A 72089-nucleotide genomic window follows, 5' to 3' on the forward strand; every position below is an offset into this window, starting at 1 on the left:
TACTCACAAACGGATCACCCCCATTTTCTGGGAGATGTACCAAATCCTCACCAGAAATACCTAAAGTCTACGCTTAGGCTGTATCAGTTTTGCTAACAAAGGCAGAATTTGGAACAAAAATTTTCTTTGTTATAGAGAACATTGATGTCTATCTTTACAGATATAGGGAAACTGCTGGTACCAGAAGGAGCTCAGGATGATAAGATGTGACTCGGGCCAGTCTGATGTGGACTCTTAAGTGCTCTGTTAGTCAGTATTTCGCTATGTAAGTGCTCCACTTTTTTATTCAGCAGTAAGGCTGCATAATAGGCATATGTAGAACCTGCCTAATAAGGAAAAGGAAAAGATAATACTCTGAAAAGTCTTGCAACTCTTCCCTCTCCTAGTCCACCTGCCTATGCTGAGTCTTGGCAAGAGGGCTCAGCCTTGCATATGCCAGTTATGAGGCTATTAATATAGTAAAATATGACATGGTGATACAGAACTAATTAATGGAGAATAAATATGATATAAAATGCTATCGTATTCACAGCATCCTTTCTTCGAGTTTAATCACAATGTAAACCTCCTGTTGAAGCACTTTTTATGTGCAGATTATACCAACCATTACATAAAATACTAAAGTACTCACTTTCATAATTCACAATGTGTTGTCTTTGTGGAAATGCTCTCCCATTTTGTTTATATAATTTTCAGTCCAGAATATACTGGTCTATGTGAATTGCTTGTTAGCAAGTACATTCTGGGAAAAAGTAGTACTAAAATTTCCAGCAAAGGTACAATCAGACAATTCCCATTCAAAATTACTGCATAAAAAACTCAGATACAATCACAAACAATTACCATACAATTACAACATGAAAACGTACCAAGTACAGATACAATCACAATGACAAGTACAGCTGATGGCAAATCTAGAAGCAATTACACAAAGCCTTTGAAGAATTAAGCACATTTATTTAAACTTGATAAATGTGTATGTCTTAGCAGGATTATTATAGCCAGTGAGATGGGGTAATTTCATTTGCATAAGTAGTTTTGCAAATTTCTAATATTTAAAATTTGATTAAAAAATGAAGTTGCAGTTATTAGCATTCAGGTTATTCACTTTTCTATCTTACAATCATTAATTATTTTAGAGCCACCAGAAGTTTGCAAAATACTTCACACATATGAGAAACCATAATCCTTTCACAAAAGCTTTTGATATGTAATCTTGGCCACAATTCACAACCAAGAGGTAACAAGGCAGGTAGTAAAAAGACAGAGAGTTGTACAAATCGTTTGCTCCTTGAGTCTGCACACTTACACCATGATCCAGAATTCTTCAAGTCAAAAGACATATGCCAGTAACTTGCAGGGATGTTGGATCAAGTCCTTTCCTAAGGAATGACTGTTTTATTTTGTTGCTCACAATCACCATTCAAAAAATGAGTCTTATGTTGTCTCGTATTTTGTAGTGCCTGGAGCGGAAATAAATCCGAGACTGATTTGAATGACAAGAGGATAATCATGAAGTTTATTCCTCAGCAAGCTACTAAAACCAATAAACCTAAGTTTGTTCAAAGTGATACCCTGAGAAATTCAATCAGAATAGCTAGCAGCTCATCTTGAAATATATCATTAACAATAAAGCGTCTTTGAAATCATAATGATAAGTATTTTAAATTGCTAGAAACAGAATCACATACGCAGAAGAAAGGTAAACCAAGATAATGATACACCAGCACTGTCAAAACGGGCATGCTGAAACACACCATTTTACTTGACAGCCTTTGGCATGGATATCAGAGCAAAGATTGTCTCTGGCATCAAAATCAAATCAAAGACTCACGGATAATTTTAGTCTGCAGACTCCAAACTATACTTGACATACTCTTTCATGGATCCTGCTCCTGGATCAAGGACATTTGATCTATACAAGCCTTGCAACATCTTTCAAGCCAAAAAATCAGCCTCCTAAGTTGTTGAGTTGCTGAATATTAGAGGGCTTAAAAGCAAAACCAAACATGCCAAATGCTTCTTTAACCTTATGTATTGCCCAGCAACAGTTCTGCTGCCAGATCTTGCTTTTGATGAAATCAGTGACAGTTATGTTTTGCTACTGTATAACAAAATGTATGAAAACTCATTTAATGTTATTGATGAACTATAAGCTTATGAAGTCATGCACTTTCATGTCTTCACTGCAATTTATGCTCTAAGAATGTTTTCCATGCCAGCTCTTATGTAAAAAATGTGTGCATCTTCATTTTTGAAACATCAAACAATTTTAATTCTTTTCTCAATGTCCATTTTAAATCTGTCATTTCTGTGCACTACTTTGTACTTTCAGTTTTTAAATAAAAGAGGTCTGAAGGGTCACATGCTTTTACACTTCACCAAAACTAAATTTCTAATTGAAAGTTCACTGTGTTTACATGGCCTTTTTCTTTCTGATTCCTGCCCAGTGTTTGTGAAACTTTGTACAGAACTTAATGCCAGATTGATGGGACTAAGCTTTAAACATCCTAAATACTTGTTCCTGCTCGGAAACAAAACAAGGGGCATGGAAAATTGTTCATCTGGAAAGTAATGCCGGGAGATTTGCATTTTAGGGGTTGTCTTTGACTACTAGGCCCTAAGAACAAAATTTTGAGGCCCTTAATTGAGCAAAATACTTATTCAGAAGTGCAAATATTCCCTGGAAAACAGATGATTTGGCCCACAGAGTTATACTGTTATTCATACTAGAAGTTATTAGTAGTTTAATCATGCAACTATGAACCTTGTTGAGTCATCTGTTCTCATGTCAGTCTTTTCATTACAGCTTACCTGCATCTGCAAGATTGAATTCTGATCAACTAATGCATTCTCCCATTGCTATGGAAGATGACCTTAACTTTACAGAATTAGTAAATGTCAGGTTTCCTCATAATGCAATTTTAGTTCATCCACTCTCAGTATAAATTACAAAAAAAAGGTAATGAAACAAAGCAGGGAACTTAACAGCTGGTAAATCTCCATAACACACTTTACTTGGTATGCATGCTACAGCAGTAGAATGAGCAGAAAGGAACTGAAACAAAATTGCTTGACCTATTTTAATATTTGATGAAGAAATACTAAGCCTAGAAATATCATGTCTTCAGGGACCTTGTAGTTGATATTATTAAAAAACATTTTAAAAAGAGGCTCCTATAGTCTATCATAATAAGCTTTGGGTAATACTTTAAGAGTCCATTAACTTATGCTCAACTAATCTTGAATTACAATAGAAATCCTTTGAAAGCATGTATGATAGTCACACAAATACCACATAAATTCATTTCCATCCTTTTGTGAATGTTTTCCCCTAGACACACTACAGTTTTTAATCCTTTTGTGTAATAGTCCAGAACTTGATATTTTAACATTAATGGAAGGAAGTCTGATCAGTTCTAAATCTAAAAGAAACCAGACTCTATGCACTTTTGAAGAATTCAAGTCAAAACTGTTTGTGAAGGAAATCCATATAATTTTTTTAAGTTATTTATCCATAACTTTGAAACTACAATAGAGTAAAAAATGCTTTTCTTATATGAATGATATAATTGTAATATTTATTATTTCCAATTAATATTAATGTTGTGCTTTAAATTATCTGAGTTACCAATACATGCTAAAAATTTTCCAGAGAATCACTATCTGAAGTGCAGCCTGGAAAGCAGCAGAGTCCTTCAAATTTGTGTGGATGAAGCAAAAAGTCATGAAAAAGTCAGCCATGCAAGGCTGAACTATTGAACTGAGAGGGGAAGAAAAATGTTTAAATGGAAAACATCTTTTTCAGAAAATAAGACTTTGGACTGAAACCTAGGAGATTGTAGTTCCATTTTCCCAGTTTTTCCAATAGCCTTCCAAAATCACTGCACTTCCTTTAAGTTTCTTTAAGAGGCATTATTTTTTCATCAAAATAATGCATTTTCTTGAAGCCTAAATATTTGCAGTAGCATCTTGCTATTGACAAGGTCCAGTCATTCCAAAGGAAAGACAGACCTGAAGAAGCTGGATGGTTTCAATATCAGAAAATAAGTACTTCCAAATAATTCCCCTTGTAAGAGTCTTTGAACACATTTGAATGCAAACAAATGCTGAAGTCACAGTCATGACAAAACAGAACTATTGTTCTTCAGGGACTCTAACCCTTCTCTTTTTGTTACTGCTGAGATTTAGTTTTTTGAAAGGAGAGGTTCACATTATAGGTTCATTCACTACCAAGAGCCGAGCTTAACCCATATTCTACTGGGACCTCATATACTAGAGTAATATAAATACCTGTGTCTAGTTCCTTTGCACTTGGAGTTTTCAGTGTTTTGCCCAGTGAGTCAGTGCAGACACTAGGGGGAACCACAGATCAGAAATGGAGATCCACAGGAGTATGGTGGTGTGACCTCCCAAAATATGCCCTGCTCTTGGGCAGAGTAACTGGAAGGACCAGAAATGTCCCTAGGTGGCCAGGAGGTCCAGCCACAGTCACCATCAGGGACTGGCCCAGGCACATAGGCACTCGCTCCCCAGTAAGTACATCCATTAATGCTCCTACTGCCATTACTATTTTAGAAATTGCCTGTTTCATTCATCTTTCCAGGGCTTGGGAATTCCATCATCAGTTATGTTTGGGAGAATAAACTGCTGCATACACATCAAGGAACAGAGACCATGGCACCCTTTCACCAGCCTGTAATTTACAACTAGCACTGAACTGTTTGAGCTACCCTCTATGTATGTCTATGACCTGACAGGCCAGAACTTTGACTTTTCCATGTGGTAAAAGGTCGTGATGACATCGCTAATTTGAAAATAAATAGCTTCCTGTAATGTTATAGAATTACTGTAGCAATCAGGCACATAAAGATAAAGCTCATATAGATAAAGGCATATTAATTAGCTCATAAAGCCTTATTAATCAGGCTTGTAATGGTAGGAGTTTGAAACCATAAAAGAAATGTGTAAGATATTTGTCTGCAGGCTTAAAATAGAGAAAAGAATGAAAACCCACCCACACAGCACTATGTGACATTAGCAATCTGCTACTGGGGAAAAGAAGATACAGTGTAAGAGCAGCATCTTCTTTACAGTATACAAATTATTTAATACACTTGCTCTGGTCTAGTTGAGGAATAATAGCAAAGAGTACTTCGGACATACCCAAACACATTAATCTATTTCTAAAGTAGCCTGGCTACCTTAATTCATTTGTCATGGAAGTCAGAGGGACTCTGACTGAGAGTGGGATCCTATGAGATCCATTTGTAAAGAATAAGTCCTACCCACACTGAAGCCAATGGCTTCAAAAGCACAGGATGCCAGTGTGTTTCCTGATCACTAACTCCTAGACCTTCTTTAGGCAAAATTTCCTATTGAGATTGAGATCAAATTAAATTCAAGGATTCTAAAAGATAAAATATGTCCTGGTTTTTAAAGGAAATGGTCTATTTCCATCCTTATCCAGCATTTGATACATCCAAACAAAGGCAGCCGCTCTAACCCATTGAATTGTCAACAAAACCTAAAGATGGGAGACATTAGAAAATTGTACACTCTCTTTATTTCTCTGTCACACCGTGCTAGCTCTACAAGTTTCTAACAGAGTGCAGACACGCGTTCCGTTTTATTATAAATAACTGGGGCAACTGCAGCAATTTATGATTCTGAAAATACCCTTCTTAATCACTAAATATCCATTAATTTTATATATATTTCCAGAAGGTAGAACTGTTTGCTGTGCAAAAAACTGTAAAGAAGAAAGGTATGATTTTCCCCTTCCTTCTTTTTGCTCCCATTTTGTAACACATACGTAACATTTATTTGGGAAAAGCAAGCTCCACTCCTCTCCTGAGCAGCCATGAACAGCAATGGTAGTGCATGGTCATTAACACTTACCCACCTCTTCCTCACACATTTCACCATTGCATCTGACTCAGATAAACTGGTATTTATCCTTGACACGATCTGACATGGCCACATCAGCATGGTGAAGGCTCATATGCTATTTTAAGGTCTTCCAATGGAACATATTTTGACACACCAGAGAAGGTGATTTTCTAGGAAGAAGTGTATAGGGTTTGGTTTTTTTCCTTTTTACCTAATATTAAACTGAAGTAAGCATTATCTTACACATTCGGCTGTTTGTCCCATACACTGAAATAATGGTATTTCTTAGACTGCCAGTGTATTCAGCCTTATACTTAAGATGGTGATGATAATACCATTTTCATCTGTTGTTTTGTCAAATAACTTTGTTTATATTATTGCAAAACAACAGTGACATCCAGAGGCACAAAAGCCTAATCAGAAATACTCATTATCCATGATGATGCGTTCAAAATCTGAGTTACTCAGGATTTCAATAACTTTGATTCTTCGCAAGTCTAGGAAGGAAAATTAGGAATTACAGTATGTAAGGAACACGTGTAAACTTTTTATTTTAAATCTGTCCCCAAACAGCCTCACACTGGTCAACATTTTTTAGAATATGGTTGACAGACAATATTGAGGTACTGGCATACAGGGCCATTGTGTTCTGTCATTGATGGCTGTCATTGGTAAGGCTCTGTGTGAAACCTTTTGGCCCCCTGTACATTTTTTGTAGTCTTTTTGTTGAAAAGAGAAGAGGCAAGATCAAAAGAAATTCAGATACTTCCAACTGAGACACAAGAATGCTTAAAAATTACATACAGTTAGACACCTTCTTGAAAAATCAATGCTGTTAATGTAGAGCAGGTTGCTAAAAGAACACCTACCGGGTCAGCATGCGATAGGGTATTAGGCAGACTTCAGCGCAGAATTTCACTTGTGGGTCATGAAAGTGAAAATGTTGTCCTGGTTTCAGCTGTGATAGAGTTAGTTTTCTTCCTAGTAGCTGGCATAGTGCTGCATTTTGGATTTAGTATGGCAATAATGTTGATAACTCACCAGTGTTTTAGTTGTTGCTAAGGAGTGCTTACACTACATGAAGGAGTTTTCAGCTTCTCAAGCTCTACTGACTGAGAAGGCTGGAGATGCACAAAAAGTGGGAGGGGACACAGCCAGGACAGCTGACCCAAACTGAACAAAGGGATATTCCAGAGCATAGGACGTCATGCTCATTATATAAATGAGGGCAAAGCTGTCCGGGGGCCACTGCTCAGGGAAGGGATGGGCATCGGTCAGCGGGTGATAAGCAATTGTGTCATGAGCCACTTGCTTTGTATATTGTATTATGATTATTATTATTAATAGTAGTTTATTTCAATTATTAAACTGTTCTTATCTCAACACACACATTTTCTCACTTTTACTCTGCCGATTCTCTCCCCCATCCCACCAGGGCATGGGTAGTGAGCGAGTGGCTGTGTGGTGCTCAGTTGCTCGCACAACATTCTGTGTCCAGTCCAGCCTACTAGAAGGAGTGACCAGCTTCAGGCACACATTTGCGTGCACAGCAAATTGCTCATTTCTACACAGAGTGTGAGTGTGTAATGAGGCTGAAAGCTCACTAAAGTCTGAGTGTTGAGAGCTTTGTCTGAAAAAGGACTTGAGGACTGGCAGATTAGAAAGCTTTAAGACTTTTTTCTAATTTTTTTATAAGATGCCAAGTGGGTTGCAGAAGATATAAATATATATGTAGCCCTGAAGAAAAAATAAAATATCTACAGCACTTAACAATTACTGTAATCTTAGAAAAGCTCAAGTGTCAAAGCAATGCACTTATTGACCAGCTCCTCTGCTGGCATGAATCATAATAGCTCCAATTATTTCAATGATGCTCTGTCAGGTTACGTCAACTGAGGACTGGGTCCTATCGGTCTCCTACTTAACGTTCCTGTCATTCCCGAATGGGTATAAGTGCTATATCATTTTTCAACTCTGTAGCTCCTCATATATGCTGAACCTGTGCTTGCAATATGAAGATAATTGCATATATTTACCATTTCTGTCTACAACATGGAGGAAAATGCAGGTCTATTTAACTCTACACACTTATTTCTTTGTCAAGGAAGAGTATTTTAAAAGATGCCTTTTAAGCTATCTTTTTATACACTGAAGGAAATGGCTATTGTAATAACCAAAGTACCATTTTAGCTTTCAATAGAAATTTAGTCCTAGAGTAGCTTCTGGTTGTAAATAATGCCTGTAAGTAGTCCATTTTAGGGGGTTATCTTCCTTCCCTACAGACATAGCTCCAACATAACATTTTGCCTGGGATTTCGTTCAAGGGGATAAAGTTTTTTGAGGAAAATACTGTTCAGTTCTCTCCATGTCAGACTAGCAGTTGACATATCGGTGATTTATTTACAAAAATGAATGCTGCATCCTGTATCCATCTGACAGACTCCTACAGTTGGTAGTTTATTAACTATTCTTTCTACAAAAGAATATGTAAAAAATCTCTTTATTGCATTCATTTTTGTATAAAAGAGAGAATAATTAAAATTCTTTTATTTATGATCACGCAACTGACATAGTTCTAGTTATATAATGTAAAAACAGTTTACTGATAATCATGTGTGAAATGCTATTGTATATTTGTTACTCCAATCTTCAAAAAGGGCAAGAAGGAGGACCCAGGAAACTACAGGGCAGTCAGCCTTATCTCCACCCCTGGAAAGGTGATGGAACAGCTTATTCTGGATGTCATCTCTAAGCATGGGGAGTAAAAGGTTATCAGGAGTAGTTAACATGGATTCACCAAGGGAAATCATGCTTGACCAACATGATAACCTTCTGTGATGGCATGACTGGCTGGGTAGATGAGGGGAGAGAAGTGAATGTTGTCTACCTTGACTTCAGCAAGGCTTTTGACACTGTCTCCCATAACATCCTCATAAGTAAGCTCAGGAAGTGTGGGTTAGATGAGTGGACAGTGAGATGGATTGAAAGCTGGCTGAATGGCAGAGCTCAGAGGTTGTGATCAGCAGCACAGAGTCTAGTTGGAGGCCTGCAGTCAGCAGTGATCCTCAGGGGTCAGTACTGGGTCCAGTCTTGTTCAATTTATTCATCAGTGACCTGAATAAAGGGACAGAGTGTACGCTCAGCAAGTTTGCTGATGATCCAAAACTGGGAGGAGTGGTTGATACACCAGAAGGCTGTGCTGCCATTCAGCGAGACCTGGACAGGCTAGATAGCTTGAAAGAGAGGAATCTAATTAAGTTCAATGGAGGCAAGTGTAGGGTCCTGCACCTCGGGAGGAATAACCCCATGCAGCAGTACAGGTTAGGGGTTGACCTGCTGGAAAGCAGCTCTGTGGAGAAGGACCTGGTGGACAACAAGTTAACCATGTGCCAGCAATGTGCCCTTGCAGCCAAGAAGGCCAGTGGTATCCTGGGGTGCATTAGGAAGAGTGTGGCCATCAGCTCTGTCCTCGTGAGGCCCTATCTGGAGTACTGTGTCCAGTTCTGGGCTCCCCAGTTCAGAAAGGACAAGGAACTACTGGAAAGAATCCAGTGGAGAGTTACGAAGATGATTAGGGGACTGGAGCATTATGAAAGCTTATGAGGAAAGGCCGAGAGAGCTGGGTCTGTTTAGCTTGGAGAAGAGGAGACTGAGAGGGTGTCCTGGTTTCAGCCGGGAGTTAATTTTCTTCCTAGTAGCAGGCATGGTGCTGTGTTTTGGATTTAGGATGAGAAGAATGTTGATAACACCCTGATGGTTTAGTTGCTACTACGTTGTGCTTACACTAAGTCAAGGACTTTTCAGCTTCCCCTGCCCTGCCAGGTGCACAAGAAGCTGGGAGGGGGCACAGCCAGGACAGCTGACCCCAACTGGCCAAAGGGCTATTCCAGACCATATGATGTCATGCTGAGTATATAAAGCTGGGGGGGAAGAAGTGGGGGGACATTTGGAGTGATGGCGCTTGTCTCCCCAAGTAAGCGTTATGCATGATGGAGCCCTGCTTTCCTGGAGATGGCTGAACATCTGCCTGCCCATGGGAAGTAGGGAATGAATTCCTTGCTTTGCTTGCTTGTGTGCACAGCTTTTTCTTTAGCTAGCAAACCTATTAAACCTATTGAACCTATCAAACCTATTAACCTGTCTTTATCTCAACCCATGAGTTTTCTCACTTTTACTCTGAGTTGCCGGCTGGGGTTAAACCACAACACAGGGCATCTTATCAATGCTTATAATTATCTTAATGGCGGGTGTCAGGAGGATGGGGACAGACTCCTTTCAGTGGTGCCCAGCGACAGGATAAGGGGCATTCACATGAAGTTCCGCCTGTGAAATAAGAATATTGCCCTTCGATGACTGAATGATGATCATTTGGCCTAAATTCATCCTTTTTTTATTATTTAAGATAATACGTCTGTTTCTGAATTCAGAAAATATGAATTTCTGGAGCCAGCAAAAAATATTTTTAAAAACTTTACAAAATGAACTTAAGAGTATTAATTATATATCATGGTTGAAGAATAAGTTCAAGTTGGAGTAGACAAATCCATGAATACATTTACCAGTGACAGAGAAAGCATTCTATGGATAAATATTTTCTGCTTTGGGAAATAGATGCTCAGCTACATAAATCAGCAATGGCACAGCCCTTATTTTCATGAGCTAAGGATCTAGCCCATATGCTCTACTATTACATAAAAATGGTTTTCATCCTTATACAGGAAAGAAACAATATTTGTATTCATTTTATAAATTGAAATAATGGAGGGGGAAAGGATGTTAAAGCAGTATGGCCAAGGTTGCATGAAAAGTATGTATCGAGGTCAAGGCTGTCTGCACAGTTTCCTTATTTCTGTAACAATATCTCCCACACCAAAGTCACTGTATTCAAATTTTCAAAGCAGGCCAAACTTGGATTAGGCACCAAGGACTAACCTCTTAGTATCACGCATAAGTACCTACCTCCCACTAATTATTTAACATGCACAGAAACTAAAAAAGAAAGAAATCTGTTTCCCCATATTTGGGGATGTGAAAAATGTTTCCTTGAAAAATATCAAGTTGAACTTATCCTCTGATTACCATCATGTCACAGATGGGCAGAGGGGGCACAAAGAAGTGTAGGATTTTTTCAAAATTGTACAACAGATCATTTATCATCATGGTCCTTTTTGGCTTAAGGTCTGCATTCCTGTGAATCCATGGCAGAGATAATATTATAAAGGAGGGTTCATGTGGTGCCACACACACCTGCAGCCCATATTTTAACTAACAATCAGCAACTGTCTTCCATGTATCTTAATAATAAAGAAAGTTGATGCCTTGCAAATACAACTACTTTGACTTCCATCCCTAAATAGATATCTGGACAAGGATGCACAACTCATCACTAAAGAAGATGTGGTGCTTGGCAAGGGAATGACCATCCAGTCCCAGACAGAGCAAGTGCACCAGAGTATCAGACCAGCGTGGCCTGGGCAGCTGGATGCACAGTATATCCCACTTCAGATGTGGCCCTCAAGATCCTGCAATCCTTTCTAGACCCTACTGGGCAAGTAATCTTTGGGAATACTTTTTAACTTCTTCTAAGGGAAAGATGTGCATGTAACAAAACCCCCAACTTTGTAAATGGTTCTATTGATTTCATTATCAGAGAAGTTGAGGCTTCTTTGGTCTGTCTTCCCAATTCTGAGATCTTTTTAAGAATGATTCACACCAGAAGATTAACGTGGAATTAAAATTGAAGATACATGAAGGCTTTACACCATATTCCTCACGTGCACTGAAGTCAGTTGTAATCTATTAATCTCCAATTTGCATGTGATTAAGCTTCAAGAGTGTTCCCTGTCTGCCTATGCTGTATCTCTTTCTTCAGTGCCTATTGCCAGGCATCTTTCAGAACTGATAGTGGCTTATCACCATCAAAAAGCAGCTCAAAGTCCTTAGGAAAATCTTCAGCTTAGCAACCATCCTTTTAAAATTGTAAATCATACCTGTTTTCCTTCATCTTTATAGCTATTAATAGACATACTTTTCATGACAACAGGATTTGTTTGCAGGGTTATGAGATATCATCTGCTCCTTCTCTTTCCTCCTCTCTTAAGCTGTAATTTTCTGTCATATCATAACGGGTTGTCCTGGAAATAGCTTGTCACAAAATGAAAGATTTGTTGCTACTGAACGAGCAGAAACAGCTGCAAAAGAGCAAAAGTTAGATTTGAGCCAAACGTTCTTTAAACAAATGAATAGGAAGAAAGGAGACCCTAAACAAAGCTTACTTAAGTTGTTTTGTTTCTCCAGACAGTCTTTGCAAAGCTTGGGAAGATAAGAATCCTACAAATGGTTGTAGCTTCAAATAGATTGTGTGGGCGGATAAATATAGGGGAGCACAGTGAGTGATGGAAATAGGATGGGCTTGGGTCTGTACTCAGAAAGAAAACAGATTTATTTTCTAGCAGAAAGCAATTTTCATAAATAAATAGGATGGCTCATCATTACCTGCTTTAAGCATGATTAAGCTAAATATACTTCCAGCAGTCAAAACAAAAAAGAGATCTCAGTTAAGTTTCCCTTTTCTCTGAAAAGGCTCTGCTGCACTCTGTTGGTGTCAGGCATGAGGATGGGAGTGGGCCAGGGTCCAGCTACCACCCTCTGGTGTTCAGTCTGTCCTTGGTCCACAGTGTAGGGGAGAGAAACGTGGCAGCTACTTCCACAGGTGCTCTGATCCCCAGGGCTATTCTACCACCAGGACACACCAGAAGGTTCCATGCTATAGCCGTGGTATGTGATCAAATATCCCCGTGTGTGCCTTTTACTGGTCCCAGCAGGAGGAACAGGCAGACCCATAGCCTACCAGCTCTGCGTGCATGCATGTGTATGAGTGTGCACGCGAGACCCTCATGTGCTAGGGACATCCCAAAACAGTAGTGACAGACAGCCCCTCTTTCTTCTGTACTGCATGAGCAGAGCAATGGGCCAAAACTACAGCTCAGTGTACACAGCACACAGAAGTTAAGTCTATTCAGATTTTTGCAATTGAGCACCTCAGGAGAGAAATGACCCCATTTTTCTCAGTTACCCAAAAGTCGAGTGATTATAGCCAGTGAAATTAGAAGCGTGGTCAATCCTTCTAGCAGAAAGACAGCTGAAGCCTGTAAATATTCCCAAGAAGGTACATTTTTAATCAATATACTGTGTATGGCAGTATTTGGTTTTCCAGTAGTATTTACTCAACTTTACACAGGAAAGTAAACTCAACCAACACAAACAATAATTAGTGCATCTTTCAGTTATACATAGAATGTAAAACCAGAAATAAGCTTCTGATATTGCCTCTGGACTTAAAGCCTGGTCTTATTTATGACCTTTAGTAAGAGGCTACATTTTTTGTCCTCTGAATACTTATAAATATTGTGGCTACACTGATAATTTCTGGCAGTGGTCTGTTGTCACACCCATAAACCCCATTGTTATGGACTGCAATATATGCTAAAATATTCTACCAGATGATGGGAAGAAAAATTATTATAATTTTGATTTACTTGTTCTAAAGTAAACATCTGTAAACTAATTACAAGATACACCTTTTTTACAGATTCTGTGAATGGAGAAGACTCACTGATTACCAGTTTTGTCTTCAGTTCTATTTGGTGAATCACTTTAATTACAACATAATTAGGTAGCACCTCTGGAAAAATATGCCATGCAATGGTTATAAAGAATGAAAAGAAGTGATCATACTGTAATTTTGAAACACACCATAGAAATTCTTTTTATTACATTTCTGTGCAAAGGATGTTGCTTATCTTAATTGTCAGTGTCAATACCATAGTCCTAATATTATAGTTTCCAAAAAAACTAATTTCAATCCCAGAGTAAAGTCTGTGTTTACTTAAGAAATCATCCCAGACTCATTTAACTTCAAACACTCAAGGAATCCCATTAGACTACTAAATATAAGAAAATATAGAATTCTCTGCTTTCTAGAAGGTTTAGACAATATTAGAGTCCTCTAGCATAATTCTGATTTAAAACAATACTTTATGCAGGTTTGCAGATATGTTTTAGTCTCTAGCAAGTAGAAATACTGCTAAAAACACTTACATTCACATTATTGCAGCTTCCAGTGACTTGGGGCAGGGGCAGGGCCCCATACGGTTGAAACACATCATCTTTTAAAGAAAAGCAAAACAAAAAAAGTCCTTGCCGGATTCATGTTAGAAAGGAAACAAACAAGCAAAGAGGATTTATGAGGCAGAAGTCTCAACACAGCTTTTCTTGTTGACCTGATGACTAGCTAGTGCAAGTAGAAGCAGTACTTGTGGGTACTCCGGTAACCCCATCTTCAGAGGAACAACCTTCTCTGCAACAGCCAGGTCCACCCCTAGCTATGAAATATCTTGCGTATTGGCAGAGCATGTGTTCTGCCAACAGGTGAGCTGCCTTTTCATTTGGGAGGCGTTAGGCAGGCTGTCCCTCACCAGCCTGGTGCCACACACGCTGAGGTCTGCTGTGGGGACTCACACTACACAGGCTGTCTGGAGCGCTGCGGTCGGTCCTAAGGATCTAGATACGGGCCTGGGTCGTCGCTTTGTTACTCAGACTTTACCCCGTTTTATTTTACAAAAGCTTATTAGGAACCAAGGCTCTCTATAGAGTTGTCCTGTCCTTCTGGATCCTTCAGCAACATCCAGGCTGAGGGGGTCATCAAAAAAATATCCTCAGTGACCAGAACAGACTTTATTAAGCCCTTATTTTGTATACTGTTGTAATGGTCCGATATTTGACTACCTGCCAACAGTGATCTTTCAGAGGTGACAAGGCAGTTCTAAAGAAATTCATGGCTTGGCTTAAAACCCATTGAGTCTTAAAATTACATATTGAGCCTCGGTTTATTTGCCCACTGGATTTTTAACCTATAGAATTGGCATATTTACATACTTCCCTAGCTCAAAAGACTAAACATATAGAAAGTTTTGATGTCTTTTTTTCTGTTTTCTGGGGGTCTTTAGTAGAAGCTTGATTTCTTCCATGCCACAGAATACCCTGAGGTGCATTTCCAGGTAAAAATGCCAGATACTTTAAAGTATGGTAGCAGTCACAGAGGTTACCAATGTTGCAGGCTGAACAGGAAGGAAGAAAAGCAAGCTGGCTAAATGCTCACCCTCCCTGGCATGAATTTTTTTTTCTGTGATGTTTTCTATGCAGGGAGCAGTTGGGGTACTAGATGAGGCTGCAGGACTTTGCTGCCAGCGCAGCTATCAGGACAGCTGAGAACCTCCCAGACAGTTCCTGCGAAAAGCTCCTGTGCCAAAAACATGATGTCTTCTCTCCCCCGTTACAGTTCTAGGGAAGAAAGACTCACAAGAAGGGCTTTTTGAGCTACCAGGTTTCTGGGATACCTTGGGGTGATGTGGTGAGATAATTTTTTAAGGCCAAAGGCTTTCAGAGGAACAATCAGCTGTACACAGGCACTGAGTCTGCAGCGCAGTTAGACAAGGAAATAAACTCAAAGCCAGATATTCCACCTCAGTGTGAAGCTGCTCTTCAAGCTGCAATCTAAAGGAAAACTAACTTAAGAAATCATAGCATTGTAGAATAGTTTAGGTTGGAAAGAAACTTTAAAGGTCAGCTAGTCCACCCCACCTGCAATAAGCAGGGACATCTTCAACCAGATCAGGTTGCTCAGAGCCCTGTCCAACCTGATCTTGAATCTTTCCAGGAATAGGGCATCCACGACCTCTTTGCGCAACCTGTGCCAGTGTTTCATCATCCTCATCGTAAAGAATATCTTCCTTATATCTAGGCTGAATCTATCCTCTTTGGGTTTAAAACCATTACCCCTTGTCCTATCACTACAGGCCCTAATAAAAAGTTTGTCCCCATCTTTCTTATAAGCCCCCTTTAAGTTTTGAAAGGCCACAATAAGGTCTCCCTGCAGCCTTCTCTTCTTCAGGCTGAACAACCCCAACTCTCTCCCAGTCCTGTCCTCGTAGGAGAGGTGTTCCATCTCTCTGAACATTTTTGTGGCCCTACTCTGAACCTGCTCCAACAACTCCATGGCTTTCTTGTGCTGAGGGCTCCAGACCTGGATGCAGTGCTCCAGGTGAGGTCTCACCAGAGCAGAGTAGAGGGGCAGAATCACCTCCCTCGAACTGCTGGCCATGCTGCTTTTGATGCAGCCCAGGAGACGGTTGGCTACCTGGGCTGCAAGCAGTCATTGCTGGCTCATGTCCAGCTTTTCGTCCACCAGTACCCCCCAGTCCTTCTCTGCAGGGCTGCTCTCAATCCCTTCATCCCCCAGCCTGTATTGATACCAGGGGTTATTTTTTATTTTCTTTTCTTACCCAGCAATTCGCAGTATGAGCTTGCACCAGCAGGTGACCCAGTGTCAATAACAATGACTGGCCCTCTGCAACCTGAGCTATGTATCTCTCACAAGGGTTGGGGCACAGTATCATTCTCCATGAATTACCAGGTCCTGAAAAAATGCCTAAAATTGTCTACATGTCACAGGGGCATAAAATAAAGAAAAGTTGTAATAGGTTTTTGAATAAGTTTAAACACATTAAAATTGTAAAGGTTCTTAGACATAAAAACAGAAAGAAGAAAATCAGGCGTGTGTAATACTAAAATTTTCATTACATTACAAGAAACTCAGTAGTAGGTTGACTTTAAGTACCTTGGGCTCAAGTGAACGTAAGTGTGTGGTTTATCTTTTGCAATTGCCTGTGTTTTTAGTACTGTTTTGTTTAAAACATTTTATTGTTAAACTCCTGTCTGAGAAATGCTATCCAAAAATCCCAAAATGTTAAAATTAGCTATGGTGTTCAACTGAGAGTATAACTGAGTCAATTATGAAAATGAAATTTTATTTTTCAAGTTTTTAACACAGATAAATAATGTTAACAGGAAAGAGAGAATATAGAATTGTTCAAATTCTTCATTAAAATTATTTTTTCTTTCTTTCTCATGCCAAATCAATGGAAAGTTTCTGATGTGATCACAGAAATCCTTGAAGAAATTATTCTGGAGGGTAACTCCAAGATAAAATGCTGAGCCATATATAGCATGGAATATAATTATGGCAGAGGAAGGGAATGATCACAGCCATGAAAAAGAAATATAATCTGCTTTGGAGAATTAAGTATCTTCAGCCCCAGTAAGTTCAGAACATTTCTCATCAGCATTAATAGGAGTTTTACCTGCTCACAGTATGAGTAAATTTAAACAAGTTAATTTTATCCTTCTCAATGCAGGAAGATGATGTTAGGAAATGAAGGATGAAGATTGCTAAGATATCGGTCTTAGGATGAAGATGGCTACCTTGTCCTTGTGCAAAACCCATTAATTCCCTTTCCTGTTTTAGCTTTCTGCCAACTCAAATATTTGTGAATGGCTACTCCTTGTTCCAGCATAATACTCAGAGTAATATTATAGTATAGTACAGATTTGGGTCTAAATAAGAAGAAGTTAGTAAGCTTCCAAATCTGTCTGCAAAAGATTTTAGTCTGAAACAAAATAAGATTTGAATGAATAAAACTATTTTAGAAGGTAACATACCATCATTTTGGGAAGACCAGCCCCATTGGTCTGATCTTGTATTTCACATTTTGAATCACCTCCGGGTCTATATTCAGTAAGCCTCTGTCCTTCATTAACAGCTTTTCAGTATCTTGGTCTGAGTTCTTATCTCTTTGTTTGCTATCAGGGCACACATAATTCTAGTCAGATTTACCAAATTTGTTGAAACAACAGTAATTTGGAGTTCATTCTCATGCTGGTGACACCTACTCTTTCATTCTGTTTAAATGACATTTGCCTTTCTCATGCTTACTTCTGCCAACAGCTTTAAAAAAAAAAAATCATCAACTCCTTATTGGCAAAATCTCCACGAATCATAAAAGTTTCAAACTACATTACAACAGACTCCTTTTCTCTCTTCAATTTTAGGAACTTCAACATATCATAGACGTCCAAGAGAACACCATGCCCAAGAACTCAGAGGTAAATACAGAGTTCTGGGCCAGATTTCTCCCAGGTGGAAGAAAAGCAGTGCCAGTGTTTCAGCTTTGTGGCTGTGTTCTTCAAAAGCTTTCTTTTCTGAAATTCTAGCTCTTTATGAGTCATATTAATCCCTGCTGCAACTTCTGTTTAGATACAAAGAAAAATCCTGCCTTAGGTCATGCAGAAATCACCTTCAATCAGATTACATTCTGCAGGTGTTAAATATACAATGTGACGTAAATCAGTGGTGATCTATGTAGAGCAATGCATGGTCCCAGGATAAGAATTTAAAATAAAGATATCCTGGTTTAGATTCAGATAAGTAGCAAGTATAAGAGGAAATAAAATGGCCAGATAGTGCTTAAAAGCATGTACTCTACAGAACTGCTTAAAACTTAGAATGAAATTTTAATGAGGTAAAGGTTAATTGGAAAACATACCTTTTCTATCTAACCTTCTAAATTTAATTAAATATCATAAAACCGGCAAAGACTCAGTATGCTTTGTTAAAGCAACACTACTCTGATTAAAATTAATAGTTCTTGAGCTCAGTTCTGCTTTCACTTTTCTGAAGTAACTCTTCTGCAGTCAGTTATCTCTCACTACCAATAAAATCTCTTTCTTTTTCTGAAAGCTCCCAGGTATATCACCCAACTTATCTTCACAAGAAAAGACCTGAGCCTGCTCCAGGCTGGGAGTTCAAACCTGTCTGTTTGCATCTGGAAGTCAACTGGAACTGGAATAGTCTTTGCAGTATGTCTTGGGCCCTAAGAGGAAAGAAAGAACAGGTTTTTTCACCTCCAAAGCTTTACTGCTCCTGGTCCCTGTAAGATGAGGGAAATGAAAGAACTTGCAGCATCTAGGAGGCAAATCCTTCTTTCAATCTTTATTTGTCTGGAATTTAATAAAGCCATGCTAAAGATTGAAGTTCTGTGATTTGGGGGATTCTGAGATTTCAAACTGACTTTTTTTTAATACTCTATTTAACTACATAATAATATAACATAGAAAGAAGTTGAAATAAAAATCATGACAAAAAAAATTAAAACATTAATTCCAAAGATAGCGAATAGTGAGTTACAACACTGCATGAATATTTTAGTTTGTTCAAATTCTCCAAGGCTCCAGAGCTTTTTAATCTGCCAGGACTTTGTTTTTCCACAAAGAAGGTTCCACCAAATTATTTACCACCCAGATTTAGCATCATCTTGGAGCTAAATTGCAATTTTTCTATGACCAAATAAAGAATTTTTACTTGCCTCTAGCAGTAACCTTGCAAATACTTCTGTGCAGCTTTTGTAGTCACATTCAAATTTCCAGCTCTCTCCTTTTAAAAGCCCTGGAGAGGAAGTAACTTGCGGTAACCGTTTACTCCAGGGCAGGGCAATGTCTGTATCACTGTGATGACTGTGAAGTTTGAGGAAGGACCAAGCCAAAGTCCCACTCCAATCCTCCATCCATTTTAGCTCCTCCTAATCTGTCAGATTTGGAGAGTAACTGTGCAGCAGAAACTACTATCACTTGCACTCTAGATAATTATCAGATAAGGCCTACATCTTGTATTTTTCTTCTCCATTCCTCTGAATGTGAACAAGAGTCACACTTTGATCCCCAAAGCTGTGGAGGAGAGACTTAAGGAGTCAGAGCAGCAGCTTACCCATAGGTATAGAAAAACTTGGTATCTACGGAAAAGTAAATTAAACATGGCGGTACCATTCTATGACACTGAAACTAAATGCCATGGACCAACCCGCATCCATACTACTGAATTCCTTTCTCCTCCCAAACAGGATGGCCCTACCCAGATTGCCTATTAGGTCTGGTCCTTCCCTTTTGCTAACACCTGAGCAAGCCCCCAGCACGGGCTGAGATGACTGGTGAGGGAAAAACCACCCCAGGGACCCCTGTGACAAGTCACTGCTGTAGCTGTTCAGGTTCCAGGCCCCAGGAACATTTCCTACCACTACTTGGCTTACTCGTACAGATACAGTGATAACAGCATCCAACAAGGCAGGGACAGCTTCAAGCAGGCAAGCAGGCAGCCAGGCCCATGCTTTGATAAAAAGTTAAGCAAAGTGCAATAGCAAGCAAGCTCTGGAACCATTAGGCTGTTGCAGGTCCACAGCCAAGTCAAGGCATAGGACAAATTTGTCATAAGTTGTCCACAAAAGCAAATTTAGCTGAATTAGGGACATGGTTTAGTGGTGGGATGGCAGGGTTAGGTTAAAGGTTGGACTCGATGATCTCAAAGGTCTTTTCCAACCAAAGTGATTCTATGATTCTATGAATTCATCCTGTTTTGGTTTTCCCCCTGTTTGGTGTAAGTTATATAGATATACAGGCATCCTTTAAATAATTCAGTCTCTACCTTTTTAACTTTAAAAAGAAATTGTCATGCTTTGCTTTCGCCAATGAAAAACTGTAGAGAAATTTTTAAAAAGCATTTCCAGTACAAGGAGTCTTGGAAGTATGTCAGAGCCTTTCCCTTTGCCATCCCATCTCTATTCATGATTTTAACCATACACTTAATGAGACTGAGATTCACCTCAAAAATTCTCCTCGCAGCTGTCAAGCATTCCTTGCTCCTTTTCCTTAAGCTCATCTGAATTCTCCAAGTAGCACCATTTCTGCAGTGAAGTTCCCTCATGACATGCTGACTCCCTGATTGACAGGCAGCGCACACACGCCAAGCAGAATGTCAAAGAACACGACATGATAAAACCAAACGTAGCTTAATACAGTTATGATAATGCCAAACTGCTTAAAATTCTCTGTACCTTTGACAGACTAGCCGTGTACTGTATGTCTTTCGAAGCTGTGCATCTGCCTAGAAAAAGCTGGTTTCTCTGGCCCTTGAAGGAGATAAATACCATTTGCCTTTTAGACCAGGTTTAAATGAAAGCTAAGTAAATTGATTTTTGCTGATGAGAGTAAGATGTTTATTGTGATCTTTCAAACTTATAAGCTTGTATTTCATTGTATATCTAATGCGCGATGTGAAGGCTACCTGACTTAAATAGCACTCTTATTAAAGCTTGTTAAATAGTAAAGACCATGGTAAAGACCTGACTTACAAATATTTTCACAGCTGAAATATGCAAGATAAGGCTACCTGTAGTCATATTTGCAGACAATAAAAAAAGAAAAAAAAGGAATTCATTATTTCCTAAATTAGTCTTCGAAACTTGATCGTAGAAGTAACTATTTCAGATATTCCTGTCATTCAAGCAAGGAGGAAGCGAATAAAAGATGAGTTCAGCAGGGAACACAAAGTACTGAGAAAGAATAGTTAAGCAAACAATTCCTAAACAGCTCACAGACTAAAAATTATTCACTCAAGCAAATGTAATTTTTTCCAAAGACAACTACATTGGGAAAGGTTAGGAGTCATTTATACCCACAACTTTGAATGCTGCTGTATAGATGGCTTTCCTACACAGAGAAGCTATCATGTAGCACAAAGGAGATGAATCTGCACCATGTTTGTTACTCCTGCCACGCTTCTATGGACACATCAAAGCTGACATTAAAGCCATGCAGCATACTACCAAATGAAACAGGGCCACAGCCCTATTTAGCACCCTTATGGCCCTAAGATGCATCTAATATGGGGGTAGAGGAGCTTTCTCATTCCAAAGTGTCTGAAATAAAGCCTGTGTTACAGCCCATCGAGGAGGTGCTTTGCAGCATGAAACTATGTGAGGTGGGGGTCGGTCTCTTCTCCCAGGTAATGGGCAATAGGACGAGGGGAAATGGCCTCAAGTTGCACCAGGGCAGGTTTAGGCTGGACATTAGGAAAAATTTTTTCACTGCAAGGATTGTTAAGCATTGAAACGGGCTGCCCAGGGAAGTGGTGGAGTCCCCATCCCTGGAGGTATTTAAAAGACGGGCAGACGAGGTGCTTAGGGACATAGTTTAGTGGTGGGATGGCAGGGTTAGGTTAACGGTTGGACTTGATGATCTTAAAGGTCTTTTCCAACCTAAACAATTCTATGGTTCTATTCTATGACTCACTTATGGCGTTCTCTCTCTGCTTTCCCTTTAAGATCTGAGGAAGCCTTCATGTGCCCAAAGCTTTTTAAATCTTATTGGCTATATGGAGCTAGTAATAAATCAAATTACCTCCCTCTATGTTCTGGCTCTGGTTTTTGTCCACAGACTATCATGACTAGAGCAAAGTATCAAGTCCAGCTAAGATTATGCCTTTCCTCAAGAACTCTCTTGCACTTGTAATAAATGCTGTCTTTTGAGCAGATGACGGTAGAAGAACAGCACAAATTAAAAAAAAAAATTTAAAACAAGCCCCAACCCTCACAGTCTGTTACTTGAGGATTAATTTTTTTATCTAAAATCAGAATTTTTTCATTTCAAAAGTTGAATACAGTAGTTTTCAGTCAAGCCAGAATTAACTTGCTTATATCATGTGGCCAAATGTAAACTTACTAGTTAAGAGACGGGTCACAGTTCCACTATTTTTTCTGTGATGTCTCAAGGGAACTTGAAGTCTTCAGAATTCTGCCTGGCAAGATAACGTCCCCCATGCAGGAGCACAGCACTGATCTTCACTGTCTTCTCACAGCATCTGATCCAACATGAAGTCTGAGCTAGTCTCTCCCCAAGAAGTGACTGAGTAAGAGGCTCTGTGAGAGTTTCAGTAAACCACTAGAGTACCATTTGAATTCTGAGAAAAGCCAAAATGAAATAATCTACTTGAGAATTAAAAAACAAATATGTAATTTGCTTAATAAAACAAAACACTCGTTTATCTAGACTTTTCTAGGTGAAATCCATCTGCTAAAAGCAAATCACGTGCATTTTTTAACTTGATGGGATTTCTTTGCTTGTTTTACTAAACACAACTTTTTCTATTTATGACATTACTAAGCATGATTTTTACCCTGAAGAGTTCTACTGAATCAAAAAAGAACAAGGCTTTGTTGCTAACACTGTATAAAAAATCGGGCACCCCAATACACAGCAGTCTGCAGTGTTGTTTAGATATTATCCACCTCCCTACCCCTGAGTCTATGGTTAGTTTCTCATTCCTACCATCATACTTGCTGATTACTGCTGCTTTTACCTCAGAAATATTTAGAAGATTCATCTTTTTTCTTTCCAAGGCTGAGCCAGTTACTCAGAACACAGCAGTTTCCAGAGCTATTCCTTAATTACACGCATTGCAAAAATAATGGCTTAATTTGATAAATACCTTTAATTTGAAACTTTCATGTCTCAATATCTGCACCAAGGGTAAAATGCTGAATTCCCACTGATGACCGTGGAAGAAACACATCTAACAATACTCTCTGCAATGAGGAGATTTTTTTTTTCTTTGTTCATTACTATTCCTTAATTTCTACTTTGGGATCTGCTGCTTCTCGGGTGAAAGAAAAGCAAAATAATGCAGAGAGAGGCACAATACATAAGCATGATATGAAGTAACAGAGTGTGTTTGCTATATAAGAGGAAATTTTCAAGATGAAGAAATAAAATGATGGGGACAATGAGAGCACCCTTACAGATTCACTGTGGAAACTGCAACTAGCATCTTATTCCAATGAAGACCAAGTTCAGCATGAGGAAACTGCTGCCAAAGAGAGCTAGCGAAGATTAAAGCAGATCAGCTAACACTAGCTGAAATGGCAGTATTGTGAATTCAATTGGGTTATTCGTGACGCGTGCCTTTAATGGGTTATGTTCACATTTGTTCTTTCTTGCAATCTGAGTTACATAAATTGCTATGCAAGCACAAGATAATGTTTTCAAATAGACTCATTGGCGCATTAATCTATAGCACAATAATTGGCCTGAAGATCAGATTTTTTTTTCATTAAGTGGTGAATGTCAGCTCCTTTGGGCATACAAGGTGTCATCAACTTTATGCCAGCTTTGCTGACTCATATAAACATTTACAGTTGTAAGCACTAATTTTCTTAGAGCTACAGTACATTATGTACTAAAGGGGATCAGAAGTAAGCAAAATCATCTGGAAAATATAGTCTAAATTTATATTGCTTCTGCTGAGAGGATTAGTTTAACTGGCTGCAGATAGAATATATCTCAAGCCACTAATGTTTATAAATCTAGAGACAAAAAATAACTCATTTTACACCAGCTATTATCATCACATTCATTTTGTTTGTATGTGCTCAAAATGCTGTTACCTGAGTGTTGAGAGTACCCTGAAATTATTAAGTAGCTTTATGTTCAAGGGTGAACGCATCTCGTGAGTTTGAATTTTTTGAAGATCTGAGAAAATCTCATGTTTTGTTTCTTAGCTGGACAGCACGCACTGACCGAAAACAAACTGCAGCTTCCTTTTCTGAGGAGGTGTGCTCTTACCTTTTTCTGATGGCAAGGTGTATAGGCAAGGAGATCTGATCCTAAGCAACTATTTCAAAGACTCAGCTGCTATTTCATCAAGTCCTAAGCATCTCCCTTGTTCCTTGAATGCCTCCCAAGGGTACCACGGAAGGGCCGTTCTCCTTCCGCTGCAGTGTAGCACCAGGGGTGGAGAGGATGGGCCACGCCAGCAGCCTCCCTCTTCTTCCCAAGGCAAGCAGGCAGCTGAGAAACACAGGGAGAGACAGAAAAACTGCACTGTAGTAAAAGGATTGGGAAAAACTGGGTTCAGTCTTGGGGAGAGCTTTAAAATATTGCAATAGAATATTTTATGAAACGACTTCTCCCTTGATAAATAATTATTCTGTTTATTTGTCTTTGGAAATGGACATAGACAAAATCTAATACACGGATTTACCTCTCTGTGGGAGATGAGAAAGGCTGAATTCCATGTAAATTGATAGATGGCTGGGTTTAGCATGTATGTGTAGATTTATTGATGTGGTTTTATGATACTTTAGTGCTTCTGAAATCAAATTTCAGTAAGTCTTGAAAGGAAAGCTTTTGAATTACGCACTGACTCCTGCTGCACAAAAGCCAAACAGAAGGCCTAGCTAGTTAAGCCCTGAAGACTCAGCTCACCCTGTCAGATACAGAATAGGTTTTTATTTTTTATTTTATTTACCTTTGTTATTGCATTGTCTTCCTTCATATTTATCATTAAAAATCATGTTAGAAAAATTTAGCATTTAGGTGGTTCAGGGACATGGTAATGGAATACTGAGCCATCTCTTTTTAAGGTCATCAGAACAAAATTGGCATGGGTTAGCCTTTATTCCTCACAGCTATACAAATTAAGCTGACAGCCTCCATCTTTTACAAGCGGGCTCCCTTCTGTGAGCATCAGTAGTGAACAGAAATATCTGGTAAGTATGAATACTGTCTCACCTGAATTCCAGCTTTTCTGCTATTATTTCAATAGTTCTTGATTTGATAGCTCACTCTATTTTTTTTTTATTTTCAGAGCTTTATGATTATAATAGAATAAAAATATCTACATTCTCACCGCCAAGAACACTTAAACTGACATTAATACTTGTTCTTCGCACACTCCTAATGATAAGCTGACTGGAAGAGCAAGAAGTACATGCATGCCTTTTTAAAAAACAGCTATGTTAGCAGCAAACAAGTATCTATTAAGTATGTATTAAACTGGTTAAGTGCAATTTTAAATATTTTCTGAAGAAGGGTTCTTAAGACTACATGAGTTCAGTAAGTAAAATGTTATAAATTATGAGAAACACATTTTAAACTTTAAGCACTATATTAAAGAATTAAATGGACTGATGGTGAATTTCACTGCATCTGTACACCCAGCAAATAAAAATGAACCTCTAAACACTGCAGAAACATCTTTGCAATTTTCTCATTTGAACCAGGCAGCTGTAAAAATTTTTGAGCCTATCTGGTGTTTGTATCAACTTACACCGGTGTTTGTAAATCTATACAATGAGGAAGATATTAGAGCAAAAACAGAATCTGGGTGTTTGAGAAAAAATCAACCCAGCCTTGGAAAATTTCCGTTATGAATTTGGCAAATACCTAGGCTAGGATTCAGTGAATAACAGGAGTGCCACTCCCCTACCAACATCTTGAAACCGAGGTGCTATGTCCAGCCTGTTACCGATCACACATTTGCTGCTGCAGCTCTCGGTGAAGCAGGGACCAAATGGAAATCTAAGTAAATCACAGAGAAAATAGAGCGTAAGCTGAATTGCCTTCCAGTCTCAGTTTTACAACTAAGCAAGGGTGAATGCTGTCTTGAGACCCAGTACCACCCCACTGCTGTCTCATGACCTAAGTAGTCCTTTTAAAAGTCAGAGGAGAACCACTCAGTGTGAATAACTGTGGCCTCAATAAATGTTTCCTTCCTAAGACAGGACACACACAGGAACCTGAGTGCCCCAAACTCAGCTTTGTCACATTCACAGCTGAGATACTTTGACACATTACAGTCCCATGTAGGGCATTTAAGCAGCCTGTTCAATGCAGAATCCTACAAGATGGGGGGAAAAAAAAAAAAGGCTGATGCCCATAATTTATGAATATTTTCATCCAGAGATGTGACAGATCAGATCACATCAAAGGACCCCAGCTGTTGGAAGTTCCAAATCTCCAGACACCAGATAGCATTTTTTTCTGGGCGATGCCTCTCGTGCAGTTTCTCAAAATGTTAGGCTATTGTCCTCCTCCTTTAGCCTTAAAAGCCACGCTGCAGACTGTCAGCTTGCCAGGTCACGCCAACAAGATAGGAAAGTGGATGCATAGTTAGAGAAGCCCAATACAAAGTCACCAAGGTACAAACACAAAATTCTCAACACTCTTCAGATTTGGGCTGCTGGGGAACAGTGCTGGCAGAAGAGCAGCCAGAGCCCCGAGATGCTCTGAGGATTAGGCATTGACTGACCAAGGCTTCTGAAGGTCTAGCTGTGAGACTACAGTGGCCTAGTGTAGCACTTAGACACAAAATCCCTGTTTATCCCTGTTTAGTTGTGTCTCTGGTGGGGGGCCAGGTAGGAAGTTTATGGTCTGCAAATCCTAAAAACCTGTAATGTTGGCTACCTGGGTGAGCATGTTTGAAAACAGTATCTTCCACAGTCACAAGCAAATGCAGCACAGATGTGCCTCTTTTTTCTTCATACACTCATTTCATTGAGGAATATTATCCAATTTACAACAAAGTCTGCAAATCAGGGACCATATCAGAAACCAGTATAAGGGACTAAATCGATCTGAGCTAACCTTAGGGATAAACTGAGTTATCTCTGATTTACATCAGTACCCTCAAAGGAGGGTTAGATTTCCAGAATATCTGTGTTAACCTCAAATACACATTAAACACAAGAAGCAGAACACTGTAATAAGTAATTTTGAAGGAAAAGAGAACATTTCTCCAGGCAGTTTGCTGATAGACTGTGAAATTTGTTTCTGCAGGGATTACAGTGTCTCATATTGGACTTTGAAAAGAAGTGATCATTTTCAGAAAAAAAAATTAAATTTTATTTCTGGTGGGACAAATGTGGGTAATGGGCAGGAGCTGATGACATAGGATTAAGAATTTTGCCCTTATGGAAATCTTCATATTGTTGGCAAGCTATGTTATGTCTGTCCTCTCCCTTCTGCTGAAGCATTAGATAAAACAACTGCTGGAAGTAGAATAATGGACCTGAAGGACCAAAAACCCAATCTGGTAGAGCAGATTGTGTTTTTGTATTTAGAGCTATTTAACAAACCACATTGTGAATCGAGTCTGCAAAATCAGTACCTTGATAACCTTTAAACAGGATTTTATATTGGCCAGGTGGATCATGGCAGAGCCTAGTCAAGACTGGGGTCTCATTCTGCTAGGTAATCAACAAACATGAGAAATTAAGGCTGGGAGGAAAAACAAACATGGCACTTATCGTGTGCTATTAAACACAGTGCAGAAACACCTGAACAAGCAGAGAGAAATTTTCTTTATAACTTGAACCAGAGCAGCTACCTCTGCAACCTAATGAGAACTTATGCCTACAGATCTCTAATCTTTAAGGCCCAGATGCCCATAATTTATGAATATTTTCATCCAGAGATGTGACAGATCAGATCACATCAAAGGACCCCAGCTGTTGGAAGTTCCAAATCTCCAGACACCAGATAGCATTTTTTTCTGGGCGATGCCTCTCGTGCAGTTTCTCAAAATGTTAGGCTATTGTCCTCCTCCTTTAGCCTTAAAAGCCACGCTGCAGACTGTCAGCTTGCCAGGTCACGCCAACAAGATAGGAAAGTGGATGCATAGTTAGAGAAGCCCAATACAAAGTCACCAAGGTACAAACACAAAATTCTCAACACTCTTCAGATTTGGGCTGCTGGGGAACAGTGCTGGCAGAAGAGCAGCCAGAGCCCCGAGATGCTCTGAGGATTAGGCATTGACTGACCAAGGCTTCTGAAGGTCTAGCTGTGAGACTACAGTGGCCTAGTGTAGCACTTAGACACAAAATCCCTGTTTATCCCTGTTTAGTTGTGTCTCTGGTGGGGGGCCAGGTAGGAAGTTTATGGTCTGCAAATCCTAAAAACCTGTAATGTTGGCTACCTGGGTGAGCATGTTTGAAAACAGTATCTTCCACAGTCACAAGCAAATGCAGCACAGATGTGCCTCTTTTTTCTTCATACACTCATTTCATTGAGGAATATTATCCAATTTACAACAAAGTCTGCAAATCAGGGACCATATCAGAAACCAGTATAAGGGACTAAATCGATCTGAGCTAACCTTAGGGATAAACTGAGTTATCTCTGATTTACATCAGTACCCTCAAAGGAGGGTTGGATTTCCAGAATATCTGTGTTAACCTCAAATACACATTAAACACAAGAAGCAGAACACTGTAATAAGTAATTTTGAAGGAAAAGAGAACATTTCTCCAGGCAGTTTGCTGATAGACTGTGAAATTTGTTTCTGCAGGGATTACAGTGTCTCATATTGGACTTTGAAAAGAAGTGATCATTTTCAGAAAAAAAAATTAAATTTTATTTCTGGTGGGACAAATGTGGGTAATGGGCAGGAGCTGATGACATAGGATTAAGAATTTTGCCCTTATGGAAATCTTCATATTGTTGGCAAGCTATGTTATGTCTGTCCTCTCCCTTCTGCTGAAGCATTAGATAAAACAACTGCTGGAAGTAGAATAATGGACCTGAAGGACCAAAAACCCAATCTGGTAGAGCAGATTGTGTTTTTGTATTTAGAGCTATTTAACAAACCACATTGTGAATCGAGTCTGCAAAATCAGTACCTTGATAACCTTTAAACAGGATTTTATATTGGCCAGGTGGATCATGGCAGAGCCTAGTCAAGACTGGGGTCTCATTCTGCTAGGTAATCAACAAACATGAGAAATTAAGGCTGGGAGGAAAAACAAACATGGCACTTATCGTGTGCTATTAAACACAGTGCAGAAACACCTGAACAAGCAGAGAGAAATTTTCTTTATAACTTGAACCAGAGCAGCTACCTCTGCAACCTAATGAGAACTTATGCCTACAGATCTCTAATCTTTAAGGCCCAGCTTCCCCTGGGCTCTCAGTCCACTATTACAATATAAAAAAAAATGCTAAGGGACACAAGAGATTGCCAAAGTTCATATATTTGTTTAGCTAGCTCCTGAGCACCTACCACCAACAATTTTTTGTACTACTTTCACATCCCTTGATTCCTTCTTCATTGGGCATTTAATGTTCTTCTTCCAAGGCCTTTCTAGAGCAGGTTTCTGGGGCAGCCAGCCAGGTGCTCTGTTAGCCCTGGTCAACAACTTGCAGGTCCATTTGTAATGTGTCTGGTCTCTTTCTTTGTTCTTTTGGATGGAGATATTGCTACGGTCCCTGCCTTGTTGCTTGCTATGGCCAACACATCTAACAAAAAATATTGAGTAGAATATCAGAAGGATTTACCATTGCAATCATAAAAAATCAGCATAATAAAATATGAATAGCATTTTGAACCAGAGTAGTAGAAAGAAACTTTAGCAATAAAAATTAACAATGTATCCGTTTACTGCCTTATGGTCCATTGCTTATTGAGTTAGTTCAGTTTCCTCTTCGATGGAATTATAAAGGCTTCCAGTAGAAAAATAATTTGAAAGACATATTTGTTTACGAACTTTCACTACCAAGAGAGAGATCAAACCCACGGTTTTGAAACCATCTTTCAGAAAGAAGTGCAGTGCAGAAAACAAGCTGCCTTCACTCAGCAGGGTGTGCTAAGCGTACGGGAGCATTGCAGAGATGCTTCTCAGAATATGCAATTTTTCAAGGTGAAAGCAAATCCTTGTCAAATCCTAGCAGTGAAAGAAAATGAGAAAGTATGATTAATAGCACCATTGAAAGTAACAAAATAAACCATGAAAGCTAAACAATCTAACATAGTGCAGGGAGCCTATGAATATGAAGAATCCATTTAATTTATGTATGTTTTAGTGGTTTGTTACGTTTCTAAATTCTTAAGGGTATGTGAATGCCTTCCCATATTGACTGAGCAAAGTTTCCGACACTGGACTACACAAATATTCGCCATTTCCCTTCACGTTCCCACTGGTATAAAAAGCACATTCTATGGCTATTTAAGAGTTGTCAATCCCTGATGCTCAGATATTTGGGGGATTTGGCTCCAGTTTGAGAGAGTGAGCAACACCAATTTCAGGCTCCTGAAGGAAATATGCATAGTTTAAAGAAGAGAAAACCTACATATCAACTTTCTTTGCTTTGTTTAAGTCAAACTCACTGTTTCTTCTGGTGTTAGAAATAGCAACACACAGGTTTAGAAAGAAAATAAAAATAAAGCCCTTATGTAATGGGTTTATTCCCTGATCCATATGATTGATAAAAAAAACCCCTAAGAATGTGACCTTTTTGCTGGAGCCTTGAATGAATGCATCTAATATTTTTCATGTTAAATATTCATTTCATATTGATGAGCCTGCTTGAGCTGCAACTGGTACCGCTGAATTATATTGATACACTAGGTTGGAAAAAAAAACACAGAAAGGATGCTCATTTTATTGCTTTTATCACATAGAAGTGATAAATCTGAGTAAACATCTTAGCTCCAAGAATATTCCAAAGAGAGCTACATAACTGTGAGATCAATGAAACTTTGTGCTGCAACAACAACTGGTATTTCTAAATTCCTAGCCAAAACATTATATACCTATAACTAGACTCTTGCAAATACACATTCCTCTAGCTCTGACTCAGATCCGTTTTCCCACCGTAAAATTCTTACCTGAAATTTATTTTAACTTATACAAAATAAGAAGAGCCACAGAAAACTGTTTTATAAAATTATCCCTGTCAAGGCAAGACACTTTCTAGTTCCACAGAACGGAGGAAGAAGTAGATCCAGGCAACCAAATCAGTCAAATTAAGATCCTGTTCTAATCTTAAAATTAATTTTCTGAGACACAAATTCTTGCCAGTTGTTACCCTCAACTACCCAACCACTTCTGTGGAGGGAATACTTGACAAAACCTTGGCTGCACTATGTGATGAATCTTCTGACTCGGGGAAGACCAGACATCCCACAGCTTCTCATTTAAATGTCACACCTTTTTTCATTTCCTGATTTTGGTAATATCACAGAATTTCTCTTACTACTAACTCATAAGTCACTCATTTCTGGCATCATGCTGTCGTGATCAATCTTACTTTCCTCTACCGAACAACTGCACACAGTACGTTCTCTTTCCACCTCCTGTGCTTTTTCATCTTTATTTTCTGTGGCTTTCTCCACTAATTCCCTGGAATTTATTGCTTCCTTTCAGCATCCTTTCTTCTTACCTCTGAAATGACTGACATTATTAGAATTCATAAATGTCTATTTTATAATTCATGATAAAATAGACAAAGAAAAAACCCTAAACCCCAGATTTTAATAAAGCAGTCTCACAACCTTATTGTTATAGAATGGAAAAGTCTAATTTCTATGATATTGTTGGGTTTGTCACTGAGGCTGATTGCATTTGTGACATCCGGTGGCACGTGGTGGCTGTTTAAGATGGTCGGGTCATGTTCCCAACTAGGTCAGCACATCAGGTAACTGGAACCTTCAGAGTGTCTTTGACCAGAACAATCAAGTCAGCATTTTAGCAACAAAACTGGACATTTTTTAATACTTTAAAGCATTGTTATGATGAAACTGCTTTTATCAGTTAGGTCTTAACTTGATGTAAATAAGCAATAGTTAACTGATATGAGTTAGAGCACTTCAAGTTTAAATAAACAGATCTTGTCCCTACTAGAGGCTTATCTGATTGCCAGAATTAAGGAGGTAATCATAACAGGTGTGATTTCTTTGGGGTTTTGTTGTGGCTTTTATCTTTTTGCTACAAGCACTTGGAAGAAAACAGATCTTCTAACCATATAACCTTTGCTTGTGCTACATCTCAAAAGTATTGTATTTGAAAGACTGGCATATTTTTCAGTTTCCAAACTATCCTCACATGCCTTAGGTTAACCAACTAGTGTTTCTCTTGTGTACCATACTGTGTGTTTATCTCTAAATATTTGAAATTACATAATTTTATAGATAGATATCACATCTGCAACACCCCTTGCAAAAGCTGATAGCAAACTGCTGATAGGGAGGTCAGTTATCCCAGGCATTTTCATATGCCCTGTGTTCCTGTAAAGGTTAGTTTCCTATCGGTTTGAAAATGTAAAGGTTGCTAGAGGGTACAATATATAAACCAAATGCTCATCAGACACAGAGCATTGTATTCTGACACTGAAGATGCCTATCTTTTTTCTCCTAATAGAAGCTTCATCAGTTATTTTAACACCCTGAAGTTGAAAATTAATAGTTCGTGTTTGTGCTTATCAAATCCATCCTATGAGACTACACAGGATAATTAAGATGTACAAGAGGATTTTAGAAAAATTAAACGAATTATGTTAAGGCTGGCAGGCTTAAAAATTAAGCATACCTGCTTGGTTCCCGTGAGCAATCACGTTTCCTTACCTCACCGCTCTGCCTACTAGCAACACACCTCATGAGCCAGCCGGGCACAAACACAGTGAATCTTTTGTCAGTCTCTCTCTGTCTCTAAAATTTACAAAAGGTCACCAAAATTACAAATCCTTACATTACTATTAAGTAAATTAGAATATTATTTAAATAATTGACTAATGATATATAAGTTGAAAATTAGGTTTTTCATTTAAGTCTTGTGAATCAGTCCTTTGTGACAGGTTGGGTGCACAGGCTGTCTCTCGGGAGGTTCTCCATGGGCTGTCTCCAGGACTCCTCAGCTTGACTTCTGCTGAACTTAATGCGAATTTGATCATTAAATTCCCACGAGAGTGAGTTTAGCTAGCTGTCCATGAACACTATGGTCGTGGTTTAATCCCAGCCAGCAACTCAGCCCCACGCGGCCACTCGCTCACTCCCCTGCAGTGGGATGGGGGAGGGAATCGGAAGGGTAAAAGCAAGAAAACTTGTGGGTTGAGATAAGGACAGGTTAATAGGTAAAGCAAAAGCCGTGCACACAAGCAGAGCAAACCAAGGAATTCATTCCCTCCTTCCCACCAGCAGGCAGGTGCTCAGCCCTGGAAAGCAGGGCTCCATCACACACAACGGTGACTTGGGAAGACAAACGCCATCACTCTAAATGTCCCCCCTTTCTTTCTTCTTCCCCCAGCTTTATATGCTGAGTATGATGTCATATGGTATGGAATAGTCCTTTGGTCAGCTGGGGTCAGCTGCCCTGGCTCTGCCCCCTCCCAGCTTCTGGTGCACCCCCAGCCTCCTTGCTGGTGGGGTGGGGTGAGAAGCAGAAAAGGCCTTGACGCTGTGTAAGCCCTGCTCAGCAATAACAACAACATCCCTGTGCTATCAACCCTGTTCCCAGCACAAATCCAAAACACTGGTTTATTTTGTTACACTAGCTATTGTGAAGAAAATTAACTCTATGACAGCCAAAACCAACACAACTATAAGTAATAGTTCTTTATCTTCTGAAACTAAAAAGGGTATTCACAGTACTTCTGAAGCTGTAGTTAATGTTTTGTAACAAATATTTAGACAGCTTCAGCCTGTTCCCTGGCAGAATGGCATACACCACTAACACCACATCCTGGCGATGGAAAGTACTGTCTAGGCTGAATGAAAGCTACTGATCCTTCATCAAACCATCCCAAAGCAAATGAACTCACTATTCCTGCACCTGAACCTGCAGAAAGGGGGTCACACAGTGCCTGACAGAGAGAGACCTGTGTCTGCTGATCTTACTTCAAAGCTACTGTCACAAGGTGGCTTGATCCCATTCTCCTGGGTAATACTTGAACTGTGGCAGGTTGCTGTTCCTGGTTTGGCCATCCCAGCCAGGCTTCCTGGTCAGGTTGTGTAGCTGGCCCTCCTCCAGGACAGAAGTGGGTTTCTGCAGCCCCCTCCCCTTGGCACATGCATCAAACATCCCACGGGAGCTGCAGCCCTCAGGACGCGCAGAAGCAGCTCCGTCATGCCTCCAAGGCTGTGCCTAACCTCTGCGGGGAAGACATGCAGCAAATGTAGGGCATTAAATGGATCGTATAAGCATCTGACTCTGAAACAAAATACAGGTAGAAGAAAACTAGCTGTATATAACACTACAGAAGGAGGGAAACTCCTCCCTGCATGTTAGGAGATCTGTTTCCTCCTGGAAAGAAACCTTCTGTTTTAAATGAGGATGCAATGCTTTGTTTTAAACTACTGCAAACAAAGTTTGTGTTGATTTCACCGAGATAACAGCACATCTGTATTGCATCAGGTGTTCCCACATCTTAAACTTACCCCTCACCCTTTACTGCCAATGTATAGAGCTTTATTTTTCATACTTTGACCCTTGTAGTGGCCCCTTTGTGGAAGGCATACACAGTTTATCAGCATGATACAGCCCATTAAAGAAATACTGAAAGTGGCATGTGGCACTTCCTTTGGTCTAAACTGCATGAATTTATTAAACACAGAGTTTGAAAGTGATCACTGAGGTAATTTTCTACATCTAGAGAAGAGAAAAAGAAAAAAAAACCAGTATACAAGCATTTATTTTATTTTAAAACACATTAACATGATTTTTTTTTTTAGGATTTTTAGGATAAACACTTAACTACTACTTCTACAGAGTAAATCTGCACTTAAGAAGTACTGAACACATGCATCTGTTTGACACAAACTGCCAAATGTCATTTTCAACTGTATGAGATGCCTGTATCAACTGATTGTATTGATATATCAGGTGCTGGCAAATGGAAGTCAACATTTAAAGCTGTTAAACTCAGAAAAATATATTGGAAAACCATAAACCCTTAAATTCATCATCAGACAATAGGCAAATAGCTAGATAATGGAAGAACACATCCCATTGCATTCAGAGTCATTGATGACATCCAAATGGAGGATAGAAATTTCTGTCACTTAAGGTACAGAGCATTGTTGTGCTAACAGCCCATTAAATCACATCATTATCATTTGTATTACTACAGCAATAAACATAAACGTACCTTAAATATAAAAACTGTTTTGTAGGATTTGTATTTGACAGGCTATAAGCTTTCTTTTTTGTAGCTCTTTCTTCACTGGTAGACGAACTCTAGCGGTTTGGTTGAAAAAGAGTTGTATTAACAATGTGGTCTTCTTTCTTAAACTGGCAGCACATATTATCCAGGCAAGGTACAAGGCCTTAGCATGAAATAACAGGAATGCTTATATGGGAACAATGGTGTGTGGCACTGGGTTAAAGCTGATTCACCAGTTGGAGCAAAGAGGATTCTTCCTTCCCAGCTACAACGCTCAGAGCATGGCAGGTCCATGTGCTGAGCCTAAGGGTCTTTCAGACCCCTGAGCTGGTACCATCCTAAGCCAGAATATCTGCATGGCAGGGCTGCAGGAAATACAAGGACCCAGCCGCTTATACAGCCCAAGCAATGCCTTGGTGTTTAATTAGTTCAGTTAAATTAGTCCTACTGAAAGGAGACACCCATTGCCTCTGGCTCTGTGGTGGACTGGGCGCTTACACAGCTGATCTACTGGACTGTGCAGCTTCCAGCCTTTCAGTCGGGTGTGCCACCTCGGATATTCAGGACCCTCCGCATCACTCTCTTCTGCTGTCTAAATGTCCTACAGGGAATAAACTCTCAATATCCACACAGAAATTGGAAGGACAGTGGAACAAGGGGCACTTAGGGAGAAAGGGGCTGCAGATTGCTAGCAGAGTCAGCAACAGACCCCTGAGCTGTGAAGAAACAGTCGGGAGAGTTACCCACTGGTACACACTACCTTAACTACTAAACTGGTTACCATCAGAACATTTCCTGTTCCCTACAGGGCTGTTAATCCCATTTACTTTAGGCTGCCATACGGAGGCTTTTAGAGCACTCCCAGATCTTTGCGCTATTGAAACACAACTGTTCTGCCAGTGCAATGCAGAAAGTTTAGTAAATGAAAGGTAAGGGTTTCTTATGCACCTTAAATGTGGCTCCCTTCTATATGAATTTGAAGGTCCACCCAACAGCAGAGAAAAGCTAAAAGCAGCTGCTGTCTGGCCAGAACCAGTGAGGCCAGGATTTCGGGCCTTTGCCACTTCTGGCTTTCACCGGTAGGTATAAGGTGTTAATTCACATCTTCGCCCAGTGCTGTGGGAACTTTGTAAGAGAAGGTTAAATAAGCATTCATCAAAATAATTCAGACAGCGTTAATTGAGCCTCAGCATGCAGATCGTGCAGATGACCTCTCAGAGGGTCTTCTGGGGCTATTTTCTGTAACCTGCAATTGTTTCAGGCTGTTTCCTTACAGAATCAGCTTGGTGCTGCCACAGGCCCTCACATCTTCCCATGATTTTTTTTTAATGTCACATCTTTTGTAACAGAAACAGAACCTATTGCATAACCCAGTGACAGAAAACTGATTCAGCTGAAACCTTCAAACCCGCAGAGAGATCTTGGAATGTAGTGTTCAAAAGAATATTCTCCATCCAAATTTGTTCCTTTTGCTTTAGGTGAGGTTTTAATGTAACGGTGTCTGTGTAGCTAATAGAGAGTGGGGTCACACACTGTTGCTGAAAACATCAGCTTTCAATCACAAATGCCAAGGCATTTAAGTACTTCTGAAAAAGCTGCTCAATAATTTCTTTATCAGGAGGAATCACCCGATAATAGCCACCTCCCCAATTCAGAGAGATATAACAAGGCCTAACTTCACAGCAGATTTCACAGGATTAGTCTGGGCTGTTCTTCAGATGCAATGCTGATGTCCCTCTGGACAGATTATTTATCACAATATATTACAGCTGATTCATGGGTGCTGAATACAAATAGCTACGCTGATGTTAAGGATGTTGCAAAGCTAATAATGATAGCTATGAATCCTAGTTTACCATCACTGCTCTGCAAGCATGTAATTCATTTCAGGAAGGTGAGAAAGCTATTAAAAAGTAGCATAATGTGACTCATTCTGACAGGCCGTATAAATAGCGTAGGAGAATCAGAGTTGGTCAGCATCTCTCCTGGGTTTGGATGTCTCTAAATGGTAGTTCTCTTCCCCTCCACATTAGGTGGGTGTCTTTCTGCCTTAGTTACCTGTAAGAGAAACTACCTGTTATTTTGTTAGTGACAGAAACTTTTGGTTCTTTTGGCTAGTATTTTACTATTTTGTGGCAGATGGACCAAACTTGAAAGCTGTTTCACTACTAAAAAAAAAAAACCACCACACCTCACCTGACTCATCTGCTCAGGATTTAGTCACAGGAACAGTAAAGAATCCCTCAGTTAATACTCAGAATGAATGATTTACCGCACTTCTGGAGCAGGTGCAAGTTTTTACGTACCGTCTGGTCTGAAACTGCACTCTATTCAGATTACAATTAAAAGGCAGAAAAATTGCCTTTATAAAGTGAGCAGAAGTGGATTAAGGCAAAGGCACTATAGGTCTGTTTACAAAACCATGTTTACAAAATCTGCAGGTCATGCGCAACAGTCCCAAACTGTCTGAGCTTCCCTTCCTACCCTGTGTCATATGCCGTGGCCCATACTGTAACTCTCACTGGGAAGCATCCCTTAAAATACTTGTCTCTTCTGGATTAGTCTGCATTTCTGGGCAACGCAGAAACCCATGACTAGCCCAGTTCTGAACACAATAACATTAAATCACAGTCTCAGTTTCCATAAGAGAAAACATTTCTATCCTGCATGAAAGCAAAAAAAAAATATTGACTATATGAGTCCAGGGTAATAAAAACCTATGTGAGTCTGCCTGAAACAACAATTTCCACCTGAACCCTGAAGACCACTATTGTCCAAAGGAGTAACAAGGACATAAAGAAGCGGGAATCCCTGTAGGAGCCTCTTTTGCCTTAAGCTGGATGAAAGCTCAATGCTGCCACACTCCTGTGCAGGCTGCTAAACTCAGAGTTCATAACTCCTACTAAGTTGCTCAAAGTCTTGCAAATTTTTTTTTTGGCTCACAGAAATCATAAAAAACTGTGCAAACACAGCCTTCCATATTGTCCCCCGCTCCTTCACTGGAAATCAGCCCCAGGCTGTCCTCCCCCATCCAGAGATCACAGAAAGACAGGTTTCTCTTTCTATTTTAAAAGGGCTTTGTCAGTTCTTAGAGAATGCAAATAATAGTCAGACAGGAGGAGAAGAAATGATGGTAGATGATAACATTCTGTAATAAAATGTGTGAAATTAAATTTAAATTAAATTTAGTATATTCATTTTAGGTAAGAAATAATTATTTCCAGTGGTTAAAAAATTCTTCTACATTTCTGACACAATAGTTATTAAATCTTTTCAGAAATAGTCTGTAGACTTTTAAAGCTATAATATAAGAGGCCTTTACCTTAGGAAGTATATTCAGTCTGAAATAGAACCTGTAAATGGATTTTTCTTATCATCCGTGAAGAAGTGTAAACTTAATCTAGTTGCTGGTTCTTTATCTCAATTCCTTTTTAATTGACATTCTGCTTAAACTAATGAAAAACCACCCTCTCTAAAGTCACTGCCATTAGTACCTTATTCTGGCCTTGTCAAGAATGACTGACAGAGAGGTGAAGCTTAAACACTGATAGTCGGAAATCTTTCTGTTAATCCAAAGTCAGTAAAATCTTTAGACTCTTCAGACTGAACATATAGCTATTATTCTTTGTAACTAACTTCAGGAGGATTTGAAATAGTAGATAACGTGATTCAATAAGACCTTGGTACACTCTTAAAGCTCCACTTAAAAAGTCTCACTGGGTTATTAGATATTGTGATTTATTCTAGAAAATGCTTTCAAAGAAAGCTCAGGAAAGAAAACTAAGAAAGCTCTATATTTGAACCATAATCTTTCCTACCTTTCTGTAATTCAAGCTGCCAATTCTCCTTGAATACAGCTGTTAGTCAGAGTCCAGATCCAGCAGATAAAACCATGATTGAGAGGAAGCGAGGACTAGCCAAACAAGCCCAACCCACAACAAGTCTCTCTCAATTCCCTTGACCTATGGCAAATGTATGTTTGCTGGACAGAAATGCCACTTGGCAGCGCAGGGCATTGTATCTGTCAGAAGCACATTATTCAGTTTACACTACCATGTTATTACTCTACGAGGCTATTGGGTTGGAGGAAAATTTTCTGGTGAAACAGGCTGGGGTAGAAAAGTAATCCCTTCTAATCACAGCCAAGGGTTTTTGAGTTCTTGGACAAAATATTTCTTGTTTTCAAAATTTTGGGGCAAGAAGTACAAAAACCTTGTTTAATTCTTTATACTAAGGTTTTAACTTGGGAAGAAAAAATACATTTTGTTGTAATATAGCCTTTTCCTAGCCAATTCTATCCATCATTTAACTAACTCCAACTTTGTTAATAAATTAAATACTAGCTGAGCAAAAGATTAGTATTTTTATTTTCTTGAAAGTCCTATGAGTGTTTACATGAATCTAGGTTTTTTATATGAATATTTTGCTTTTCAAGTCATCCTGGGGTTTTTTTGCTGTAATCATTTGAACTACAACTATCAACGTACTTCTTGGAAACCACTGCTGTAATTCATTCTTGTCAGAAACAGATGGCTGAGAAAATGAAAGCAACAACAGCAGTGAAAGACAAGGCCACCTGGGTCCATCAAGCTGATGAGAAAAGCTTGTGAAGTTAATGCCAGTGGTATCTTGAGCCAACACAAGTAGGCTTTCAAAACAAGAGCTAGGAATCAGTCAATAATAAATGAAAAAAAAGAAAGAAAGAAAACCCCTGTGAAGCTGTAGGGGAAGCAGTTCTGGGAACTTCAGGCATAGTCAGCATCATGAAACATCCCAAATTTGAACTGAATTAAAAGGTGGAAAAAATGGACAGACAAGCACTAAGCCATGGGATTTGTCTGGGACCACATTTCTGAGTAAGGTCAACTTAATCTGATATTTTCACAGAATACAGTTAAAGAGAAATTAAAACTCCTGTTGAACTGCTTGGCCTACCTCCCCTGCCAACGCAGGATGATTTCTCCACTCCAGAGATCCTTTAAGTATTTCATGAACCATCATAGAGCATTCCCTGGAAACAGATAGCCACATAAAGTTAAATTTCCTCCTCCTTTTGCTACATCAAGCTACTGAACTGAGTGCCGCTTCTTCTACCAGACCAGCTCCCTGTTTAGAGGTTATGCTGAATAACCTAGAATTTGCAATGAAAGCAGCAATAGCAAGAGTTCTTTTTGTCCTGCCGGAGGTCCTATTGCCATCTCTCTGCACGTGCCCTTGGAGCTGGGAATGGAGCATAACTGGGCCAGGAGCACTGTTCAGTGATGGTCCAGGCTTTATTTCTCTCAGAGCTGCTGTGCAGCACCAGTAAGCACCGGTAGTGCTCTCTAAGGTTTCTCCCTTTTTTAACATCTTCAACCTCACTAGCTGCTTCTTTATTTTCTTTCTGGTTTATTGTGATTTAATGACTTCTCTAGATTTATAGGTACCTCCTGCCATACAGAAGTGAATGCTAAGTTGAATTGGGCAAAAAAAATCCATTAATAATGCAGCAAATTTTAAAATAACTCTGCTTTAACCATGGTCATGCCCCATGCATGCAGCTGACGTACCACTGGAAACAAGTGCTATCTTCTATGAAGTTCTGCACCAAAAGCAGAACAGTAAAAGTTTCAGCAACTCCTCCAAGGAACATTAACAGTATCAGGTACATTCATGTCTTTACACTTCTCCTTGATTACATCTATGAATGATCCCTGAAGTTGGATATCATGATGTACAAGATCTAATTCATGCATTTTCTCATTGGCCTGTGTGAGGAAGAAAAGCCACGCATATAAAGAGCATGAATTGTTACATAAAATTAAGCCACCGAGCTGGGCTAAATAATTACACACCATGGATGAAATAAAGGTGTTTGGCTGGAAAAATCCTTTGGAGTTTGGTGCTTTCACTTACCTATAAAAGCACATGAATTCACAGGGAAATTGGCTGATCAGCACTTGTTACTGCTGTTATTTCTGCTCACAGATATAACATGTGGCGTGATGCTGAGGGGCACATATGCATAGCAACCCACAGAGGCTTGAGTCCCTCTGCTGCACTTAGCAAAATTCGCAAGGATGCCCGTATTTCACACGCAAACGATAGCTCTGTGAGACTTAAAGGTACAGTACTTCTGAAAGATGTGGAGGTACAGTCATAAACCACAATATTTATTGTAGTGAGACAAAAGCCTTGTTCAAATAGAATTGCTAGTCATGGGTTGCAGTAGCAGTTATCTGCAACTGCAGCCACTTTGAGCTTTTGGGTTTTATTTAAAAAGCTTAATTGGAATTTTTATTACTCCCAATTAAGCTTTTTAATTAAAAAGAAAGTTGAAAGAGGCTGGAGGCAAGTATTGCTGAAACTCATATCTGCATAGACTCTGAGGGGAAAAAAGGGAGTTTTGTAAAATTGCAACTGTCAGCCAGCTGCAGCTTTCAGTAACGCTTACTGCTGATCCCATTTACCTTGCCAGTGGCACACTGCAAATGCAGATACACACGTCTAATTGGAAAAACAGGCTTTCAGCTTTAAATAGCACTATAAGAACATGAATCCTGCTTCATTCCTCCAAAGGACACATCACGTCAGTAAAAAATCCTACCTACTCCCCCATCTCTGCTTTATTTATTCCATTAGCAATTTGAGCCTGGTAAACATTTTCCTTTTCCAAGACCAGGGTAGATTCACCACATAATGAATTTAATGACATTCCAGCAGACATGGGACTACCTGCACATTTCTCTCCAGACCTCTACATGTACAGACAGGACTGACAGATAACGTGTTCACAGAACAGGGACCCCTCTGACCCTTCCTTATAGAACCCAATCAGGTTTTTTGGCCCAATTTTTTTTTTCAACTTTTCCTTCAAACTCAGTTATTCTATGTAGCCTTTAGCACTTTATTTGGATTAAGGAAAAAACACTGGCTTAAAGGAGTAAGAACTGTTATGGAGAGACCTGCAACATTCAGCCAGCAAAGCAGTGACCTTCACATATCCAGACAACTGGAACTTTTTTTAGATCATGAACATCTTGGACCAAATCTCAGAAAGTTCATATCATTCATTCTTGCATGTTAACTTCTCCACTCTTTGGAAGCAAAGATACTTCATATTCAGCCCTACTTGAGGTTTGCTTATAGAGTAAGACAATATTCTAACAAACAGCCCTTGGGATTTACTCTTTTTTTCTAAAGAATATCTAGTGAAAATATCTTCAAAATATACCCAGTGAAAAAGAATTTATTTTATCGAAGTGCAGCACAGTTGGACAATGGGTTCTTAGTGAACTGATTTTGAAAGTGTAATTTTAGATATGTTTCCCAGATACAAATCTCAACAGAGCTGCTTTTTAGCCCACCTTTGCCTTAATTAAAATTTTTCTTGTGAATTGCTCTTAGAGAATAGATGTGCGTTGCATAGGGCTTAGAGGACGAAATTGTAGAAGGGAATGAAGATTAGCATCGTATGCATTTTTTTTACATAGTTAAAGAGTGAAAAGTGAAGGGATTATCCAACCTGCGAGCTGAAACATTTTTTCTCAAGAGAAAGAGGCATTTAATTCCACAGTTAATTAAGGATTCAAGAAAGGCTGATTTCCTCCTTGTTATTGTAGCTAAAGCTGTATTTTGAGCGAAGACTAGAAGGTGAAGTGCATGGGTAAACATGTACTGTTTTTCTTAGAATGACATAAAACAAAGATTTAGGGATGTTCACTTGCTTAGATACAGTTCAGACAGTGTTTTGATATTTTTAATAGAAATTATAAATCATGCTGGGTAACTCTTGAAACAGATAATAGAATCATCTGAGTACATAAATCTAAGAACTTTTATGTTTTCTGTGTTCTTTATCTTTCCATCTCTTCAATATTTATTTCTGAATATTTGCCTGTTTGTTTGTACATCAAGGTCATTACCGAACAGTTTACTAATTTAAAGGGCATACGCTTCATAGATATTAGTAGTCTGAGGACCAGAGATTAAATTATAATGCTTCAGTTTTAAAAATCTTAGGACTGATCTTATTTACATCAGACCACAACGATTAGCCCCATGCAACACGGTTAGACATCAAAAGCTTTGTATCAAAAATATACTGTATTTTTTTCTCTACGTGACTTCTTAAGCCAAAATGCCTCAGGACTGACAACACAAAAGGTTTCTTCTAGCCAGTGAAGAGCCATGCTAGAAAGGGCACAGCTGGTACCTTCCACGCTGTGAATTGTGAACGGTGGTGAATTTTGCAGGCTGCTCGCCCCAAGGTCCCCATGAAAGCCATGAGAGAAAGCACACACCTCTAAGCACCGCTCTCCTTTGTTCTCGTGCTCACACATATAAGGTCCAGAGGCAAGAAAAGGGGGGAGCTTTGGCTCCACCTCCCAGAATAAATTAGTATAGCTGATCTCTAGGGTAGCCCCATGGAGGAAAGGAGCTCTGCTACTGGTCCACACCGGGGATAGACATCTATGCTGTGTTCAAACCTGGAGCTGTACAGCTGTAATATTGAGCATAATTCAGGAGAGACTACGATATTGCAATTTACATTAAATGTTCTAATAGTAGCCATTCCAGACTACGTAAAGATGCCAGTCATTTTATAGATTCTAATCTTTTAAAAACGAGGCCAACACCTAGCATTGTTTCTCGATCTTTCAGTGCTTCAGTAACAAGATTTTCTTTAGAAAAACCACCACTGGCAATATTGTAAATACATTTACTCTGATTCATCATTGAGCCCTGGGATATTTTTTCATGTTTATGGATATGATTTTATGTATTTGCTCATGAATATGTCTCTTAGATATTGGCTGGTTAACACTTTTATATGAATCATTAAATATATTTTAGCAGGGATTACAACGAGTTTATTTGTTTCCATACAGAAATGAGGTTATGTTGTTTGTTTTGCAAAATGTTACTATTACCGAGAATCTGCTGTGGCCATACTGATAAGATGGGGATAAAGATTTCAAAGCCAATTTCATTTGTTTTAAATGGGTTGTGTCATCTGGTATATACCGGCAAATGTCTTTAGCAAGTGAGAAACCAAGGCAAATGAATCAGGTATAAATCTAAATGACTGGCTTTATTGCAAGGATAATTGCATTATTTTCTCTGAGAAACTTGGTAGAATTTCTTCTTTAAGAAGTTAGCCCTCCTGCAGGGCATGATACCTGCAGCAGGAGCGATACCAGCACGGCTCCAGCACCATTCAGGAGTGGCTGGAGGGATGCTTGTCTCTGCTCCAACCAAACGAGCTTGGCTCCGACCTAAATACATAACTTTGGATAACATTCAGGATGTGTCCTGGATACAGTGGGGGGAAGAAGAAAGGAAAAAAAACCCCACTTATTTAAATGAGTCTACATTTTTCCTTTCTTCTTACCAGGTTGGCTATAAAAGTCTGCCTTGCCTAATCTTTCAATCAGTCAATCTCAGTCAGGGAAGTCAGGGCACTTAAGAGCTGCTGCGGTTCCGAGTAATTACCTGAACAAAAGACCGTCTGGGATTGGACTAACTATTGCCTCATCTGTATTCAGCAGCAGTTTTGGATCATGAAAGGAGAAACCTGGAAAGTACAAGGGAGGAGATGCAAAAAATGAGACAAATGAAAAGGGAAAAAATATACTGTAAATGTACACCATAAGAAAAAAAGGTAGAGAAGTATTTTTGTTGTTTGATCAAAGCAAAGATTTCTGTGAGAATACAGAAGTTGGAGAAAAAAATAATTAAGAAGGCTTCTCTGCTTCAGCATTATACTTCTGCTAAAAATAAGAAATAGAGAGACAATGGACATTTGATCTACAAATAACCAAACCCTCATTTGGGCTATCTGAAGCCCAGAGTTAGCTGCTATTTCAAATCATGATGGAAACTTCATCTTTGGTCTCTTGCATAACTCTCCTGATCAACAAGCCATTTATTAAACGGTGAATTTCTTTTTTCTTTCCCCTGAACCACTTTGAAAAGCCTCTGATTCACCCCGATGCAAGGTGAAAAATATTATAAGATAAACTCAGAAAGTTTTGTGCAATAAGAAAAATGTTTGCTACCCAGCTCTAGTTGAAGCTGAACCCTGAGCCAAACTCTGCGTTCACACGTACTGAGTTTAGTGCTTCACTCAGGAAAACTCCATTGGGCAGTGACCTTGTTTTAAATGTTTTGGTAGGGACTATAAAGACAATGATTTTTACCAATATTCTCAGGTGGAAACATTTTCACTTTATTACATGGATACAGACAATTCCATATAGCAATGAACTTCTTTAGGCAGACATTTTAATCAGATTCATAAAATTTACCATTAGATCACCTAACCTAAACACTTACATAAGACATAAAAGCTGTCCCAGTTATGCTCAGCTTTAGCTTCAGCGCTTTCCTGCATTTCTCTTTGGTTTGAATCACTTCTTATTATTTTCAGAACTGCACTCCCAGCTCCAAAATTTGTTAGTGGTCTCATAATTGGCAGTAATTGGAAGCCTTGATCGCAGCCTCAGCCTATAGGCCAACTACTGATTGAGGATGGAGTCAGCTCATCCTCCTTCACTAGCTAGCAGGTGGTCTTCCCAGAAGGAGGAGAATTGCAGTGGCTGTCTCAGAAGATACAATCATACAAATGTGAATTACCAGCTTTTTGAACTTACCCATGTAACACCTTTGCTAAAGCTAACCTTGTACTAAAAACAAGAGCTCTTGTTACTTCCACATGGCTTCACCCTGGCTTTCTGTTCTGGGGATTAAGACCTTCATATAATTCCAACCTCTACCTCTCTTAGTCTTATAACTTTTGATGATGCTGCCTAAACAGATTTTAACTCTACAGAAGTCCAAATGTCCAAAAAGCACTTGAGTTCCTCTAGAAGTGAGGCAATGTGCAGAATAGGAGGTTAACAGCCCAGTAACATAAAGCCTGCCTGCAGCTGGCATGGCTATCAAAGCAGCACTGGGATCACTTGTGCATTCTTGGCAGTTATGATGACATTTTATACATATTGGGTAGCATTGCACAATATGCAGAGAGGTTAAAATTCTTTGAGCTAGAAAAAGCCAGGTTCCTAGTAATAAAAAAAAAATATTGCTTTAAAATTATGAAAAATAATAGCCATGAGAAAAGGAAGAGCCATGATGGTGACCCCACAGCCCCTCTCATAGTACATGGTATAGAGTAAAGCAGAAAGGATGCTGGCAGCTTCGTGAAAACTCTGACAGCAACCTTTGGAGAAAAATCAACTGAATCGGGATGAACAACAGCATGGGCAGAACATATTAATAGCTGCAAAACAGGAACTTTCCCAGAAATGACCTGTGATATTCAGGAAAGCACCACACTAAAGAACTTTCCTTTGCTGACTGTGCTTTATATTTCTGTACTATAGCAATGAGTAACTTATTTGAAAATTCTCAAAAATCTTAACATATTTCTAAATAAAAATTTAGAGCCATATGTTTTAAAATCTTTCATTATTCTCTCCATCTGTGGGGCCTGGAGATTGTATTAGATTCTGTTATTGTCCCTTGATAGGACAAGGGGTAATGATTACAAACTAAAACAGGGTAGATTTAGACTAGATATAAGGAAGAAATTCTTTACAATGAGGGTGGTGAAACACTGGAACAAGTTGCCCAGAGAGGTGGTGGAGGCCCCATCCCTGGAAGCATTCAAGGCCAGGTTGGACGGGGCTCTGAGCAGCCTGATCTAGTTAGCGGTGTCCCTGCTCACTGCAGGGGGGTTGGGCTAGATGACCTCTAGGGGTCCCTTCCAACCCAAAACATTCTATGATTCTATGATCCTACGATTTTAGTGCCCAAATCAAGAGATTATCAGTCTTAAATGCTGGGAGAAATTGCTGCCCATAACACAAGCATTGTTCATGCATGGCTTTGAAAACATGAGGTGGGGTGGAGGCTGCATGCTTCTCTCATGTTGTAGTTAAAGCATGTGTGTCTATAAAATCAATAAATACTAGCTGAAAGCTAAAAAGATTTCTGCTGGCTGTGGAGTTACTTTTATACTGTTCTGAAAACCTCCTTAACTGAGGAGGCCACAGATGGACCAGAACTGCCAATAACTCTCAGCTGACATGTATGCCCATCAGCATAGAGGGTGTTCAGTTATCTCTTTATAATAATCTGACACTTTCTAATGCAGTTTAAGATTATTCTTTTCACATTACTTTTCCTGCCTTCATCTTAATTCCTCCCAAAAATTAAGCCTATGAAGTGTTTATGCAGATCCACTGATACCTTGAGCCTGGGTTTGCATTTCAAAAACAACCCTGATTCACTAGGAGGAAGAGATACAGGACATGAAGTAGGAAAATCATTCCTCTTGTTATAGCAGGTGAATATCACAAGAGGCAGGACAAACACAGGACAGACTCCTGCAGTACCTTAATCATAGCAAAACAGAGAGGGACCTGTATTCTGAGTGACAGATAGAATAGCAAGTGCAGGCACATGATGTGCTGTCTTCAGTGCTGTGAACAAATTACAGTGCTTAGGATTTGGAGGATGCTAGTACAGGCCGAGATTGTAACAGAAAGAGAACCTTCAAAACCAGCAAACTGGGACAAAAAAAAGAAGAAGTACCATCTTTCTCTTGATTTGCCCTGTAAAAACTAAGAGGTAATAGTTTCCTCAGAGTCAGACACTGAAATCTTTGGAAATGTAAGCATAACCCTCCACCTCCACCCGACCCGAGAGAATTACAGATCTGTACCAGTTGTGGCATATTCCAGGATAAAAATATGTCAGTCAGGAAATCTGTAGCTCTAAAGGAGTGCGCTAGATTCACCCCTGCTGGCACAGAGGGTTGCAAATAATTTGAATAATTGCTGTAGAGAGCAGATGGTAGAAATACTCCATTAGAAGAGTTCCAAATATAGCTTAGTTCAGCGAGTGAGAAAAGTAGAGAAAAAGTTCAAAGGAAATCTCGCATCATCATCAAATTAATATTAAATAAATACTATTAATAGTAATAATAGTAGTAATAGTAGTAGTAGTGGTAGTAGTAATAATTAATAATGATGGTGATGCAACTGAGTGGGAAATGAATGGGAATAAAGGATCCCAAAAGTGCTATTTTGGGCTATTGCACTCTAATGGATGCCACCAGACAAGACCACTCTGGTTTGCATCACCACCATTTCTGAGAGTAGTGCTACAGCTAGATATCACCAGTCTGGTGCCACATTATACTATTTCTGGCTTTGGCCACTGAATCAAAGGGATCTCCTGGGTTTCCCAACTCCTTTCTGTGTTTGCACATCGTTATTGGATGCTTGGGTGCCTCTCAAGGATGAGAAATACTCAGCTCTTTGCAATGCAGTAACCTCCTCGTTCAATGCCTTGCCCCAGGGCAAAGACCCATGAAACTCAGGGTCAAACTGAGTTGCTCATCTTTACGCTCCTTTTTTTTTCCAACAGTAAAACTGCAAGATGTCATGCCCTGCAATGCCTGGGAATCCTAGACAGATCACAATAGCAGAAATGGGTCGCAGAGTCAGTGCTACAAAATAATAAATCACCAAAGCTGCAGTTCTCAGGTGGAACTTTGCTGTTGTAAAATCAGGGATCTGAAATTGAGTGAACCTTGCTGAATGCCCTTCCTCAATGCTGCCATGAACATTCATCATATTTGTCAGATTAATAAATTATGGTAAGAGAGCAGAAGAACCCACATCTGAGAAGGACGCCATAAATACATTTTGATACAGGTGATAAAAATACACTGCGTGATGAAGAGTAATTTGGTTAAATTCTTTACAGACTACTGATGATTAATTTGAACTTCTTTCCGCTACTCTAAAAACAAATATGAAAAAGAGAGACACAGAGTTTAGTCAATTCATTAATCACCTCATAATCTTGAAAAAAAGCACAAATCAGATCCAAATGTGGCAACAGAAGTTGGCAGTGGCTAAAATATGTGACATTTTGCAAAAGTAAAAGTCAACAAACAAGGCTTTCTACAAAGAAATAAAGGGAAAGACATAAAATGGTACAAAACCCATGTATTTTGAAGGTTGCCTCAAATTCTGGAGTTCACCATCCTAAGTATAATATCGCTTAAAACTCTGTTTAAAATAACTCACTACAATTTACGTTGCAGCCTGGTTTAGGTACTTTAAAGGCAATAATGGGAATAATGGGTGTACACAGATTTGGAGGAAAAGAAAAATAAATAAATTGGAAGTGTTGCCAACCACATCAGAAAATATTTGAACCTTCTACTTATATCTGCAAAATTTAAGCCACACTCATAGCTTTCCACCCAGACATGCAAATTACAGCAGTTATAGTAGCGAACCTGCCTCATTTGCATTTGTTTCTCTTTGGAAAGAATAACTTTGCACATGTAGCCTTTTCATTTAAACGGTATTGCACAAGGCATCATTTTAGAGATTTTCCTCTACAAGAGCCATGTATATCCATTACCACAGTGCATACTCACTACCATCTCTTGCCTTCGTAAGGTTTCTAAGAGCCACAGACAAAAAAAAGAGGAAAAAATACAGGCTAAAAAAAAAAATAATCCAAGGTTCTTCTGTATTTCCTTAAGCACTGAAGAAGGCTTGAAGAAGATCAAGCACTTCAAATACTGCAACCTGCTTCACTGGAAATATTTCTAATCAAATCAAACACGAACAGAATAAAATTACATGAAGAGTAATGAAAACTATGATCAAGACTGCTGGATTTCAGTGAGTGGTCTGCTACAGCTTCTCTAGTTTCTCTTTTGTAACTGTCGCTATTAGCTGCGGAAGTAGCTCAATTAGAAAAAAACCCCATTATTTTCCGTGAGAAAAAAAAATGACAGTGACTGTTCAAAGCTGAAGGTACTCATATTTTACATAGAAAGTTCATTGCAGAATATTCTCACTGTACTGACAGCATAAGTACAAGCCCCAAGACAATGGTGAAGGGAATATCCGAATAGGAAATACTGTGGTAACAAGACTGGAAAACGTGGTCAGTGTTTGAGTTGGTAGTGAAACAGCTGGAATGATTTGGCAGCAAAGTGCCCACCAGAACCAGCTGGAAGGATACCACAAGGAAAGAAACCCTCTGGTGCACCTACAGAAACAGAAGCTATAAATTGGCTTGCAGGTATTTTACAGCCTTACCCTTATACCAATGACTTCTGTACGTAGCACAAACAAAGGGAGAAAAGACGACAAATGGAAAAAGGGAGGGAACAGGATCACAAATGCCTACTCCCGACCGAGCCCAGGGAGCAAACTGCAAACATACAGCGATCCCAACAATGATTCCAGCACTTGTTTCCACAAGGACTCAGATTTATTATTGGCGCTAGCAAAAGCAGCCAGGTGCACCAGTCAGAAGCACGAGGCGGCATTTTGACACACATTTGTGAAACAAGCTAATTTTAACTTTGCGCTTTCTTCACGTCCCTCCGCCGCACCGTCTCCTTGCTGTGCATTGCCACCTGCAGGACAGCCAGCTACGGCGAACAGCCCTGCTGCTTCTCCAGAAAAAGGCTCAAAATGTTGCTCTCCTCACAGCTTTTATTGATCATTTGTTTTCGTGAAGCAGTTAAAACCAAGAAGCTAAGTGCACTGACGCTTCTGTGGCCATAAACGTGTGCTATGCTGCTGCGAAGAGCCAGGGCTCCAGTCAAGCAGAGTCACCTCCCAGCCTAAAAAGTCACAGAGGGCAAATGTTTATGGTCAATACAACCTCTCTGCCCGTGACATTGCTGCAGTTGATACGTCCCAGGCAGAGCTAAGTAAATAAGCCATTTTACAAATTAAAATTCTCACTTTCATTTAATGCAATGCCTGGGAAAGGGGAGAGAGGAGGAGGAGATATTTGTATTTAAAGATGGATACAGGCAACACAGGATTTAAAGGAAAAACTGTATCAGTTGGCTTTCAAACAGTCTAATTCCCCAGGATGACTTAACTAACTGCCAACCAACTTCATGTCACCTGGAGACACCAGGTAGCTTTTCAGTGCTTGCTTAAGAGAGGGGGAAGCAGAATCAGTGAATACAAAAATGTACTTCATGATATACTGCATGGAATCCTGGCCTTATTGATCACCGAGGCAAAGCTTTCACTGATCCATGAGAGTATCCTGTTATATCCACAGTCTGGATATAATGACTATGTGAGATTTTTTCCTAATTGAGGCTTTGTGACTGCCAAGGGCAAAAATGAATGTCGCAGAAAGCAACTCCAACAGTATCGTGCTGCACATGGGGTGAAACCTCCACCTTCTGAGGACGTGCTGGATAAAAACAGCGGCAGGTTCCCTGTCACAAGGAGGAACCATCCGCTCACGTTCTCCAGAGAATTGCTCCTTTCAGCTAACTGTTGTTAACTACTGGAAACATAGGGAGGTTTAATACAACCCATTCAAACAATGAGGAGGTTAAGCTTCAAGTAGTAGACATGAGACAGAGTCTCAGCTGAGCTGAATAAACCATGAGCACTGTACGGCAAAGAGCCATCTCACCATAGTCATCAACACCCACTGGCAGAAAAAAAAAAACTAGCAAAAGAGGACTGTGGAGTTAGAAATTGCAGTGGAGCCACTTGTGCAATGCTGATGCAAAAAAGGCAAATGCAAATCTGGGATGTACAGGTGCAGTCCGTCAGACAGGGAAGTGGCAATTTAGGAAATTAAGTTCAGCAGAAATCAGCAAGACTGATAAACACAATATACGAGGAGAGAGTATAGAGCACTGGGACTGGCTTAGTTTCAAACATGGAAGAGACATAATGAGAGTATGTGAAATATTGCCATAAACATGGCAGCAATTAATTGTTTTCTGTGTACCCTCTGCACACAAGAAATAGGCAACACTGGTAAAAAAAGATTCATGCAAGATGTGGGGAAAACCTGTTGTTTATAAGGAGAGTAAGTCCTGAAGCAATGGGGGAAGTTAAGAAACCCTTGAATTCTGAGGTTTTTAAGAACAGATGAAGCATTATTTGGACTCTTGCCATTTGGACTTGTTCTTATAGTCTCAGCTCAAGAGATGCAATGATATCACAGATTTCTCTTGCTTATTTCTTATCAGTATCTCTTTAGTCATGGGTACATTAAAAAAAACATGACCATAATGTAACTATAAATGGAATGCAGAAGAAGAAAACACATGCATTACTTCATTTTTTTCATATTTCATGAAGCCAAAGCCAGTTCCACAACTTCCAGATTGACTCATGATTTTTAACACTGAGACTAACCACACTGGAATCAAGACAAATAATAAAAATCAACATCAAGAAATACTCAAACATTTTTTTTAACAGGCAAACATTCATGACACCAAGACATACATACTGTTAAGTATGTGTAATAATTTGACATCTGTATATTTCAAAGTATTTTATAAATCTGAGTAACACAGTAATGTACTTTTATAATTTCTCAAGGACATCCAGAGAACTATATACAATTTAACACAATCACATAGCTTGAAATAGACAATTCTATAGAAAGTTTACATGATTTACTCACAAGATGAAACACTAGGGGCCAGTGAAAAGACCAAAAATGGGAACCACAACACATCATGATCCATTCTGAATTGCGTACAGCAGCTCACGGATGTCTTCTGCATTGGATACCTTAAATTTCACATGACTATAGAAAACAGATGTGCCACATATTTAAATCATTAAATCCAGAATTTTGTGCTATTTGGAAAGCTCAGGCTGTGGGCTTCGGGCTACTGAAAAGGTACTAGGAATTTATCTGAATATGAACTACTATAGTGTCCAAGAGATGTCATTATTTATTTCCAGAAATAGAGAAGGAACACTAAAAGTGGTGATTCAAGAAATAGATAACTCTAGCAACAGATTAGCAAGTGACTTATGTATGAAATCTGTATAAAAATATGTACTTTGGACATTTTACCTTCCATGCAAATTTTGGGTTCTGATACTTCTTGCTGGGCCAAGGATCTGACTCAAACTAGCCCTCCTTTTTTCTTTGAAAATAGGAATTAATTTTTACTGACTCAGCGATCTGCAAGGCAGATGTATGGTCTAAGCAACTCATCTCAGCTGCCTGTAAAGACAATGAAAATAGACAGGCATTTGCAGGCACCAGTTCATCTTACCTTAAATTGTTACATTATGATTAATTTTAACCAATTAATTATACCAAGATGAGCTGTGTCCTGGAGAGACTTACCGGTCTCCTCAGGTTATGGAAGTGCCACAATGATGGCGCCCATCCAGCTCATCTCTGCTCCTACTCAGGCAGTTGGTTGAAATGCCAAACATTTTCTATATTTGCTTCCTGGACCTGAGCAACGGCATGGGGCATTCAGACATCCTGACAGGCAATTGCTTTCCCTTCAGGAACATCACAGCCTCTTCATTACCATCCTATAGAACTGGATATTCAGAAAATGGAAGACGCATTTCTCATTTGCACACTGAATATTTAGGGCCTGATGTGATGATGCATATTTAAATGCCCTAGTGCCACTTGAGACACACTGGAGTATCTGACAAATCCCTGCAGAGCTGGTATGTATTTCACAAGACCTCTGTGAGACCCATTCCTTTCTGGAAGCTACTAGAGAGATCCCCTCAGATAGCTCATATGGCACTAGATGTTCATGCATGAGCAAATGAATCAAGCCCAAGGACACAAAATTTGGACTTCAGCCCTCTCAACTTATCCACCAGTCTAGAAATGTTCAAACCATAAGAGGAGATGCTGACATAAATAGCTCTGTACCTCCTCATTAAATCCTCTGACAGAGCAGGAAGAGGCACGAAAAGAGATCAGGGATAGCGGAGGCAAGTTCGCACTGCTTGGCTCCAGGGACATGCAGCACAGAATCCATTGCTTTGGGTAGAAATACAAGGTCTGGATGACAAAACACAATATAACATGGACCTCCTTCTGTGAAGCCTCTTGAGGATAATAATGTGATCACCTTTTGCTTATTATTATAAATAGGTTATTACTACACAGCCCTGACTTCTCTAACCTCTAGCAGTATTACTCCACTAGGAAAATAATAACCCAGTGGTAAATTATATTATTTCTACAAACAGTGTGAGAAATCGTGGATAACCAGAAAGGTTAATCCCTGTTTAATCTTCAGTTGCTGTGCTAGTGTCGTATAAATCTAATGGTAAATGAGGGGCAGGACAGCAGAACAAAGCCCTTGTCTCCTACATATAATACACGGTCATCTGAAAGTTTGCCTCTTACTTTTCTTTAGCACTGTAATTTCTCATAAAAGGCTTGTGAACTAACAATAATTGGAAAACAATTACTAAAAAGCACGACATTTATCCGCCCTTTCTGGTGTGTTCACTTTGGATGCAAGAGCCTAGGTAAAGAAAGAAAAACTGCAGCTGAAATGCACAAAACATATGGGTTTGGTACAGGAAAAAGGTCCTTCAGGGAGTGACTAAAATACTCAGAGGATGTACCTTCTGTGCATCCAAACAACCCTCAGCTAACTCTGCAGAACTGCAACACGAGGGAAGGAAGCTACCAAAAACAAGTATTCATTCTCTGCAGGGTATTTTTTGTCCCTCCCTGCTGCTAATGTTCTTATGACACCAGACACTGCATAATATGACATTTCAAATGTATGGCACCATGACAATGATGTATGAGGAAACATTTACAGAGTCTGGCACAAGAAGAGAAATTAATACAGAAAAGCAAATGACTTGCTTAGATTGGCTGCTATTTTTCATTTTGCAGGGTAAATATTCAGCATAACAGTTAAACTTGGGAACACAAATAATTGATAGCTTTCAAGCAATGACTGTAGATATTTACAGCCTACCTGCTTAACTACCTGTTTCCTGCCAGCACCAATGTTATTTTGCTGCAGGCATGTCTGTCTATATGCTCAAATGTGGCTAAAAATAATAATACAATATGAATTCATTATGTTTTTCAAAGAGAAAAGGTTGCAAAAATACCACTGAACAGCCCATGGAGGTGACTCAAGAGAAATTCAAAAAAAATGGAAATTGTGAGTAGTGCTTCCTGTCCAAACTATTTGGTTTTCTTCTGGGCAATTTTAAAAACCATTTGTGAAAGGAAAATTAAGAAATAAACTGAATTTTTCTGCTAGCTCCCTTCCCCCTCCACCCTCCCTTGGGTAGCACCTCCTCCTCATTCAGAACACATCCTCACACTTGGTTTGCCTTAAGCTCAATCATCTTAAGAGAGTTTTCCTGAAGGTCAAAAAGAAACAAAGAGCATATATCAACATGAAGGGAAGAGGAATAATCTAAGTGTGGGTGCCAAGAAGGAATCAGCAAGAAACCAATCACGTCCTGGGTAGCAGAAGCAGGACAGAGAAAAGCAAAGCATCACTCTCTAAATTCCAGCCACTAAACAATCATTTGGTTATTTTATTTGGTGGAATAGATTATGCAAATGTTATGAAATCACCAGTAATATGTCTAGTGATCTCATCATAGCTAATGTTACTACAAGGAATGCTCTGGTCTACGTTTTCAAGTGGGTAGCTAAAATGGATAGTTGTGTCGACAAGGACAAAGTACCAAATGGGTCTTTCCCAGATCTGTTTTCTAGGATGACAAGACAAAAGCAAGACTCCTATGGCCTTGAGCACTACTAGATTAACTTTTTGCAGGTGATAAAAGGTCTGTAATCTCCACAGAGTGCAGCTGACTCAGCACCACTACAACACATTGCTGCCTCATACAATCACAGCTAGAAGGACTCTGAAACAGCTAGGAGGTTTTTTAAATTTAAAATATTTAAAATATCAGCCAAGATCTTCCTAATATAAGATTCAAGTCTTGATATACCTCCAGCCTTCTGGATCTAAAATTCCATTTGTTCAAAGGTGTTAGTACATATACTTGGTTTTAAGAACCTTTGAGAAGCTTTTGTTCCATGTATGACTCTCATTGCAGGTTTCTCCAAGTGAAGGGGGTCAGAAAGCAAGGACTGCATACTCTATTCGTATTTGGGCTAATCCCCAAATCAACAAAATCCTGATGCCCAGTTTCAGGGCCAATGTTAATTTATATCAGCCTTCACTACGTTAAGTTTTTCCTTAGTCAAAGAAAAAAATAACACTGGGATAAATAATTTTTTGACATTCTCTAGACACTCAGGTCTACCATCAAATATCTGACTGGGTTTTGAAATTTTGATGATAAAGAAAATAATCTTTCCTTCAAATCAGGCCTTTAATGTACTTTATTAAGTTCTGCAAGGTCTTAATCTATATTTTTAGTAACTGTTAAAGAGCTCATTAACTGGTCAGTTCATTACAGAATGACAATAACATAACTTATTTCTAAATTGGAAACTGGAAGCAGAGTAAATCTCAACCATAAATTCCTAGTAAGTCCTTGCAGTCCTAACCCTGAAAATGAAACCACATGGAGAAAAACTGGCTTTAGGTAAAGAAGAAAGGAGTCAGTTTACATCCCAGAGAGGAACACAGCCACTTTGCCCAGTCCCATGTTGAAGGGACGTTTGTGAAGTCTCTACAGAAAGTTTTTTCCTCCTGTAAAAGGAATGATCAATAAATATCAATTTGTTTTAGAAAAAATTCACTGTCTATAAGCAATTTCTCACTAAGCTGACAAGCCTTTCTTTAAAGCCTCCAAATCAGAGCGATTAGGCTGCATTTTGGTGAGAGCTGTGTCCTCCAGGAACACTTTCCAAGTCAAGTGGTCTCTCACCTGTAAGTTGTATCTGGGACTGGCATTGAAGGGACTTGAGTTGGTAGTAAAGGCTAGCATCCCCAGTTAAATCCTGCAGCATGGATGAGTCCAAATAGTTCCTGCCTCATCCCTTTACTGAGACAATGCACCAAGACAGTATCTGTTCTCTTCTTAACTCAGACAACTTCCACATCAGGTTGGGTTCCAGCTCAGAAGCTTGGAACTGACATGTCTTTTGAGATAATCAAGAGAAACAGATTAATAAATGTATTCTATATGTTTATTTTTGGCAAGTTGACTGTGTTTGGCACTGAAAAATAGGAGTGTTGTGGGAAGGAAAACCAATATTTGCTTTCCTGTGCTTTTAAAGCCCTGCACTGTCTTCTGGGACCGCAGCAGGAGTCATGACTCATTAGACTAAAAAGACTATCCCTTATAGGTAAGATTAATAAGTAATAAAGCCAATTTTGCACCTATCTGGACCAAACAGTGAGACTGAAACAATTACACTGGTTTACATTATTATAAAAGAAAACACATTATAAATGCTCTCACTCAATGTCTGACACAGTCCACATCGCAGTTCTGTCCAGAGCCAAGTAGCACAGTGTTCAATCTGGCAGTCATGTTGCCCAATAGCAGAGTCAACCACAGCCATATACATCTGTGAACTATGTTGGAGTGGGCTGGAAGTACAAAGAGATTGAAAGAGGGATCTCCTTGAGACAGTGAAAGGGTAAGTTTGGGTGAGAGCGAGACCATGGACCAAGACAGTGGTTAGTGCATGACATATCCTAAAAAAATTTGTCATAACTCAAACATAAAGTTACGTTGTTGATACAAAATTGTCTGGTGTAAGTGACAAGCTTGTGTTCTGCTGAGGGATAGACCCTCTCATCATAATGGTCTCTTCTGGACATGGAAAGCAAAACCAGCAGTCAGCAACAGAAGTAAGAAATTAGTAGTTTACCTTGAAAGAATTCAGAAGTTGTCAGGAAAGAAGTAATGTGCTCCCATTCCTAGCTCTGAAATAAGGTGAAACTCTGTAGTTTCCAAGGTAATTTTGAGGGCCTAATATTTTGCATGTCTTTTGCAATCAATCACTTCCATAAAACAATGTCAAGTAACTACATAAGTGAATATAGGCAAAACTGTGCACTTGAAATTATAACAATTAATAACTTCCATCATGATCTGAAAGAATAATAAACTTTAACAACAGACATGAAGTAATAGACTGATTTGTTCAGCATAACTTGATTGGTGCTGTTAAAGCCAAGCTGCATGAAAAAAAAGACAGATTTATGTATTCTTTGGTATGAAAAATGTCAAAAACTAGTGGGGAAAAAAAATCTATGTTCAGTCTCACAGGCAGATGACTCACCATCCACCCCCCTATAGTCACTGAAGTCAGACACATCCATTACCCATTATGCTGAGGATTTTTATTTTTACCCTTTTGGTGAATAAGCACTGAATTACCCATATCACTGGGCCATCTCACTAAATGCTGCTGCTGCTCACCAAAATACTCATAAAAAGTTTATCTGTGAGGAATTCCAGACATTTAAATATATGGAAGCTGTCTCTGATGATAACAGAGATTTATAGTCCATTCTGAGAGGGGTGTACACAAATTCTAAGAATCTCCAGTTGATACCAAATGCAAATATACATGCTCAGGGAATGCTTATAATTTAAGACACTTCCTTTCATAAATGAGAAGCTTTTAGCAATTTTCAGGGGCAGGGTCAATGAAAATGTGAAAAGAAATCACTAGATGAGGACTTACAAAGTTCTAAATCCTCAAGGCCCCATGGTCCATACAGACTGGATTTTGAATTGACAGCAAGATGCTGTTCTTAACATCAAATGTACTATTTTTATGTAAAATTCAATTTCACTTTTTCTCTAGCTTCACTTCATTCTTATCAGCTTTCTTCTTTTAGTCAATTTACTCAACAGTAGTAGAATGCGATCAGTAGGCTGGATTTTTACCAGTCTATGTCTTTGGATGTAGCTAGCTTGATGCTTCCTTGATATTGTCGTGTTCCTATTATGAAATCTATTTTAAATAAACAATAATTACTTAATTAAAATGTAGTGCTGCCACCACCAAACTGTATACTCCACTGTGTCACACAGAGTGCTTATTAACATATCTGTGAAGCTTGAGAATAAACCAATTTACACTGCATGGGTGTTACAGAACTATACAGAAGAATCCTCCCAGCTACTATATAAATGGGTTTTCATTTATTTTATTTGCTGCTTATACATGGAGTTAATTGCTTAAGTGTTTGCAGAAACAGGGATAATGAGGCAGATTCAGTCATTCTGTTAAAAATAATCAGATTTGACCCATCTAGGATTTTCAATTATTGGATGAGCAATTGACTATCTCTCGTTCTATTTTTGAATAAAAATTGTTATTAATCATGTGTGTTTAAGCTTTGATAAGTATAGCCAAGAAAGACACCCACCTATTCAAATTTTTTTCAATTGTCCTTCACATTTTTGGCCAACTATTTTAAATTTCTGAGCATGCTGCAAATTAAGCTGCTGTTTGCTTTGGCCTTCAGACAGTTTAAGGCCAGAAATGTAGATTTTGGTCATTTATCAGACTCCCATATTGAACTTCATCCATTGTGAATTTAGCACAATTCAAAAATAATTCAATGATTTCCACTGAGTCAGATTTTGTCATCGTTTATTTTGGTGGAACTGCTTGCCAAATAAAGGTCTCCATCATACACAATATCTTTCTCTTCACAACGCACGTACACTCTGACAACAAAAAGAACATGAGCAGTCAAGCCATGCATACAACATGTCCGTGTGCAATAAATACATAACAGGGACTGCAACAATAGCTAAATGTATCAAAAAAATAAAAATGCTAACATTTATTTTAGATCTTTTCATCTCCTCCTACTCTACTGAATATCTTTGCATACTTTCAGAACAGACACAGATGAAGATTCTCATAATTGTTCTACAGATATGAAAGAAAACTGACTTCTACGCGACTGCCTTCGGAAGTGAGGTGCTGGTACACAGCATGCTGCCTCTGCCAAACTGATCTGCAGCCGGTCTTACAGCGGAAAAATGCTGCGCGGGAATCTCAGATAAGTATAAGTGAGTAGCAATTTTAATTCTGAGCATACTGAAAGACTCGCAGAAGATAAAATGACCTATACAAAAGGGAAGACTAAAGAAATTATTCGTATCAGAATGTGTTAACTATAATTAGAAGCTTAGGTGGAATAAAGGTACAGCATGACATTAGAATGATAATACTCACTTTCCTGTTTCATAATCTGCTTTTTCTGCCCTCTAGGGATCTGCCTCTCCTCTGGTAACACTGTCATTTTTCTCAGCATTTCCCAAAAATCAGCTTTCGATCTATTAAAAAAATGTTCAAAAAGGGTCTGTTTGGTAGCTGATGCCAAATGGAACCAATGCCTGTGAGAGCAGATCGTGGCTCCCACCTAGTCCATACACCCGCAGTCACTTCAGGACATACCTGGCAGATGCAGGACCATGTACCCTCTTCTGTAGACTGAAACTGTCACCCTGTCACAGCCAGGGTGTGCACCAAACTCAGGGACTCTGAAGAATTCATTTCAACAGCCCAGATATGGTCTGTGGGGACATTTCAAGTCACTGATGCTTCTAGCTCCTAAACCAACCAACTTTTGAACTGACTTTAATCAAGCTTCTGAGGAAAATACACTTTATAATGCTTTCTTTGAACTATGGCCTCAAGTTGGACCAGGGCAGGTTTAGGTTGGACATTAGGAAAGATTTTTTTCACTGAAAGGGTTGTCAAGCACTGGAATGGGCTGCCCAGGGAAGTGGTCAAGTCCCCATCCCTGGAGGTATTTAAAAGACAGGCAGATGAGGTGCTTAGGGACATAGTCTAGTGGTGGGATGGCAGGGTTAGGTTAACGGTTAGACTTGATGATCTTAAAGGTCTTTTCCAACCTAAATGATTCTATGATTCTATGATTTAACATAACTTTGATCTATAAAAATTGACAAAGGAAAGACCTGTTTTCCTCTTCTTTTCCTTCTATTTTATTGTGTTGTAAATAAAAGTGGTTTTAATTGGCTCAGTCTCAAGATAAATTCAACCCTTCAACAGTGCTCCTCACAAATTGGGTTGTGGTGACAAAATCAGCATGTATTGCATGCATTAGAATTATACTGAACTTTCTGAGTGAAAAGGAGACATTTTAATGTCCTCTTTGATTCACATGTACATTCCCTAAAAAAAAAAAAGAAGAAAAAAATACTGTGTGTGAACTGCTGCTATCTATTGGAAATTAAATAGAAAGGCATTTGTTACATATATGGCTAGATTAGGAGTCAAAACAAGGAAAATAAAGCAGCATCCTCCCTGGAGTAAATAAAATGTGTCCTGCTACCTTGATCTAAAAAGATGTTAGTTTTAGCTACTCATGCAATTGCTCCAGCTAGATTCATATACTGATTTGGCTGAACTCTTAGGCTTTGTAGGATTTTTGAGTTGGGTCTTTTTCTTAAATGGTCTCAAATAGTTTATTCCCACATCACCTTCTTATCGCTTTAAACAAGCTGTTACTTATACTAGGTAGCTCAGTCCCTCTGACTAGGAACATGCCTCTTCTCTTACTGTACCCTGAACAACTAATGTTCCAGTGCATGGCTTATACGCAGCTTCCAATACCAAAAGATGCATCTCACCAAACTTTAGCTGTCTAAAAGATGGGCATCAAGTTCAATATAATCATTGAGGCTTCTGTGTAGTCAATGGAGAAAGACAGACACCTCCAGAGTGTGATTCATCTCATCTATTCCAGGATAAGGCAAAGCATCCACTGGAAGTACCTGCCCCTCTCCTTCTCAGGCAACCTACGCAACCAGCTCAGAACTGATAGCTAACTTCCCAACACAACATGTTCAGTTAAATGAGATGAATCCCACCCTTACTGCCTAAGGCTATATCTAATTACCAAGAAAAACCAGAGCATGCTCCAGGATTTTGGTTGCCTAGTTAGGATCCCGCTGGAGCTTGCTTGGCTTCCCTTCCTGCGGAAATCAGAGCAATGGGATGCAACGAGGAAGCGGCCTCATGCCCTCCGGGGTCACAGCCTGACAAGGAGCCAGGACGCCACCTCAGACAGCACCTGGGTAAGATCAGTAATGGCAGCTTGCAGCTGGACAACCTCTCACTGCTGGAGATGCGCCTGCTCAGCCTGGCGCAGGGCTGCAGAGAGATCCTGGAGGCTCCTTGGAACAAGCTCGTCCAGAAGCGAGGTAGCTGCCTTGACCCAGCCCCGCGTATCAGCTTTTCATCACAGCTAATTAGCTACTGTAATTCAGCACACTGTCCTTGTTATATGCAAGCTACATGGTTCAAAGCCAGCTTGGTTATATCATCATTTCAGACATAGCCAGAATGCCGGCAAACTCACACAGACTTTATACTACTTCGTACTTTAAAAGTTGCCTCTGCAACTAAAGGATTGGAAACACATTTTCCCCCCATGAAAACTTATTTTCTGGCGCATAGTTCAGGCCCAGGGGAGATAAGGGAGGAGAACTGTACAAGGGTAAGCCCTGAACTACAGGAGAGTCTACCAAACCACAGCAAAAAAAAATATTTCCATATTGAGGTACCTACATGACTCCAAGGTCAACCTGTTCCCAGTGCTTATATGCTCAGATAAGCTTAGAAAGTAGAGGTGGAAAACAAGTGTCCTTTTCTAGCCCTTCAAAAATTTCGAATGCTAAAGTTTTCAATCACATGTTATAACCAGGTATTATGCAAACACTTGTACTTTTTGATCTATGTTTTGATGAAGAGGTTTTGGCAGGGCAGTCCCTTTTGACCTCCAGCAATGACAGACAGCTCCACACTTGGGTCTGGGACAGCTGAGGCATGGGCACGGAGTCATCAGAACGTGTCTGTACCATTCTGCACTGCTCAATTTCTCACCAAAAGCAGTATAAATAGTAAAATTAACTAGGGGCTCGTCCGACAGTCAGTACAGTGATCAATGGTGAGCAGGCTGAAGCCTTCAGCAAAGCCTGATCCATCATCAGTGAGAGCCTGCCTGCTCCCCCTGGATGATTACACTTTAACTTTGTAAAAAAACCATTTGTCTGCAACTACCTCAGCACTTCTATTTATCCTGGGCCCCTGAAATTAAAGCAGCAGGTAAGCGAGGTTCTGTAGCCCGCTATGGATGCACTGGAAAGCAATGGCCTTGACCTCCTCCCACAGGATCAAGGCCAAAGTGAGGAGCTGCAACTGTAAAGTCCTTTCCTCCCAGCAGCACACCCACACCACGGCCTTGGGTCTCGACACAAAACACGAACACCGAGCTCACACCTCTGCCGCAGCAACACCCTGGAGTAACAGCAGCTGCATGTGGCACAAGCTGCAAAAACCCAAGGTACTCCACGGGAGGTCGGGCAAAGAGGGATTTCCAACCAAAAGCAGGAACGGAGGAATGTGTTTCCACACCGCACACACTCACTGAAAAAACGATTGAAATGAGCTGCCATTTGGTTTCTCGAAGTCTGAAGACTGGAAGTTTGATGTAATTCATATTTATTGAAGCAATACCAATGAAGAGTGGGAATTAACATCAGCACATGTCTATCATTGACCTGTCTGCTTGGTATATACACTGTAAGCCTTTCCCGCACACCTTCGTCTCTTTCTTTTGTTGGATTTAGCCTGTACATTGTTTGGGAAACAGATTCAGTGCTTCTGCACATCTGCCATCTCCAAGTGAGGTTACTACCATAAAATCATTAGCAACAAAGACAGAGAGTCACTCAGGAGACTTCTGACTCATACTTTACACTGAAAGTCAATGGTGTGATGACTTTTTCAGGGTATTCATGGGCAGACATCAGAATGACATAGAACTTAACTTTGATATATATATTTTGGCAGTATCTGAGGGCAAGGAGCAGCTTAATACAACTACATCACGTTAAAGCCAAATGCTTCACTTCCTAAGTGCTATTCATGGTGTGCAGAAACCAGACATGAGCTGTACATTCCCCTGCTGATAAGTCCCTAGGCACAGGGAGCTCTCAGCAGAAACAGACCCTCAGCATCACCTTTCCAAAAAGCTCTAGAAACAGTGTTGGGAACGGACAGGGGAACAATGCTTTCTGGCAGTCTCCAGCTGGCATGGAAGCTATTGCAAACCAGCAACACTCTTGTCTTAGCTTTTAACCTTCATATTGCACCACCACCAATAACAGCAGCTGAGCAATCCTCCTTTTTTCCCTTTCCCCACAGCAGAAGAGAATCCATAGCAGAGAGGTTTGATCCTTTGCCCACCAGGAACAATAACAAAATTTGATAGAGGTAGATGTGGGCTTTTGATGGTCCACTGAAGTTATCTCTGTGCAGTAAAACTAACTTTGAATTTTGTATTCTAAAGATGATTTGGTATGATAGATATGAAAAAGAATCGATATTGTTCTAGAGGCTTCTGAGCAGGGTAACTCCATGACGTGCTAAAATCTTCCATTTTCACCATCACAATAAATATTAGCCCATTTGCTGACGTCCATTACTGAATATGCATAAGTCCTTAACAGAATTTACCTTGCTGAATCCTGATACACTGTCAGTGAATTCCCAGTGCAGTTTATTTAGGACCTGTAAGAAAGGATTCTGTGGTACATTAGCATATCGCTGCCTCTCAGCATGAACACAAAACTCAGCTGCTAAAGAGAGTTGCCCTGTCTCCCAGTACAGTCTTGGAAATAAATGTCAGGCATGCTTTCATCTACACTCAAATCTGAATCAATTCATCTAAAGGGACAACATACCCTTTCACATACTCGTTCACCTAGAATAAAACACTTTCTATATGGTACATGAGACTGGGGAAAAAAACATGAAGAAATTAATTCCAGTTCTGAGAGGAGCTCTTTTTTTTTTTTTTTTTTAAATTTATGGATATGCACACAGTAATCTCTCTGCCTTGTTTTGAATGTCTGATGGAAACTGGCTTAACAGTTGATGCTACATCTTGGTCTCATGGGACATAAGGAGAGAACAGCTTGCTCTACAACTGGAAGTGCAATTAAAGTTAGATCATGCTTTAATTTTTAGTAACACAGGAGTATCAATCATAGAGTCATAGAATCATAGAATCGTTTAGGTCGGAAAACACACACAATTTACACTGGAAAAGAAACACCAATGAATACAGGTGAAAAATGATGCTACTAAAAAGAAACAAAGAGAAGCCTCAGTACTTTCTAATCAGTTTGCGGTGAGGTGTGTGTGGGGGGGTGATTCTCAACAACAAAGTTAAAGTAGGCTTGTGCGTTGTCTTCTTCTGCACACACAGAGGTGATCCAAATGAGATTCAACATACACAGTCCCTGAAGCAAACACTCAACTGGACCAACTATAACTCAGCTTTTTTAAAATATAAATACCAGTAAGAGTTTTTTAGAAGGGTTAGACAGTTTGTTACAGTCTCTTCCCTGTATAACTAATGTATTAGCAGATTTTTGTTTTTAATTCTGTGGCTGTTTGTATCATTCTAATCCTCACTATCCTCATATGGCTCCCACCAATCATGTATTAAGGAAAAATATATGTTTATCAATTCATTCACTTTAGCAATGTATTTCTTATAAAATGGTATGAATACTAGCTCCTCAACATTCAGGAGAAATGCCTAGGAGCAAACATTTTGCTTATAAACAACTTGATTAAAACTAAACATAATGCAACTGCTCATAGGTGATGAGATGGCTAAAACAACCTCCAGCTGCCTCTGTGTAGTGGGGGGAGAAAGGGGATTGAAAATGCAAAATTAGTTTCAGACTTAAAAATGAAATTATGTGAGCCATTCGGACCTAGTGTAAATGCCACTGAATGTTAAGCCAAACAAACAGATAATCTTCCCCCCAGGAAAAAAAAAAATAAAAGTTTTAAATTAATCTCCAAGCCTGGGATTAATTCAGTAAAATTACAGTCTGGCCTCCCTTCCACCAACTTCAGTCATAAACAGCCCAATTCTGCAAAAGACAAAGCATCACCCTTCCGCACTGATTGCCAATAATGCCAATAATGCTTGCCAGGGCTGCATCTAGGGCTGTTATTTACATCGTGTTTTACAACAAGGAAATAATCGTACTTATAACCAAATACAGAATCAAAACACACTTATTTTGCATTTCAGGGCTGAACACAGTAAAAATCTCTTTTCAGCACAGCTTTTTCTACCACAGTGAGAATTTTAGTTAAATAACAGCACTTCTCAGAGCATTCATGGTCAGCGCTCACTGGCAAAGAGACCAGACCAGACCTGACTCTTAACTGGGCTGTTCATCTTACCATTCTCTTAGCAAGATGGAAACAGCCAAGAAATCACTGTCCCAGTTTCTCAGACAGCCTGACAGTAGCTGCTGACTCCTCCGCTGCAGGACGGTGAGACAAAGTCATTCCCATTTTAATAGGATCACAGAGCAGTTTCGCATGCAGCCCAGGTACAATCATGCTAAAATCGAAGAAATAGACCATAAATGAATCCTTTAGTGGGAGAAGTAGCAACCTCAGCCCATCTTCCAGACATGCTCTGGTAGCAGAACTGATGCAGGTCCAGTGTGCCAGGGAACAGTTCAAGTAGTGACACCCTTTACAATCATTTGTACCCTTTAAGCCTTCTGAGCTCTCCTCCCTGGGGGGTGCCCCTACATAATGTATAAGCACAGGCACACTCTCAAGGGTGCTTCTTACCTCAAACAGCCTACAGTCCAGGACCCTGGTTCAGGAATGGATTTAATGGCATATATCTATGTTTATTTAAGCAAAACTGTAAACATGTACTTAAGCTACTGATACAGTGGCATTTAAGTTATGTTTAAACACTGTGCAGAATAAGTTTATTCTAGAAGAAGAATGAGAGAAAGGATGAACCATCAACCCTCTTCCATCCTTTAACAGACGAGGAAAGGAGTCTCGGAGAGATAAAGCAACTTGCCAAGGACCAGTCAAGAAGTCTGTGGCAGAGCTGGGCACTAACACTAGGCCTGCTATTAATCAGTTTAGTACTTTATCCCCAAAACATTTTTTTCTATTAGAAGGGTAATCAAAAATTACATAGATTATTTAGTATGTAATTGGACAGATAGAAGAGAGGACAATCAGGTGAAAGCTATGCAATACACTAGAAACAAGAAAGCAAGCCTCCGTCACTGAAAAAATGTGAAAGCCAATGTAAATGTTTTATTATGGCATCCCCATTTTATAATAATCACATGGAAAAAACTACTACAAAATCATTCAGCAGAGGAAGACTGTAAGAATTCAAAATCATCATTAGGACCCGCAAAATATTACTAAAAATATTGCTATTTTAAAATCTCTGAAGTATGACATTAAACATCTGTACTACTGTTGCCTCAAGAATCTGAAACAGTCTTATCTATACAGTATCTCAAGTAAACAGAAAACCACATCAAGGGAAATAACTGACAAAACCTTCCAAGTATACAATTTAGTCTACAGACTTGCTTTTACTATTTTTTATTCCTTGCAACCTGATAGTAAGTTTCTGACTTTAAAATAAATTGCTTCAGAACTTGACTCCATCCTTTCACTTCAAGAAAAATGGACAAGAATGGTTTCAGAAAAAATTCCTTTGGATCTGTAAAATATACCTTCCCCTTCAGCTAGAACCAGTAAAAGGACATTTTCCTTATGTCAATTTTGCCACAAAAAATGTAACTCTGGCTCGGTTATTTTCATTTCTCTTCTCACCTACTCGACAAGTTTAAATTAATACAACTGGCAAAACTGAGAATCCTGTTACCTGAGCTGCAGCTCAATTAGTTCAAAGGCAGCTGGGAGCAATAGGCATCTTCAGGACATGTCCAGAGAAGCAGAGAAACCTTCACATTTTGTTGTGGAAAGCCAGTCTGCAAAAGTTTTAGGGAGAATTAAAATGGGCAGGAATAATGTTCTATTTTATCAGATGCATTCAACATTTTTAAACTGAATGGCAGAGATGCAAGCTCAGGGTTTCTTCCTCGCTGCCTGCCAAGCAAGTCAGACCTTCAGCCCTCTCTTTTACTTCAGTCTACTTAATGAATGGCAGCACGATACAAAATCTCTGATTCAGCTCTGAGCCTGTTTACAAACCCTCAGCCCAAGAAAAGAGAGTAGATCCTGAGGTTTTTGCTAATAAGATAAGCTCAGAATAAGTCCATCCTTGTCTTTGACATCCAGATGTTAGCGGAGAGGCACCATTCTCCCAGGGTAAATACAACGGAAAGATTTTTTTACATAACTGGTGAAGCTGCAATGAGCTCCTACCTACTATATCAGCAAGTCTAAACATCTTATGTTGACATCCATACTAAAACTTCCAACTTTAAAATCACAGGTCATAACTTTTTCACCTCCAAAGAGTCATTAGATGCCTAACACAAAATCCAGTTGATTTGAAGACACAGCTCAAAGAGCTGGCTGAAGATCAGGCCAGGCCATATTCTCAGGTAAAAGGATGTACTAAGGAGCTAGGTAAAAAAATTTAAGCTTAACTTAATTTCTGACAAAAGTTCATTTCATGCAAATGTTTCCAGAATAAGGCATTTGCAACTTCTGTGCTGGAAACATCTTAGATCTGTTTGCCATTTCAGAGAATGTGCGAAGAATGACCTAACAGGAGAGCCAAATAGCTAATTATGTTGTCTTAGCCTCTGAAAAGAAGGACAACTATGTTTAAGTCCTTGTTCCAAGCCAAAGAAAGCAGAGATTCAGACCTTTATTTACAATGATGTACTTTTAGTTTCCTAAATAGCTGAATAGTTTCTGTTCCAAGATAGCAGGTTTCCATTTCTGCTCTCATTATTTTCTAGCAAATTTCAAAATATCTGAAGTATTCCCTATATTAGATGAAGATGAGCAAGAAAAGCTCAGTTCAAATGGTATTTTGTGCACCCAGAAATCTTTGCAAACCCAGCTCATAGCTCACTGCCACACTCAGCCATGGCATAAGTGATTCCATCCATTTGTGCAGCTTTGTGCCCAGTTCCACAAAGTCTGATTTAACCCTGATCTCTAAACTGCTCTTGGACAGACCTCAGAGCTGCTTCCATTTATTATTTTGTACCACATGCAGCTATTCCACTATTCAGCATCAATTTAAAATCAATTGCACAGCACCACAGTCAGCCAGTTATCTAAATATACCTCAGATAGGTAAGGCTCAATTATACTGGAGGAGTGAAGAATACATAGAAAAGATTCATCACCAACTCAGACAGATATCAATGAAAGATGCAATCAGCAGGGGACTGCATGAAATATAAGAATGTGGACACATTTTGTGAGTTAATTCTCTTGTATTTCATTAAAACCAACTTTTAATCTTTTCTTCACTTTTTTTTTCATATTGATGAATTGGATGGAGTGAACAAGACGACTTTTTAAGTAGTGTAAGTCTGTGTGCAGAGACCATGGTCTAGCCCATAATAATCAGTGAATGTTTTTGCCTTGTTCTTGGCAGAATTATTCCAATGGCAGACTCCAGCCAACACCCCGACCACTGGAAAGTTTTGTCTTGGCCAGGGCCTAGGTGTGGATTTCACCGGTGAACTACTCTGCACGGATTTCTCTTACCATTCCCTTGGCCCAGCAGAGCAGCCACAGCAGCCCTGCGGGTCCCAGGCACAGGTCAGTAGATTGCATGGCTGGCATGGCAGAGGTAGACCCTGTGTATGGCTTCCCGCAGAGCAGACCTCGGCCAAACCACCACGCAGGTCACCAAGAATGGATTGAGGAGCACTGGAATAAGGAGACTTCAGTGTGACTGAACAAATGAGGTGAAAACTCTGATTTTGTTCCCAAGATAAGCGCTCTGAGAGCGCACTTAGAGATGGTGTGTAATAGACCAGGAATCTCGTCTCAATCTTGACAATTCATTGGGCATGTGATATACTTATTAGATACTAATAGCAGCTCAAGAGCAATGGGAGAAACGTGCTGAAGGAATATTCCTCGTGATTAAGAACAAACCAATGGAAACAAAAGGGAGACAACAGAGAGAGATGGGGACAGGAATGGGTAAGGTCCCATTATACCCCTTTTCTCTTATTTCAACTTCTTCCCAGGAGAATTTTCTTGGGGTTTAGAAGCATTTGATGTGTTTATTCTCCCTATTTGATAGATGCAAAGACAGCTGGAGTTACAAATTCTTCTTATACTGGAATTTCAATTTTGTGCCATGCACAAATGTAGAAAAGCAAGTAAAAATAAGAATTTGGGGTTATCTATAATCAGTCAAAGCCTCAAATCCACTGCATTTGTACAGTGGCTTGTTTTGTTTGGTTGTTTTTTTTAATTTAAGAGCAATAAAAAGCTTTTCCTCTAGATTCAATAATATGGAAAGCTTTGGAGCAGTGTAAGCTTATATTCATCTTTTATTATTACTATTATTACTACCACTATTACTATTATGTGCTTTTTTTCCAAAGCTTTGTTACCTGTGTGAGTTCTATCCTTATCTATCATGGAATACTTTATCAGTCCCTTACCCGTGGGAAAAGGAGAGGTTTCCTTTTCTTCTTCCTTGAATGTTATCTGCTCCGAGACAAAATATAACACCTGCTGTTTTCTATCAATTACTTATGAATAGAAAAAAAAAATAACACTATATTTGATATTGTATCTCTTTGTGAATAAGTCAGCTTTTTCCACAGAATATAAAATTAGTATACACACAATAGAATTGAAGCAAACTACGGACCAAGCTAAATCTGCTTTTGTAAGCCAAAGGAGTAGCAAATGTGAAAACAGGTCACTTCACAGAGTCTCCTGGCCCTAGAGATCAGCAAACGGGCTTCTGACAGGTCCTGGAAGCTCTGCCGGGGGTGACAGGCAGAGGCAGGGACCACTGGTGGGATGCGGTTCCCAGCCCACCCTGTGCTGGGGACCTCAGCCTGCCTGTGAGCTGGCCTTTAGGCGAACACACCCTTGAGACTGCTCACTGCTTGGGATGCTCGCCTCTCCATATGGGGGGTGACCTAGTGTCTGGCTGCTTCTGCACCAAGAAGGAGGAGAAGCAATTTAACAGACATTTAATAAGCAAACTGCCAGAAGGAAGGGTCATTCATGGGCTGCAGAAGAACTTTGACACATTCTGCATCCCATTTTCTCAGAGGAAACTTGCTGGGCCCAGCTGGGGATGTTAGTCTGTGCCTCTATGCGCATCCCACTATCTTCAACATGCACAAACATGCTCTGGTATCCTACAAACATTTGCTGGCACTAAGAGTCCTTGTGACTGACATATCAGTGCCAGTGAAGTCCTTGCATTTATTCCAGAAAACTGCACTTTTGCAGAGAGAGCTGAAAGCATACCATAATTTTCCTCTTACAAACTGTACCCTCAGCAAAAGCACTTTGATAGCAGAGATCAGCACAACCATACCAGCATATCCATACCAGCACTACATCTGGCATAAGGTCCTGCTGCTCGACCCCTCTTTACTCTTCAGCTTTTACCTGTCTGGATCACAACCTTTCCCTTTCTCTTACAGCTTTCTACTTTAACCTTGATCATCAAATCCCCTGCTGCACAAAGGATGCTGAGGCAGGGTAACATGCATGAAGATTTATTAGTAGGATCCACAGCTGATGACATGCATTGAGTCTAACAGATGAAGTAATCTGGGGGGAAAAACAAACAAACAAACAAACAGCAGGGGAGAAAGACAGAGAAAATAGGACAGAAGAGGGGAAGACGCAGAGAGGAGGAAAAACTCCCCAGAGGCCAGCCAGTAAGGGCAGCCATGGGGTCCCAGGTGAGTGTCATCCTCTGGACATGTCTCCAGTGGTGATGGAGGTAGGTGGTGATGATGAAGAGGACGAGGAGGAGTTTTCCCCTCATCCTAAATGTTTCACTGAGACCCACTCAAATTCCCTATGGATTGCTCCTGCTTATGATGCTGTTAGCACTGACCAGAGTACGCTAATCAGATGCAAGCACTATACATTGACTTTTGTCATTTTGTACATTAAGCTTTTGTCTACATATATTATTGGATACTGTTTATTGAGCATTTGGA

The sequence above is a fragment of the Egretta garzetta genome, unplaced genomic scaffold (assembly GCF_000687185.1).
Source record: "Egretta garzetta isolate BGI_Z169 unplaced genomic scaffold, ASM68718v1 scaffold251, whole genome shotgun sequence".
Taxonomy (NCBI): domain Eukaryota; kingdom Metazoa; phylum Chordata; class Aves; order Pelecaniformes; family Ardeidae; genus Egretta; species Egretta garzetta.